We start from the raw sequence: 72,089 nt of genomic DNA on the forward strand, positions 1-72,089 counted from the left end.
TTGTCTTTCTTCACGGTTCATGATAATCATTGTACCTTTGGTTGTTTGCTTTAAGTGCATTAAATTTTTAAAAGTACATGTTCAACAAAATACTTATGGTAACCCTGGTTCATGGCACAAATATCAGATCCTAAAACCCTTATAAATAAGGGAGCTAAGAGATCTTTTTTTCCTAATATTTAGTTTTTGACCACAGTCCCTGACACAGAGCTCCTAAATCCTTTGGAATTTCCTGGGTGATAGAAACATCTTTTGTTCCAATTGTTGTTCAGTCACTGAGTCATGTTCGACTCTTTGCGACCCCATGGACTATAGCACACAGGTCTTCCCTGTCCTTCACCATCTCCCAGACCCAGAGTTTGCTCAAACTCATGTCCATTGAATTGATGATGACATCCAAACATCTCATTCTCTGTCACCCCCTTCTCCTCTTGTCCTCAATCTTTCCCAGCATTAGGGCCTTTTCCATTGAGTCAGCTCTTCATATCAGGTGGCCAAAATATTGGAGCTTCAGCTTTAGCATCAGATCTTCCAATGCATATTCAGGGTTGATTTCCTTTAGGATTTACTGGTTTGATCTCCTTGCTATCCAAGGGACCCTCAAGAGTCTTCTCCAGCACCACAGTTTGAAAGCAACAATTCTTCAGTGCTCAGCCTTCTTTATGGTCTGACTCTCACATCCATACATGACTACTGGAAAAACCATAGCTTTGACTATACAGACATTTGTTCTAATAAGGTAACTCATTAGGTTCCTGGAGGGCCCTGGTTACCAGAAAGACCAAGCCATGATTAGAAACATGGAAATTTCACCCCTACTCCTCATTCTCCAGAGAGAAGAGAGAAGCTAAAATTGGGTTTAGTAACTGATCATGCCTATGTAATGAGGCTCCATAGAAATCCCAATAATGCAGAGTCTAGGGAGCTTTTGCACTGGTGACCACATCCATGTACCTGTGGGTGTTGCACACCTATTTCTATGGGGACAGATGTTTCTGCCTTTAGGATCCTTCCAGACCTCTTCTTATACACCCCTTCATCTGAGTGTTCACCTGTATTTGTGTCATATCCTTTGTTTTATAGTTAGCTAGTAAACATAAGTAATTCCAGTTAAGTTCCAGAACATTACCCAGTTCTGTGAGCTGTTCTAGCAGATAATCTGATCCAAAGAGGGGGTTGCAGGATCTTCCGATCTATAGCCAAGTCAGAAAGAATGGGCAGACTCCTGGAGATAGTGAATGACAGAGGAGCCCAGCATGCTGCAGTCCATGGGGTCACGAAGAGTCAGACATGAATTAGTCACTGAGCAACAACAATAACAACATAAAGAATGTACAGGTAATGGGGACCACTGGAGGGGATGCAGTCTTGTGAGACTGAGTCCTTAACCTGTGGGATCTGTGCCAACTTTGGTCGGTGTCAGAATTGCATTAATTTCAGGAACCCCAGCTGCTGTTAGAGAATTGTTTGACATGTGAAAAACCCACACATTTGGCGACCAGAAATCAAGTAGTATTGAGAATACAGAAATATTTCTTCAACAGCAAGTGAGAGAGAAAGAAGAACATATTAAGTACATTTTGTGGAGTTATTTTTAAAAATAAAATGTTTTGCAGCATAAAGAAATCATAATATCTAAAGTGTTTCTTTTGTGTGTTCAAATTATACCATGATATTTATTTTATGGCAGTAGAGTTTTACTTGAATTTGGAATCATTATATGGAAAGTTTCAACCAAGACACCACACAGGCTTGTGTCTATTTCTAGAAGAGGTACATGAATAGCTTTTTAAAATACACACCAAATACTGACTTTTAATTTTCCTTTGGTAATTATTGGAAATCAATCTCTGTTTTAGAAGGAATGAGCAAAACTATCCAAACATATTATCCTAAGCATGGCAGTGAAACTGAAATAATAAAAAGTCATCAAATAGTAACTTGAATTATTTTAAGAATAGAGCAGATATGTAATTAGCCTTCAAAATGATAGGAGTTGTTATTGTAAATAATAATAATAAAGTGCTCAATTTTGAAAATTTAGAATTGGCTATTGTCTTTATCTCATGAAGAAGTGGTTAAAATATTTAAATAAAATAAAAGTAATAACTTCAAGGTGTTTATTTTCATTTACTCAGGATTATAATCATCAAATGATTCCCTAATCTTCTTAATCACATAATACTGAACAAAGAAGAGTGAATTTAGTATTGGAGTTTTATATTATGAATAAAACTTACCCTTTTAAGATAAAATCCTGATGATGATCACTTGGCACTATGATTTCTATGTACCAAATTCTGCACTTCCATATTTATATGCTGAAGTAAAATTTCAGAAATGGAGAACTAATTAAAATAAAGAAGTGTTTATTTAAAGTTTAACAGGATTGTAGTTCAGGAGACACAAATTTGAGAAGCAATTGAGTTATGTTCCACCAGACTAAAAAATGGAGGAGGCTTATGAGAGCAAAAACTTGAAAGCCTCAGTTAATAACGTAAGTTATTTTTTGAAATTTTTAATTGGAGCTGGCAAGATGTAAGGCTGTTGGTTAAGCAAAGATTGGTTTGAGTCTGAAATTGATCCTCAGCGATCAATGCAAAGAAATAGAGGAAAACAACAGATTGGGAAAGTCTAGAGATCTCTTCAAGAAAATTAGAGATACCAAGGGAATATTTCATGCAAAGATGGGCTCAATAAAGGAAAGAAATGGTATGGACTTAACAGAAGCAGAAGATATTAAGAAGAGGTGGCAAGAATACACAGAAGAACTGTACAAAAAAGATATTCACAACCCAGACGATCACGATGGTGTGATCACACACCTAGAGCCAGACATACTGGAATGTGAAATCAAGTGGGCCTTAGAAAGCATCACTACAAACAAAGCTAGTGGAGGTGATGGAATTCCAGTTGAGCTATTTCAAATCCTGACAGATGATGCTGTGAAAGTGCTGCACTCAATATGCCAGCAAATCTGGAAAACTCAGCAGTGGCCACAGGACTGGGAAAGGTCAGTTTTCATTTCAATCCCAAAGAAAGGCAATGCCAAAGAATGCTCAAACTACTGCACAATTGCACTCATCTCACATGCTAGTAAAGTAATGCTCAAAATTCTCCAAGCCAGGCTTCAGCAATATGTGAACTGTGAACTTCCAGATGTTCAAGCTGGTTTCAGAAAAGGCAGAGGAACCAGAGATCAAATTGCCAACATCCGCTGGATCATCGAAAAAGCAAGAGAGAACCAGAAAAACATCTATTTCTGCTTTATTGACTATGCCAAAGCCTTTGACTGTGTGGATCACAATAAACTATGGAAAATTCTGAAAGAGAGGGGAATACCAGACCATCTCATCTGTCTCCTGAGAAACCTGTATGCAGGTCAGAAAGCAACAGTTAGAACTGGACATGGGAAAACAGACTGGTTCCAAATAGGGAAAGGAGTACATCAAGGCTGTATATTGTCACCCTGCTTATTTAACTTATATGCAGAGTATATCATGAGAAACGCTGGGCTGGAAGAAGCACAAGCTGGAATCAAGATTTCTGGGAGAAATGTCAATAACCTCAGATATGCAGATGACACCACCTTTATGGCAGAAAGTGAAGAAGAACTAAAGAGCCTCTTGATGAAAGTGAAAGAGGAGGGTGAAAAAGTTCACTTAAAGCTCAACGTTCAGAAAACTAAGGTCATGGCATCTGGTCCCACCACTTCATGGGAAATAGTTGGGGTAACAGTGGAAACAGTGTCAGACTTTATTTTTGGGGGCTCCAAAATCACTGCAGATGGTGATTGCAGCCATGAAATTAAAAGAAGCTTACTCCTTGGAAGGAAGGTTATGACCAAACTAGATAGCTTATTTAAAAGCAGAGACATTACTTTGCAAACAAAGGCCTGTCTAGTCAAGGCTATGGTTTTTCCAGTGGTCATGTATGGATGTGAGAGTTGGACGATGAAGAAAGCTGAGCACCGCAGAATTGATGCTTTTGAACTGTGGTGTTGGAGAAGACTCTTGAGAGTCCCTTGGACTGCAAGGAGATCCAACCAGTCCATCCTAAAGGAGATCAGTCCTGGGTGTTCATTGGAAGGACTGATGTTGAAGCTGAAACTCCAATACTTTGGCCACCTCATGCGAAGAGTTGACTCGTTGGAAAAGACCCTAATGCTGGGAAGGATTGGGAGCAGGAGGAGAAGGGGATGACAGAGAATGAGATGGTTGGATGGCATCACTAACTCGATGGACATGAGTTTGGGTAGACTCCGAGAGTTGGTGATGGACAGGGAGGCCTGGCGTGCTGTGATTCATTGGGTTGCCAAGAGTCGGACACGACTGAGCGACTGAACTGAACTGAACTCGAGGGGATTTTGAGATCATAGATTGCTCTGGTCAATGTTGTTCTAATATAGCTGTGGTGTCATTGAATTTGATACAGTTCAGAGAAAATTAAAGTTTTCAGAGATGCATAAACATGTTTAAGATCAGATACTCAATGGCTGCCCAACTCCATTTTTATGCTTACTCCATTTACGCCTACTGAACTATGCTTACTCCATTATCCTTTTAATCTGTCATCAAGCTCTAGTCCCCAACATGATTGTATTTGGAGCAAGAACTTTTTAGGAGATAATCGAGGTAAAGTGAGGTTATATGAGCGGGCTATAGTCCAATAAGACAAATGGGTTTATGCCAAAAGGAAGAAACACCAAGAATACACACAGAGGAAAGGCTATGTGAAGATAAAATGAGAAGGTAGCCATGTTCAAGGCAGAAAGGAAGGCCTCATGAAAAATTAAAGCTGCCAACACTATGATCTTGGTTGGATGTTCAGCCTCCAAAACTGTGAGAAAATAAATTTCTGTTGTTTAAGCCACCCAGTCTCTTGTATTTTGCTATGGCAGCCCTACCAGATTAAAACAATGGTGTTGATCACTCCTATTTTAAGACCAAATAAAATTTTACAGCATAGTATCCCTTATTACATCATGTGCTATGCTTCACATTGTAACATATTTCATATTATTCTTATAGAGGTATTTTGCAACAAAAGATCAACAGTATAATTAAATATATATTTACTCTTTGCAACCCCATGGACTGTAGCTGACCAGGCTCCTCTGTCCGTGGGATTCTCTAGGCAAGACTACTGGAGTAGGTAGCCATTCCTTTCTCCAGAGGATTCTTCCCAACCCAAGGATCTAACTCAAATCTCCTGCATGGCAAACAGATTCTTTACCATCTGAGTCACCAGGAAAGCCCGTGTATTTGGAAGAAAAATCTTTATTCAAAAAACATTTGCTGTTGTTCACTCACTAAATCGTGTCTGACTCCTTGCAACCACATTGACTGCACATCACTAGGCTTCCTTGTCCTTCACTATCTACTGGAGCTGCTCAAACTCTTGTCTATTGAGTCAGTGATGCCATCCAACCATCTCATCCTCTGTCTCCCCTTCTCCTCCTGCCCTCAATCTTTCCCAGTATCAAGGTCTTTTTCCAATGTGTTGGCTCTTTGCATCAGGTGGCCAAAGTATTGGAACTTCCTAAAACACCCCCTCATTTTTCAAAAAAATATTGGTACATATATATTATACACTGTATAATCTAGGAATTAAACATTTGAGGATGATTTAGAGCCAATACATATGGACTTATGTCTGTTTCTAAAATTTCTGAAGTGTTTCATAAATATTAAATGTTAAATTCATGGTAATGTACATTGGTGGGAAAATCATCATTAATTTCTATTATTAAAGTACAGTGAATAGGTTTCTATTCCTCTTATTCTCCTTTATCCAAAGCCTTTATCCAAGGCTTTATCCAAAGCCTTGCTTTATGCATTTTATACATTTCCTTGTCTAATCCTTTTAAGAAAGGATTTAGGATTAAAAAATTTTAAACTACTACTAAAATACTAAGTTCAGTAGACTAAGCTGCAGCTTACTTACAAATTAATGATAAAACATCTGAATTAACAAACATCAAATTATTGAATAAACTATTACCAATAACCTTCCAAAAGTATCAGACACAAAATATTTTATTGACTTTTTTCTTAACTGTAAAGAACTGTGTTAATTAGGCATTATTTAACTTAAGTGTTTGCAGAAAGACAGATTAAACATTGTATATACTCAACTGTAGGGTACACTGCATAAATGGAATGCACAAGTGTAAATGGAGTAGTCTTTTTGTCCTTCTATACTGCTGAGTATCTAAGGGTGTACTTTGTACAGGATTCAAGCTACAAGGAGTGTGCATGTAAAGCACTCCAGTTCCAGGCACCAATGAAGATGCCCAGAGTCTATTTCTGTTGGGAGTCTAACACAGTGAACTTGTCACATAGGTACATTCTAGCTACCTGGAGAGTTTAAGCTGTCAACCCTCCAAAAGCTTTGTATAACCAAATGTAAATCATGAATCCAACTTCTATAGTATCACTATAATGCTAAGAAACTAATACTTCATGCCTTAAAATAACTCATGAAACTACAGGTCCAAGAATAACATTTATATACAGTTAATATATTCCATACTGCTCCTCAGGAGTCACTATGATACCCTAAAATTCTGTTTAAAGCATTCCATGGTATAATAGAAGCATACGCATGTCGCAATCTGTTATCATCTGACTCCTCACTATCTCTAGCTTTACTTGATTGTTTTCCCTACCATTCTCTGCTCATGTTCATTCTGCCTAAGTCTGCTTCCTGATACAGACTTCCTGGTTCTTCCTCCAATGTATGGCCTTTCCTCCCCATTTTCAGTCCCTTGATGCTCCTTGCAATACCTTCCACATAATCCTTTCTGAGAACATTTCTTTTCATCATAGATCCACACTCACATTCTCAGAGAGACCTCCCTGCAACACACTACCTATCAGTCTGCCCTATGGCACTGAGGAAAGTCTGGTTGTATGTTTCCTCTGTCTCTCCTGCTTAAATGTAAGGTACATAGTAAGATCAAAAATGATATAATTCCAGTGCCTAGAATTGTACTTGTCACATGTTGTTATGCTGGCATACTTTTGTTGCTTATCTAAGAATTCACTTTATTTGACCTATAACTTAGATAAACAAAATAATTTGATTTAAAAATAATTTAGGTGCTGAAGCTATTTTAACTGTATATTGATCAGTAGCATTCATAATCAAAGTGGTCCATATATTGTCAATGTTAGTCATATAGATGTTGGTTCTACTAAGTCGTCCAGTTTTTATGTTTGTTTGTTTGTTTTAATTGCTATAGATATTAGAGGGTTGACAACATCAAACAAACCTTGTGTCTCTAGGATTTTATGCTGTGAATGTATAATAATATATATGGTACATATCTTGCACGTTCTATCAGTCTTACAGACACCATGCCTTTGAATTTTTTTTTCTTTTTCCTGATTTATATAGAAAATCTGTGGTTACCTCCTTGCAATTCTTCCTTTCTTTTTCTTTTCATTTTAGATTTCAAAAACACCTGAGAAAGTCTCCCCTCAGAAACTGAATAGCATCAAATCAAAGACTTGCCTCACCTTCTACATTACTTTATAATTATATATAAAAGGAAAATTCACAGGGATTAATATCATTTACATGCAATAATATTGTTTAGCATTCACTTTGGGGGAAATCATTTGTAGAATTTCATTTTATTCCTCATTTCCTCAGGTTAGCAAAATCTAGCTCTTCCTTTCAAATCACACTGGAACTTAAAATATTGATAATTTGGGCTAGCTACTGCAGTTCAGCCTTTTGGGGGAGGTCAATCACCTTTAAACCTAAGGTATTAATCTGAGCATGGGGTCACTGATCCTGGGCCAGAACCATAACTCAAATTTTCCAAGTCTCAGCCACTCACTCCCATGACGAATGGAACAGATGCTACAAAATACCATGAACAAATAATGCTTTTGTATTGCTTGTTGTGCAAAATATCTTGCACAAATAATGCTTTCAAATTGTTTGTTTTGCTCTCTTGGAGCTGAAAGATCTATTTCTCTTTTAACCCTTAAGGATGAAAATGCATTAGTCTTCTTACTTCTAATCCAAGTGGTACCATTTTTCCTTTTATGATTGATTGGTTGTGTGGAGCATGTCTGTCATTTTAGCCAGAATGAAATCTGGTTTATGAAACCTTTGGTGTAATTCATAACTCCTGTTACCCTCAGGGAAAGACTGAATGACTGGAAATGAATAGGTAAATACTTTCACATAAAGCTATTTTCAATCTTTATTGTTTACCTTTTGGTTGGTCTTTAAAGAATAATATCACTATGATAATTACTCTGTATAGAAGAGTAATAAGTGATTTTTTAAATGTTTTAATTATATTTTTTTTAAATGCAAAATATTGCAACTATTTTGAGAGGCAACATAATGTATTGGCTAAGAACATGGATTTAAGGCAGATTTTATTTGTTGTTCAGTTGTCCAGTCATGTCCTACTATTTCCAACCCCATGACCTGTAGCTCGCCAAGTCTCCCTGTTCCTCACCATCTCCTGGAATTTGCCCAAGTTCATGTCCATTGCATGGGTGATGCCATCTAACCATCTGGTCCTCTGACTCCTTCTTCTCTTTCTACCCGCAATCTTTCCCAGCATCAGGGGCTTTTCCAATGAGTCAGTTGTTTGCATCAGGTTGCCAAAATAAGCAGGTTGTCTGGATTCAAATCTCTTTCAGAATCAGTAATCTATTGTGTAATCTTAGACAAATCACTTATTTTTGTTATCATTAATCACTTCTGTTTTCCCATCTACAAGATGCTAATAAAAAGAGTAAGAATGTAACCACTATGTAAGTGTATATGAGTATTTGTATACTTCTCAGCAGTGTATCTATATTTACTTCGTGCTGATTTTAAAATATTTCATGAAAAATCAATAAATCTGGATGTGTCCAGTTTTGCCTTGCACATAATTGTGTCCAATAATGAAACATTGAGTGTGTAATAGTTTGAAACAAAACAGCATGGAAAATTTATGTTAATCTTTTGTTGTATCAATTTTGTGCTAACCATGATAGCACACTATTGATAGATAGGCAAATATCTGTACATGTTTACAAAGGAGATGTTTTTGCTCTGAACATGCCTATCATAAACTTTCAGGTATGTGATTCCAGATGCAGTTTCACTATGAACCGTATTTCTATTTAAGGGAGAGTAGAGGGTTATAATAAAAAGTTATATTGACAGAAGTCCAGTACATCTTCCTCTTGGTCCCAACTTTGATGTTATCTCATAACAGAAGTTCTTACTTTGCACTCTAGATTAGTACCCTGCTTAGTACCAGTCCCTTCCTTTTCAGGCACAAAGACCAACACTCCAAAAAGAGGAAGGTAGGCTAATAGGCTATAATGCAATGTGGAAAGGTAATAGCTATTGAAATATCAAGTTAACAAGTTAACAAGAAAGATACATTATAGTGCCTTGGATAGGAGGCAGATCGCACACTCAAGTGAATTTAACAGAAAAAAAAGCAGTAGGGAAAATTTGTCCAAGGATATAATTAGGCTTAAGGGAACCAAAAAAGGAATGGGAAATGATGCAGTTACTAGTGACACTGGAAATCTACAACTATTCTTAGGCTTTAAATGCTAAAAGACAATGTTACTCAGAGCTGGAAAAATTGAAGAAGGGCTCTCCAACAAGAATTGTAAACTTAGAGGCTTATAGCTACTGCTAGGACTACATAGAAGAAACAGTAATACTATGTCCCATTGGGAAAATCCAACAAGAAGGCTTAGCAAATGTCCCTGGTAATACAATGCATAGATGTTGACATCCAGAGACACAAAACAATATAAAGAAAGGAGGAAATTGATATGGTGGGTAAGGGGCTCAGAAGAACAATACCATATTTTAATGAAAAGGAAATGGTCTTAACATATATATACTGCAAGTGCAGAAATTACTGTATGCTAAGAAAGATACAATAGAGTTATCAGAGTAGTCCAGAAGATTTTACCCTGTGCTGAACTACATTTCTTTGCACAAGCTTTTGTAAATAGTGACTTTACTGTTTACTTTACTATTTATTCAATGTATATTCACACATTACTAATGTTCCTTAGTAACATTAAACATAGATGATTTAATATATGGGTTTAATCTTTCTTCATTTTGAAAATTGTGGGTGTGTGTATTTCACTCTTACCTTCTTCTTTTTGGGAACTTCAGTTACTTATGTTCAGTAAGTCCCCTACATACGAACTTCCAAGTTGAGTACTTTCAAAGATGTGAACGTGGATTCACATGCCCGATCATGTAAGTTAGTTTACATGTCTGCCATACATTGTCATGTGAAGTTTGCCCTTCATCTCCTATTGATAATGATTCTTCAACTTTACCATCCTCCCACCTCTTTTTCCTCTTCTAGTCAGTAACACTTCAGTGAAGAGATAGATAATCTGTTCACACCATGCCGTCTGTTAAGCTACCACCGTGATTTTCACTGTTTTCCCAGGTGACGCTACTGGTAAAACTTGCCTGCCAATGCAGGTAGACATAAGAGACACAGGGTCAATCCCTGGGTCAGGAAGATCCCCTGGAGGAAGGAATGGCAACCCACTCCAGTATTCTTGCCTGGAGAGTCCCATGGACAGAGAAGCCTGGCAGGCTACTGTCCATCGGGTCTCAAGGAGTCAGACACAATTGAAGTGACTTAGCACAAGTGCTGTGATTTTCAAGGTACTGTACTGTAAGATCAAACACGTGATCCTTATTTTTTGTGTTTGTTTCTATGTATTATTGTATGAAAAGAATTATAAACCTACAACAGTACAGTACTATAAAGCCAATTGTGTTAGTTGGATGTCTCGGCTAACTTTTTTGGACTTATGAATAAATTGGCTTACAAACACTCTCAGAATGGAACTCCTTTGAATGTAGGGGAGTTGCTGTATATCAGACCAACATACATTATCCCACAGTTCACTTATGCTTCTAAGCTTACTTCATTCTTCTCTCTGTGTGTCTTTCATTTTATGATAGTTTCTATTCTTATGTCTTCAAGTTAACAACTGTTTACTCATTCAATTTTTAAGCTTTTGTTATTCCCAATTAGTGCAATTTGTTAGAATCTTGAACATTTTAGCTTTCCCTATGGAAATTTAAGATTCTTTATAGTCATATCTTTACTTTAAAATGTGCAATCTTTCTTCTGGCTTCTTGTTGTTGCTGTTCAGTTGCTCAGTCATGTCCAGCTCTTTGCAACGTCATGAAATGCAGCATGTCAGGCTTTTCTGTCCTTCACCATCTCCTGGAGCTTGCTCAAATTCATGTCCATTGAGTCAGTGATGCCACCCAACCATCTCGTCCTCTGTCAGCCCCCTCTCCTCCCATCTTCAGTCTTTCCCAGCATCAGGGTCTTTTTCTAATGAGTTGGCTCTTCTAATGAGGTGACCAAAGTACTGGAGTTTCAGCTTCAGCATCAGTCCTTCCAATAAATATTCAGGAATGATTTCCTTTAGGATTAATTGGTTTGATCTCCTTGCAATCCAAGAGACTCTCAAGAGTCTTCTGCAACACCACAGTTTAAAAGCATCAGTTCTTCAGTGTTCACCTTCTTTATGGTCCAAGTCCCACATCCATACATGACTACTGGAAAAATGATAGCTTTGAATATGCATACCTTTGTTGGCAAGTAATGTCTCTGCTTTTTAATATGCTGTCTAGGTTTATCCTAGGTTTTCTTTCAAGGATCAAGTGCCTTTTAATTTCAGTTGTAGCTGTTTTAATATTACTGTCACTAATTAAACAGCTATTAATTAATTAAGCATCTCATATCTTGTTACTAAATATCATGTCAGTTCTATACTAGGTCAGCACTGATTTTTTTCTATGTTATGAGTTGTATTTTCCTTCTTCTTAGTCTGTCTGGTCATTTTTGATTGAATGATAGACACTGAGAATTTACCTTTTTGGATCTTGGATATTTTGTATTTCTATAACAGTTCTATAGTTTTTTCTGTGATCAAGTTAAAAAATTATATATATATATATATATATATATAATTCAGGTATATGGATATTTTCAATAATTGCTATAGTTATACAGTTAATTTAGATATATGGTTAATTTTAATATTACTGTATTTCAATAATTCAATAATAAGGCAAGAACTTTCTGAGTTATCTTCATTATGGTCCATAATTATAAAATTTTCCATCCAGCTTAAAAGAATAGATATATTATTCCTTGCCTTGTGTTGGCTCCAAGTACTGTTTCTTACAACACTTTTGTATGATTCCTTCCTTGACTTACCCAGTTTCCTCATACACGTATGCTGATCAGCACCCAGAGGAAGGCTTAAAGAGGATCTTACAGATTGCCAGAATTTTCTCTCTGTAAAGCATTCTATTCTCTGTTGGCCTGCTTTGGAACTCTGGTTGCTTTGGCCTCCCCAGAAGACAACTTTATTATTATAACTCAATGAGAACTGCATTCTTCACCTGTGTGCCCTCTTCCTGTGCTATAACCTTGGAAAATGCTTCCAACCAGAAATTAAACTGAACTTTAGTGATGGAAAATCTTGGATACTCATTCTCAGGACTCATTCATTTTTAAGAGCATGTATTGACTTAGGATCAATTCAAACAGGGCTCCTTCAATATTTGACAGATCAATCACTGTGGCACTTGCTTTATAGAAAAGAAGAGTGATTATGAATAAAACATCTCAAAAAATTCTTGAAAAGGAATGAGTGCCATAGGTTCCAAAAAGAAAAAAAATAATAATAATACATTATTCTAAAACCAAACATATTTCAATTGAAATGATCCAAAGAAAAAATTAAAATTCTTTACTCAGGTCAAAGAACTATTAAAGCAAATTTACTGGCTGATTAACCTATAATGATAGTAAAAGAGACTCTTGATAGCCATTAAATAAAGGAAGTTTCAAACTATAAGGCCATACGGCTAAAAAAGTGCGATATAGTTTGCAGTAACATGACATAATTTGGGTCTTTAATTATCTTTACTCGTCCTGGTGACTGCACTCTTATAACCATATTAAACTGCACAAATAAAAGCATAAATGAAGGTCTGCTTAAACACTTAAAAAATGATCAAGATCCAGAAAATCCAATGTACATGCTTACTCAACTTATTCATATGTTACTCATATTTAAAATTACTCCAGATTTTTGAGCTGCTATCAATTGAATTGCTCTGAATTCACATATTTTAAAATTGACTTTTAAAGAAAATATCTAGATACTGGAAATAAATGCTATTAATAAGATAGATTATATTCTTTGCAGCCAAAGATGGAGAAGCTCTATACAATCAGCAAAAACAAGACTTGGAGCTGACTGTGGCTCAGATCATGAACTCCTTGTTGCCAAATTCAGAATTAAACTGAAGAAAGTGGAGAAAACCACTAGATCATTCAGGTATGACCTAAATCAAATCCCTTATGACTATACAGTAGAAGTGAGAAATAGATTTAAAGGCCTAGATCTGATAGACAGAATGCCTGATGAACTACGGACAGAGGTTCATGTCATTGTACAGGAGACAGGAATCAAGACCATCCCCAGGAAAAAGAAATGCAAAAAAGCAAAATGGCTGTCTGAGGAGGCCTTACAAATAGCTGTGAAAAGACGGGAAGCAAAAAGCAAAGGAAAAAAGGAAAGATATACTCATTTGAATGCAGAGTTCCAAAAAGTACCAAGGAGAGATAAGAAAGCCCTCTTCAGTGATCAATGCAAAGAAATAGAGAAAAACAATAGAATGGGAAAGACTAGAGATCTCGTCAAGATAATTAGAGATACCAAGGGAACATTTCATGCAAAGATGGGCTCAATAAAGGAAAGAAATGGTAGGGACCTAACAGAAGCAGAAGATATTAAGAAGAGGTGGAAGTATATACAGAAGAATTGCACAAAAAAGATCTTCACGACCCAGATAATCACGATGGTATGATCACTCACCTAGAGCCAGACATCCTGGAATGTGAAGTCAAGTGGGCCTTAGGAAGCATCACAACGAACAAAGCTAGTGGTGGTGATGGAATTCCAGTTGAGCTTTTTCAAATCCTGAAAGATGATGTTGTGAAAGTGCTGCACTCAATATACAAGCAAATTGGGAAAACTCAGCAGTGGCCACAGGACTGGAAAAGGGCAGTTTTCATTTCAATCCCAAAGAAAGACAAGGCCAAAGAATGTTCAAACTACTGCACAATTGCATTCATCTCACACACTAGTAAAGTAATGCTTAAAACTCTCCAAGCCAGGCTTCAGCAATATGTGAACCGTGAACATCCAGATGTTCAAGCTGGTTTTAGAAAAGGCAGAGGAATGAGGCATCAAATTCCCAACATCCTCTGCATCATCAAAAAAGCAAGAGAGTTCCAGAAAAACATCTATTTCTGCTTTATTGACTATGCCAAAGCCTTTGACTGTGTGAATCACAGTAAACTGTGGAAAAATCTGAAAGAGATGGGAATACCAGACCACCTGACCAGCCTCTTGAGAAACCTGTATGCAGGTCAGGAAGCAACAGTTAGAAGTGGACATGGAACAACAGACTGGTTCCAAATAGGAAAAGGAGTAAGTCAAGGCTGTATATTGTCACCCTGCTTATTTAACTTATATGCAGAGTACATCATGAGAAACGTGAGCTGGATGAAGCACAAGCTGGAATCAAGATTGCCAGGAGAAATATCAATAACCTCAGATATGCCAATGACACCACTCTTATGGCAGAAAGTGAAGAAGAACTAAACAACCTCTTGATGGAAGTGAAAGAGGAGAGTGAAAAAGTTGATGTAAAGCTCAACATTCAGAAAACTAAGATCATGGCATCTGGTCCCATCACTTCATTGCAGATAGACGGGGAAACAGTGGAAACAGTGTCAGACTTTATTTTGGGGGGCTCCAAAATCACTGCAGATGGTGACTGCAGCCATGAAATTAAAAGACACTTACTCCTTGGAAGGAAAGTTATGACCAACCTAGATAGCATATTAAAAAGCAGAGACATTACTTTGCCAACAAAGGTCCGTCTTGTCAAGGCTATGGTTTTTGCAGTAGTCATGTATGGATGTGAGAGTTGGACTGTAAAGAAAGCTGAGCACTGAAGAATTGATGCTTTTCAACTGTGGTGTTGGAGAAGACTCTTGAGAGTCCCTTGGACTGCAAGGAGATCCAACCAGTCCATCCTAAAGGAAATCAGTCCTGGGCGTTCATTGGAAGGACTGCTGTTAAAGCTGAAACTCTAATACTTTGGCCACTTGATGTGAAGTGTTGACTCATTGGAAAAGACCCTGATGCTGGGAAAGATTGAAGGCAGGAGGAGAAAGGGACGACAGAGGAAGACATGGCTGGATGGCATCATCGACTCGATGGACGTGGGTTTGGGTGGATTCAGGGAGTTGGGGATGGACAGGGAGTCCTGGCGTGCTGTGGTTCACGGGGTTACAAAGAGTCAGACATGACTGAGCAGCTGAACAGAACTGAACTGAATTTCTGCCAGGCACAATTTTTAATTTATAGTCTTTTCTTTATTTTAGTATAAGCTAGATCATGCAAATATTGGGATATTTTTAAGTTTATTGATTTCAGAATATAAGACTGTATAATTCACCACACAAAATAGTAAATATTCTGGTATCATGGTGTTACATGGATGTGATACAGGTTACAATAAAGTCACAGAAATAATAAATTGGAAATATGTTATTTGAAAGCTATTTTTTTATCCAAAAGTATTTTAAATATTTCTTCTTTCTCATATATTCATTTGATTTTGAATGTAGCTTTTATAGATTTCAAATTTTCCATTCAATCACATCTTGGGCAATTATAATTGAAATTAGCATAAGTAAAAATACAACATTTTGCATATTTTAATATATAAGCAGAAGAAAATAATTATCAAGTTGGTACAAAAGCAATTGAGATTTCAGACAATGAATTTTAAATCATTATAACTAGCCTCAAAAGTATTTTTATTGATAAAAATAGGAACAGTTACAATCAACACATTTTTGCCGATGAGAAATAAGCTTGTTCATTTCTATAGCGTAAAAATCATGTTTTAGGATTTGAACTCTTGGAAAGCATTTTCTGCATCCTATTGGTTGTGGAAGTGTTTTCCCTACATAAAGTTGTGGAGATGCTTGAAGAATTGGTGCTTTGCTGGCAAGAGGCCATGTGAATATGGCAAATGAAGCAAAACTTTGTAGCCCAATTTGTTCAACTTTTGAAATATTGGTTGTGTGAAGTGTGGTCTGGCATTGTTGTGAAAAAGAAATGGGCCCATTCTGTTCACCAATGCCGGCTGTAGGCATTGCATTTTTTGGTGCATCTCATCAATTTGCTGAGCATGCATCTTAGATGTAATGGTTTTGCTGGGATTCAGAAAACTATAGTGGAACAGATGGACAGCAGACCCCAAACAGTGACCATGATGTTTTTTTGGTGCAAGTTTAGGTTTAGTAAGTGCTTTGGAGCATCTTCTGTGTGCAGCCACTGAGCTGCTTGTTGCCTATTATCATATAAAATCCACTTTTTGTCACACATCACAATTGAAATGTCATCACACAACACAATCAAAATAAGAAATGGTTCATTGTTGCATAGAATAAAAGAAGACGACACTTCAAAATGATGATTTTTTTGATTTGCAATCAGCTCATGAGGCACAAATTTATTGAACTTTTTCACCTTTCCAATTTGTTTCAAATGCCAAATTATTGTAGGACGGTTGATGCCTAATTCTTTGGCAACTTCTCCTGCAGCTATAAGAGGATGAACTTCAAAGATGGCACTCAATTGTTCATTGTTAACTTTCGATGGCCGGCCACTACCCTCCTCACCTTCAGACTCTTATCTCCTTTGCAAAAATTCTTGAAGAACCAGTGCACTGTACATTCACTAGCAGTTCCTGGACCAAATGCTTTGTTGAGGGAGACAACCAGTGCGAGTTGTCTCCACTGCCTTATGACCCATTTTGAACGTAAATTAAAAAATTGCTTAAATTTGCTGTTGGTCTAACATCATTTCTATAGTCTAAAATAAATATAAAATAAGCAGCAAGTAGTGAGTGATTAGCAAAAAAAAAAAAAAGAAAAAACGTCAGAAATGAGCATTAAAGATGTATAATATAGCCACATTTATTTCAGAATATATTCCCATATCAAACAGCAAAATTCAACAATGCAAAACTACAATTAATTTTGCACCTACCTATATAATAAATATAATAAAAAGCTAGCATTGAAAGATGACATATTTCTACCACAACTTGGTCTAGGCAATTGATTAATGTGTGGATTTATTTATGAACTAAGAAAACAATAACATTCTTCCCTGGAAAATTCTATCGACAGAGAAGCCTGGTGGGTTATCAACCATGGGGTCACAAAGAGTCAGACATGACTGGGTGACTGAGCACACACACACACACAAAGGAAATCCTGTTGCTATGTTTTGTGTGGGTTACTAGACCAGAGAAAGATTCAGTAAAGATACAGTAAATCTGATTGACATAGTTAACAAAACCGACTTAAATGAAATTTATGGAAAGCCGATTGCATCTAAGTAAAACTAATTATGCATTATTTCATGCTGGCATAAAATATTTATCAAAATTGATTAGTAAATAATGATTAATTGACTATAAAATGAGACAAGTTACTTTCAAGGGCTGTATCTATTTGTTTATATTCTCTAAGCAGAGCAGAAATAAGTTACATATATTTAGAAATCAAATAACAGAATTTTAAATAATCTTTCCAGGAAGAAATAAATTACAGAGAAACATAAAATATCTTCACCTGAAGTATAATAAAATACAGTAAATCAAAATTTGTGCAATGCATTCTGGCAGTCCTTTAGGAATATTGATGACCACATATGCTGTATTAGAAAGAAAAAAATTCTAAAGATAAATGATTCAAGAATCCATATTATAAAGTCTGAAAAAATTTGGTACAATTTAAATCTACAAAAGCTAAGAGAGTTAAGAAAGATATCAATGAAACAAGACAAAACAAAATATAAAAATAAATTAAACAGAAAAAACCTCACTAAGTCATAATCCATTATTTTAGAAAGACTAAAAAATTGTACCTAAACAGACTAATCCAGGGGAAAGGAAAATAAAAAAAAGTTCTCTAGATCTCTCTAGGTACTAGAGATAGGTACTGGAGATATTGTAAATATATGATAAAATTAGAAACACTTTTAATGCCAATAAATGTAAAAACAGATGGAGCAGAAAATTAATGATTGCAAACATCCTCTAACTTAAAGATACAAAAGAATATTCTCAATTATTAAAAAATTAAATCAATATTTCAATAACTTTCTTTGAACAATTTAGTTTAAAACTATAAATATCATGGGGGAAATCATTAAAATTAAATAATAAAAAGTATATAACAATCATCCTGTATTTATTCCAACAATTTGTCTCCTAATTAAAAACCTTCTGTGAAATTAAATACTGGATTAAATAGCTTCATTGGTAATTTTTCTCAATTACATGAAGAAAAAAAATAAAACCAATATTTTAAGAAACACCTTCCAACCTATTTTGTGCAGCTGAAATCACCTACAAAAACCGGGCAAGTATATTCTAATAGAGAAATAAAAACACTAAATTAAAATTTGAAAGTTAATATCCTTAATAACTGCAAGATTTCTGAATAAAGCATTAGCAAATCAAATATAGGAATCTATAGAAAGTATGAACATAATTTATACCACAGATTGAAACATAAAAACAAAAAAGAAAACTATGATTAATCTTATCAATACATGCACAGAGCAGCTGACAAAACGTAAATCAGTAAAACTATCATATGATTGCACTCATTTCATATGCTAGCAAGGTAATGATCAAAATCCTTCAAGCTAGGCTTCAACAGTATGTGAACCAAAAACTTCCAGATGTACAAGCAGGATTTTAAAAAGACAGAAGGACCAGAGATCAAAATGCCAACATTCCCTGGATCATAGAGAAGGCAAGATAATTCCAGGAAACGTCTACTTCTGCTTCATTGACTACGCTAAAGCCTTTGACTGTGTGTATCATAACAAACTGAAAAATTCTTAGAAATTGGAATACCAGACCACTTTCCTGTCTCCTGAGGAACCTGTATGCAGGTTGAGAAGCAACAGTTAGAAGTAAATATGGAACAATGGACTGGTTTCAAATACAGAAGTATGACAAGGCTGTATATTGTCACCCTGCTTATTTAACTTCTATACAGAGTACATCATGCAAAATGCTGGGCTGAATGAATCACAAGCTGGAATCAAGTTTGTTTGGAGAAATAAAAACAAAAAGCAAAAACAACAACAACAAAAAAACCCCAGAAACCTCAGATATGCAAATAATATTGCTCTAATGGTAGAAAGTAGAGAGGAGGTAAACAGCCTCTTGATGAGGGTGAAAGATGAGAGAGAAAAAGCTGGCTTAAAACTCAACATTCAATAAACTAAGATCATAGCATCTGGTCCCATCACTTCATGGCAAATAGATGGGGAAAAAGTAGAAAGAGTGACAGATTTTCTTTTCTTTGTTTCCAAAGTCACTGCAGATATTGACTGCAGCCATGCTGTATAATCAAAAATATGTTTTTTCCAATAGTCATGTGCAGACGTGAGAGCTGGACCATAAAGAAGACTGAGTGCCAAAGAATTGCTGATTTCTAACTGTGGTGCTGGAGAAGACGCTTGAGAGTCCCTTGGACAGCAAGGAGATTGAACCAATCAATCCTAAAGAAAATAAACCCTGAATATTCACTGGAAAGACTGATGATGAAGATGAAGCTTTAATCCTTTTGCTATCTGATGCAAAGAGCCAATTCATTAGAAAAGATCCTGATGCTGCGCAAGATTGAGGGCAAGAGGAGAAAGGAGAGGAAAAGGATGAGACGTTTGGATGGCATCAGTGACGCAATGGACATGAGTTTGAACAAACTTTGGGAGAGAGTGAAGCATAGGGAAGCCTGACAAGCTGCTGTTCACAAGGTCACAAAGAATTGGACACAACTGAGTGACTGAACAAAGCAACTATAAAAACTCTCACTAAATCAAGCATAGAAGGAAACTTTCTCAATTTGATACATTAAAAAGTGGTGAATATTATTATGTGTGTCACAAATTTAAAATGAAAAACAGAACTTGCCGACAAAAAATACCTTAGGTCAGTTGATTTTACTAGTAAATACTTGTAAGAATTAATAAATAGAAATATACACAAAATTTCCAGATAATAGAAAAAGTGAAGTAGGGAGAAACACTGTGTTTTACAGGGAAAATATCCTTAATATAAAAGATTTTAAAGAATGTTACAAGAAGTGGAAAACATAATTGTTGCAAGTAAGCCAGTGGTACACATTAGAATGACTTGAAATTGGGTACTCTTCATGTGAAAACTTTGACTGCAGTGGAGGTGGACATATTTATCAATAAGGAAAAAATCAATCACTTTAATAGTTTTCATTAAAAAAATAACTGCTGGCTTCTAATCTTCAAAAAATAAATTTCTACACAAGATAATATAACAATATATATAATATAACACAATATATAACATAACACAATATAACACAAGATAATATTTTTTATGATCTTCAAATTGCATAATGTCTTAAATAAGGCAGACAATAGAAAGCGATCTATGAACTGAAAACAAATGCAAATTTATAAAAATAAAATAAAATAAATACAAACAATGCCAAAGAAAAATAGATGCAGAATATAAATAAGTATTTTACCAAGTAAACACAGCATGTAGGCAACATATCCAATACTAAATGCTCAGTCATTAGAAAGTTAGATGATAGAAATTAAACCTCTAAAAAAATTAAATTCTATTTTTCACATAGGTTTAGCAAAACTTGAAGTCTGACATAATAATGAATTTAGAGAATATCAGAATCAACCAGAACTCAAGCATTCATCAAAATAAAAATTTCACAAGTATTTTGGAAAACAATTTGGAATAATCTTCTAAAATTAAATATGCATGTGTGGTTTCAATTTTTTTCATCCATGTCTTACGGTTTTTACAATACAAGTTTTGTGTTTTTACCTCTTTGGTTCAATTTATTCCTAGGTATTTCATTCTTTCTGATGCAATTGTAAATGGGATTGTTTTCCTAATTTCTTTTTCTGATAGTTTATTGTTAGCACATAGAAGACAATATACCAGCTCAAAATTATTGTCATGAAAAAGAGAACTAATAACATGTGTTAGTAAGAATGTGAAGAAAATAGAACATTTGTGCACTGTTGGTAGAAATGCAGAGTGGTTCAGAAAACAGTTGGGGGGTTCCTCAAAAATATAAAAATAGAACTGCCATATGATCCAGCAATTTCAGTTCTGAGTGCTTACTCAAAGAAAACTAAAACATTAATTTGAAAATTAATTCCAACATTAATTGCTGCCTATTCTCAATAGCTAAGATATGGATCGTCAATATTTTGGCCACCTGATGCAAAGAACTAACTCATTGCAAAAGACCCTGATGCTGGGAAAGATTGAAGGCAGGAGGAGAAAGGGACAACAGAGAATGAGATGGTTAGATGACATCACCGATTCAATGGACATGAGTTTGAGTAAACTCTGGGAGTTGGTGATGGACAGGGAAGCCTGGCGTGCTGCAGTCCATGGGGTGGCAAAGAGTTGGACATGACAGAGTGACCGAAGTGAACTGAACTGAAGATACGGAAGCAATCTAAGTGCCCATTGATAGATGATTGGATAAAGAAAGTGTGCTATATGCAACGGTCCCCTTGAACAACTCAGGAGTTTGAAGTGCCAACTCTCTGAACAGTGGAAAAATCTGCATATAATTTATAGTTCCCTCTATGTGTATGTAGCTCCTTCATTTCTACTTAAGGAATAAGGGGAAAAACACCCAAAGACGCATTTCAAGTCTGATCAACTGCCCAGCCTCCTTTGCACTGCCCTTTCACCTGCAGAGCTGTATACCACAGTGAAACCAACCTTGAGATATCTGCATCAGTCTCCTTTCTCTTTACATTTTGAGCTTGGTACACACTTTGTGATCTGGCCTAGCTGCTGAAGTCACATTACTTATACAGAGATCATATTTCTACAACTTGAAAAGAACTTTGCTGAAGAACGCCTTCTTTCCCTTACTATTGTAATTTATTGACATTATTTTATAATGGCTGAAGCAATTTTACTATTAAAAAAAGTTATTTTATATAGTTTAATAATATTATTATAAATTATATTTTACCATTTAAAAATACTATGAATTTGAACATTTGTTCATATTTTTAATAAATTATTATCCAATAATCTATTTTAAAACAGTATACATGGAATACTTTCTGGATATAAATAAATTCTTAAATTCTTTTATTTACTAATTTCTATTACTTCATATGACAATATTCTGAAAAATAGAAAATTATCTCTTCTTTTGTGTATCTATGCTCTAAACATGTGTTCAGTCATGTCCAACTCTTTACAACCGCATGGACTGTAGCCCATCAGGCTCCTCCATCCATGGAATTTTCCAGGTAAGAACACTGAAACAGTTTGTCATTTCCTATTCCAGGGGATCTTCCCGACCCAGAGATTGAACCTGCATCTCTCGGGTCTCCTGCATTGGCAGTGGACTCTTTACCACTAAGTCACCTGGAAGCCCATGGACTAAAGGCTTTTTAATAGTCATTGAAACTTTAAGTTGAATAATTTTGAGATATTAATTTTCCTGACGGTAAGTTTCCCAGGGTAGCATAAATTTCCAGAGTCAGATTTTCAGAATTGTCCTTTGCAGTTTCTGCCACTTACTCATTATTTGACTGAAGATCTTTGATTTTTTTCAAACTGTGTCTAGCTGCTGACAAAAGGCAATTGGAATTGCAATAACAGCCAACCCTCTTAAAGGGCAGTTTCTAGGATGGAATTATGTAGTATGTATAAAGGCTTATTAAAAACCACAAAGAAAAAAATAACACAGAATAATGAACTGTCATTATTTGCTTAGGTTGGATATTAAAATTGGAGACAAAAAATTATTGGCAGTGTCAAAATGCAAAAAAAAAAAAAAAAATTGATCCTGGTCATGTTGTGATATGACCACATTTAGACATCTCACAAGAAAAAACTATGTGTTGTGATTATGTTATAAAGTGTACAAAGACTCTCAGCTTGCTCCCACGTTAGTTGCTATTGTGCATTACAGAATACTGCCAACTTATTTTGGAGATAAAAAAAAGAGCATTGATAGCACATCACTTGTGTGACACTTTAATACTACATTCTTAGAGCTGAAAACTCTCACAAAAAAATTGATGATACTAAATTGGTACTTTCTTTCTTTAGCTATTAACTTCGATTTTTATTTGATCTTTTTATTTTTTAAAAAATGGGGAGAGAACAGAGCACAGCTTCTAAGGGTTTCTTTTTTTGTGTTTTTTTTTTTTTTGAACCAGCACACTTGAAATATCCAACACAACTAAATGCATCTGATGCAGCAAGACAATATGCTTTCCTTCCTCGGATATCAAACATTACTCTTGGTGCAGCAAAAGCTTAAATTCAGTATATTTGGTCCTGTAGTTCAACTTACATGCTGAAATTTTAGAAAACCATTTTAACTGGATTACCCATTACTCATTTTCCCTTTTATTCCCTTCTTGCAAATAGAATATATAACTTTCTTCATTATTACAGCTTTTCCTATATATTTCTTTAGCGCTGTTTAAAAGATGGACACTTTACTTTTCTCTACCTTAGAAGATATAGTCATTCATTGAAAGATGATCTTTAAAACTACCTATGAGACATCAGGTATCAAGTTATAAGAAAATCGATTTGTATGATTTAACCTTGACAGTAAAAACATATGTTAAAATCAAAGAGATTTTAAAACTAAGTAGGTATCTTAAAATGTGTTTTGAAATTACATTGGGCATTCAGGAAACTAAGGCATTCCTTAGAATGGATAGAATGGACCAATTCACAGCATCACACTGAGCCAACTTCACAATCTCCTGACGTTTTGGGTTAGCTGTGGAAAACCAGGTGTAAATTAATGGAAACCTTTTCTTTCCACTTCTGTGGTTCTCTGGGTACCATTCTTCATACAGTGAGGAAATGCAAATCAGTGTTACCTAGTCAAAAAATAAAAGTCTTCAAATTAACATTTCTAATGTCTTCATACATTGACCTATAAAACTTCAGAAAGTAATGAAAGCTGTTGGGTGAGGGGTAAAAGCGAGCAAAACATTATAAAAATATGCAACGATACTGCCATCTATCACTTCAAATATTTGTCCTCGGGTATCGCTGTTTATATTTCATGTTTTAATATAAGAATAAGTGGTTTATGTACTATTTTTGATTTAATTAATTTTTATAGAAGTATATAATATAGGGTATTTGAGTACAAAGAAGAATTTCTTAAATGATACTATGTATGCTGCATAAGATATGTGATTATCACTCAGCAGGTATAATAATTTTACCAAACCGTGTTTTGCTTTGTAAGGTTTACTTCTGAACTCATTCAATATGTGAATGGAGGCCACGCCTGGTGAACTAGCCACAAATAAAAAGGCAAGCTGAATTTAGGGTAGAGATGAAATATTTAAAAATAAACAGAGCAGTGTATAATTATTTACATAATCACACTGTAATTAAGGCTGCTTATAATGTTTAGTATTACATTTATGACACCATTCTACACATTTCATCCTTAGCGAAGGTCTGCTTGAAGAGAAGGTAAGTCAAGGAAAAGATGTCAAATTATTTTCCTGTCATGGAGAGACACAAAGAGGATGGTCACCAATCCAGTTTCTTCCCAAGTGTTTGCTTGACTCTGAGTTTAACTCAGCCTCATATCAAGACCTATGGTGATGAGCTGAATATATTATAAACTAATCTGACTTTCAGAACTTTAGTGTTTGCTCAGACCTTGTTTTGAAGAGCTGGGATCAAATCTCACTACCTTTATCAGCTACTGGAATATCAGGATAATAGACATATAAAGAAATAATGTGTGAATTTCTTGGGAGTCCAGTAGTTACGAATCTTCACTCTTGCTTCCAAGAGACAAGGTTCAATTCCCAGTCAGGGAACTAAGATCCTGCATGCCACACAGCCAAAAAAAAAAGATAAAATAAAAACAGTGAAACAATTAAATGTGAATAAGAAATAAATGAAATAAAAGATGAATGAAAAGTGAATTAAATTAAAAAAAGAAAGAATGCAACCAGGCTTTCATTTTTAAATTCAGCCTTTAAATTCAAATCTTTAAATTCATTTTTAAATTCAAAACTTTTTGTTTGTTTTGTTCTAACTTTTTGCATTAGAATAAATTATGCAAGTACTGGGCTTATAGTCGCATCCATATTTTTCAAGCTAAATCTTATTATTTATATTTCTATTCAAAAGTAACAGCTATTTTGCTTTTTCATCTTTATTTCATTTTTACTGAGACCACATGTTTTACCATGATGCTTTGCTTTGGAAGGCTGAATCTATGGGACAGATTGGTTTGTCCCAACTCATGGTGGTGTTGATTCCATTGGCTAGACTGGACTACCACAGGTTTGTTACCACACAGTAATCTCAGTAAAGAGAACAATGTACTTATATCTTTTCAGGATATGGTTTACTGGTGTTTGGGTTTTGTCTGTTTTCCATCAAAATTTCCATTGCTCTCATATTGTTAAATTTGTTTGCATAATTGATGTAAACTCATGAATGAGATGAGCCTGACAGTTTTTGTGTTGAGTCATGGACTTCCCTGGTGCCTCAGATGGCAAAGCATCTGCCTACAATGCAGGAGATCTCAGTTCATTCCCTGGGTTGGGAAGATCTCCTGGAGAAGGAAATGGCAACTCGCACCAGTATTCTTGCCTGGAAAATCGCATGGACGGAGGAGCCTGGCAGACAGACTATAGTCCATGGGATCAAAAAGAGTCGGACACGACTGAGCGACTTCACTCACTCACTCACTCATGAAAGGCACTGATGCTTGTTTGTCCCTTCACTGTCAAAATATCCAAGGTAGAATTACTGTTTCAGGGCAGAAAACTTGGAAAGTTAATAAGTGATCAAGACAATATGGGAAAGGGACAACCATCTAGACATACCAACTGCAAGCTTCTCTTCGTTAGAAATCAGTGAATCGATAACCACAGGACAGCCATTACCCTCCTGTGTTGGAGCTAGGCAGGCTACTCTTTCACTGATCCATCATTAGGGCTTCACTGGTAGCTCAGCTGGTAAAAAAAGAATCCACCTGCAATGCAGGAGACCTCAGTTGGATCCCTGGGTCAGGAAGATCTGCTGGAGAAGGGATAGGCTACCCACTCCAGTTTCCCTGGACTTCCCCGGTGGCTCAGCTGGTAAAGAATCAACCTGCAATGCAGGAGACCTGGGTTCCCTCCCTGGGGAGGAAAGATCCCCTGGAGAAGGGAATGGCTACATACGCCAGTATTCTGGCCTGGAGAATCCTAAGGACAGAGGAGCCTGGCAGGCTACAGTCCAGTTAAGCTCAGAAACTCAGTCGTGTCCGACTCTTTGCAACTCCATGGACTGCAGCATGCCAGGACTCCCTGTCACCAACTCCCAGAGTTTACTCAAACTCATGTCCATTGAGTCGGTGATGCCATGCAATTCTCTGGCATCCACATCTCCTCCTGCTTTCAATCTTTCCCAGCATCAGGGCCTTTTCAAATGAGTAAGTCCTTCACATCAAGTGGCCAAAGTATTGGACTTTTAGCTTCAGCAGCAGTCCTACCAATGAATAATCAGGACTGTTTCCTTTAGGATGGACAGGTTGGATCTCCTTGAAGTCCAAGAGACTCTCAAGAGTCTTCCCCAACACCACAGTTCAAAAGCATCAATTCTTTGGCGCTCGGCTTTCTTTATAGTCCAACTCTTACATCTATAAATGACTATTGGAAAAACCATAGCTTTGACTAAATGGACCTTTGTCAGCAAAGTAATGTCTGTGCTTTTAGTACACTGTCTAAGTTGGTCATAACTTTTCTTCTAAGGAGTAAGCATATTTTAATTTCATTGCTGCAGTCACCATCTGCAATGATTTTGGAGCCCAAAAAAATAAAGTCTGTCAATGTTTCCGCTGTTTCCCCACCTATTTGCCATGAAGTGATGGGACCAGATGCCATGATCTTAGTTTTCTGAACATTGAGCTTTAAGCCAACGTTTTCACTTTCCCCTTTCACTTTCATCAAGAGGCCCTTTAGTTCTTCTTTGCTTTCTGCCATTAGGGTGGTATCATCTGCATATCTGAGGTCACTGAAATTTATCCTGGCAATCTTGATTCCAGCTTGTGCTTCATCTAACCCAGCATTTCTCATGATGTACTCTGCATAGAAGTTAAATGAGCCGGGTTTCAATATACAGCCTTGATACACTCCTTTCCTGATTTGGAACCACTCTGTTGTTCCATGTCCAGTTCTAACTGTTGCTTCCTGACCTGCATACAGATTTCTCAAGAGGCAGGTCAGGTGGTCTGGTATTCCCATCTCTTGAAGAATTTTCCACAGTTTACTGTGATCCACACAGTCAAAGGCTTTGGCATAGTCATAAAGGAGAAATAGAAGTTTCTCTGGAACTCTTGCTTTTTCCATGATCCAACAGATGTTGGCAATTTGATCTCTGGTTCCTCTGCCTTTTCTAAATTCAGCTTGAACATCTGGAAGTTCACGGTTCACGTATTGCTGAAGCCTGGTTTGGAAAATTTTGAGCATTATTTTACTAACATGTGAGATGAGTGCAATTGTGCAGTAGTTTGAGCATTCTTTGGCATTGCCTTTCTTAGGGATTGGATTCCAGTCCTGTGGTCACTACTGAGTTTTCCAAATTTGCTGGCATAGTGAGTGCAGCACTTTACAGCATCATCTTTTAGGATTTGAAATAGTTCAGTTGGAATTCTATCACCTCCACTAGCCTTGTTCATGGGATGCTTCCTAAGGCCCACTTGTCATTGCGTTCCAGGATGTCTGGCTCTAGGTGAGTGATCATACCCTCTTGATTATCTGGGTCGTGAAGATCTTTTTTGTATAGTTCTTCTGTGTATTTTTGCCACCTGTTCTTAATATCTTCTGCTTATGTTAGGTCCATACCATTTCTGTCCTTTACTGAGCCCATCTTTGCATGAAATGTTCCCTTGGTATCTCTGATTTTCTTGCAGAGATCTCTAGTCACACCCATTCTATTGTTTTCCTCTATTTCTTTGCATTGGTCACTGAGGAAGGCTTTCTTAGCTCGCCTTGCCATTCTTAGGAACTCTGCATTCAGATGGGTATATCTTTCCTTTTCTCCTTTGCCTTTCACTCTTCTTTTCACAGATATTTGTAAGCCCTCCTCAGACAACCATTTGGCCTTTTTGCATTTCCTTTTTTGGGGGATGGTCTCGATCCCTGCCTCCTGAACCATGTCCTGAACCTTTGTCCATAGTTCTTCAGGCACTCTGTCTATCAGATCTAATACCTTGAATCTATTTCTCAATTCCACTGCATAATTGTAAAGGATTTGATTTTGGTGATACATGAATGGTCTAGTGGTTTTCCCAACTTTCTTCAATTTAAGTCTGCATTTGGCAATAAGGAGTTCCTGATCTGAGCCACAGTTAGCTCCCAGTCTTGTTTTTGCTGACTGTATAGAGGTTCTCCATCTTTGGCTGCAAAGAATATAATCAATATGATTTCGTTATTGACTGTCTTGTGATATCCACGTGTAGTCTTCCCTTGTGTTGTTAGAAGTGGGTGTTTGCTATGACCAGTGTGTTCTCTTGACAAAACTCTATTACCCTTTTCCCTGCTTCATTCTGTACTCCAAGGCCAAATTTGCCTGTTACTCCAGGTATTTCTTGACTTCCTACTTTTTCATTCCAGTCCCCTCTAATGAAAAGGACATCTCTTTTAGGTGTAGGCCCTGATAGAACCATTCAACTTCAGCTTATTCAGCATTACTGGTTGGGGTATAGACTTGGATTACTGTGATATTGAATGGTTTGCCTTGGAAATGAACAGAGATCATTCTGTCTTTTTTGAGATTTCATCCAAGTACTACATTTCAGACTCTTTTGCTGACTATGATGGTTACTCCATTTCTCCTAAGGGATTCTTGCCCACAGTGGTAGATATAATGTTCAAATGAGTTAAATTCACCCATTCCAGTCCCTTTTAGTTTGCTGGTTCCTATAATGTCGATGTTTACTCTTGCCATCTCCTGTTTGACCACTTCCAATTTGCCTTGATTCATGGACCTAACGTTCCAGGTTCCTATGCAGTATTGCTCTCTACAGCATCGGACTTTACTTCCATCACCAGTAACATCCACAACTGGGTGTTGTTTTTGCTTTGTTCATACAGTTGAACAGTATGAATAAGGCTATCGTCCATGGGGTCACACAAATTCGGACTTGACTGAGTGAATTTCACTGTCACTTTCACTCAATAATTAGCCTCCCCATTGAGGGTATTAACTCTAAAATTGCAGAGTTAAGGAAAGCAATATGAGTATAGGAATGATTAAGCAGAATTAATACTTTACTAATTCCCTACTGCAGGTCTGACCCATAGGTCTTTCCTGGTGGTTCAGTCAATAAAGAGTCTGCCTTCAATGTGGTTACCGGAATTCAATCCCTGGGTTGGGAAGATCCCCTGGAGAAGGAAATGGCAACCCCTTACAGTGGTCTTGCCTGGAGAATTCCATGAACAGAGGAGCCTTGTGGGCCCCAGCTCAAGGGGTTGAAAACAGTCAGACATCACTGAGTGACTAATACTTTCACTTTCAACTCTACTGCAGCCAAACTATCACAAACTCTGTGGCTTAAAACAACAAAAGTAGTAAAAATGTATTCTATTATAGTTTTAGGGGTCAGAAATCTAAACACCAAAATCAAGGTGTTATATTAATCACTAAGGTCTTTAGTAATAGTTGGAGAAGGAAATGGCAACCCACCCCAGTATTCTTGCCTGGAGAATCCTATGGATAGAGGAGACTGGCAGGCTACAGTCTCTGGGGTTGCATGAGTTGGACATGACTTAGCAACTAAACTGCTAATACTAAGCTCTTTGTTGAAACATATTTATTTTCTTTTAATTCCAATTGCAGAAAAAAATTTTTTTCTTTAGATATTTAACAGTTGAGCATACTTTACCCTTAAAGTTTATGAACTAGTTAATGGCAGTAATTTAATAATCTGTTATATTAAATTTTAAAGTTTAACATTTAGTAAAATTTTGCTTCATAAATTCACTTTTTTTAGAATGACAAAAATGTACACAAGTTAGAATTCATACTCAGACAAATGCCCTTTTCCCTTACTTAAAATAAAAGCTTTAAAAAGCACTGTATAAAAGTTTTAGTCATGAAGGCACTGCCTAGCTCTGATTCACATGGTTAATGTATGCCAGGAGTGTACCCTGCAATGAAAGTTTCATAACAGTTAATACTCTTAGACACAGTGAATTCTGAAAGCTCTGACTTTTCATCCACTAGCACAACTCTCCAATAACTAAGGGAAAATATCAAAAGAATTACTATGAAATAAATGCCTTCCACAAACTAACCACAACCCACCTTTCAATTCTATCTTAGAAAACTCTCTTTTGTTTCTCTTTTTATTTATAGAGAATTTTTTTTAAATTCTTAAAAATAATTAAACATTTTCCCCTTGGAGTCTTCACACATCATTTACTGTGTGACTGAAATTACATAACCAAACTCACTTTTCATAGAATGCTTAATGCTTTTTGAATCTCAAGTTATTCATATATTTGTGACCTTGCAATCTCTCTTATAGGCAAGCTGAGAAAATATCTTAGACATCCAGTGAGCTGTCATTTCCTGAAAAATTAAAATAAAAGGAATTACATGCTGCAAAATATTCTTGATGCAACTCTAAACTTTGGATTTGCTTTAAATTTGAAAAAAGAAGCATGCATAAATGCATGATAAATATAAAACTTCTAAACAATACAAGCATGTTTTAAGAAAACTGTAATATAAGCATTAGTCCCTCTCATTCTAGCTCTCACCAAATGTAAACACATTAATAGCTCCCCCCCCCTCCGCCACCCCCGAGAAGCTAACCATTATATGAATGCATATGCCTGGAGCATTTCTATTTCTGGAATATAAAAAGTAACCAAAAGTAACTGCAACAATTAAACAAATTAAAAACACCAAAAACAGAGTTTGGAAAGATCAGATAGCTGTAGAAGCAAGGAAGACTATGTGAATTTAAATTCCAGAGAGGAATGATCCCTTTAGGATACAGTATATGCATTAAATCATAGATTTTGTACTGTGTCTCTAACCAGAAGAACACGCCCATGTGTCTGGGACCCAAGAGGTTGAATGCAGGAGTCATCCAGTTATCTTACTTATTGCTAGAGATTTTGAATTTCCTGTCCCTGCAATTCTGGACTGTACAAGATTGGAGATTTTAGTCACAAAGAGAGACACATTCTTGTCAAGGAACATCGGCAGCCTCTCAATAAGCTACTAACTCCATTTCCAGGATCCTTTGGACTACTTGTGGCCTGCTGAAGTAGAAATCGCTATGTTGTGAGGGATAAGTGACCCTAATCAGCAGACAGTGGTTGAATTGCTGTCAAGCAATGATGTCAAGCAGGAATATGTGTGGAACCCACATGACCACTGGTGACTCCAAGTTCTTCACTGATGCGGTGTGACTGTGAATTGATAGGAACAAGAAACCTATCCTGAAAAGAGCATAATGGCCAAAGACTCAGATTCCTCTCTAATAATGACATAAGTCCTAATAATGAGTCAGTCACCAGATGGTGCAGTGGTAAAGAATCCATCTGCCAGTGCAGGAGACATGGGAGAAGCGGATTCAGTCCTTGGGTCAGGAAGATCCCTTGGAGAAGGAAACAGCAACTCACTCCAGTATTCTTGCCTGGAGAATCCCAGGGACAGAGGAGCCTGGCAGGCTACAGTCCATGGAGTCGCCGAAAATCAGACACTATTAGAGAGTAAACAACAACAATAGACACCAAAACAACAAAAATGATAGCTGGGTTGAGGGGAATTTAAAATAAATAGATCAGGTGAGGGAGATGAGTACCATATGAGTATCATCTTCAGAAACAGAGTCTATAGTTTATCCTATTAACCTCCCTCTTCACCTCAGTAAGACACACTCCCCTGGGGGAGCTATTCTATAAGCCTGTCTAGAAAGTAGATCTACGTGGTACAAGTGACTAAATGTAAACTCAGATCTACTGCTTCTGGGAACACAGTTGAAGAATGGCCCCCATTCTGCCACCTTGTTGTTTAGTTGCTAAGTCACGTCCAACTGTTCGTGATGCCATGGGCTATAGCCCACCAGGCTCCTCTGTCCATGGGATTTTCCAGGCAAGAATACTGGGGTGGGTTGCCATTTCCTTCTCCAGGGGATCTTCTGAACCTAGGGATCGAACCTGTGTCTCCTGCTTGACAGGAGGATTCTTTACCACTGAGCCACCAGGGAAGCTTTGTGTGTGTGTGTGTGTGTGTGTGTGTGTGTGTGAGCACACGTGTGCGTGCACGTGTATTTAAACATTTAAGCTTATAAAAGCACATTTATAGAAATATTTAAATATTTGAGCCACCTGGCCCCCCACTGTTATGCAATACACAGGAAACAAAGCCTAGAGAGGGAAGCCAACATATGTAAGACAGGTCTCCACTCCAGACATTTGGCCAGGTTTAAGCTCTAAATCTCAGAAAATTAGAACTTCCAGGAAGAAGTGACAAAGAGCTGCCAGGCTCTGAATGGTCTATATTTACAGGACTGTGGAGAAGTGGGGTGAGGCAGGGAGGCACTAGTTTAGAAAGGCAATATAAAATCTATTAGTCTCATGTACTTAGGCTTCCCTGATGGCTCAGGCAGTAAAGCGTCTGCCTGCAATGCAGGAGACCTAGGTTTGATCCCTGGGTTGCTAAGATCCCCTGGAGAAGGAAATGGCAACCCACTCCAGTACTCATGCCTGGAAAATCCCATGGATGGAGGAGCCTGGTGGGCTACAGTCTGTGGGGTCGCAAAGAGTCGGACATGACTGAGCGATTTCACTTTTTCTCACTTCACTTAGGAAGCAATGCCCCACTGTAAAGAGGTGTTTGCAACACTGACCAGTCAAGTCACACATCCAGGAAATTTTCAAAGTTTGAACTAGAAAGAGCTGCCACATCTCCCAATATAACAATTTTTGCATGAGATTGAGGTGACTTCCCATAACTTCTGTGAGCATGCATGCTAAATTGCTTCACTAACTTCTGACACTTTGCAACCCCAAAGACTATAGCCCACCAGGCTCTTCTACCCCTGGGATTCTCCAGGCAAGAATACTGGAGTAACCGGGTTGCCATGCCCTTCTCCAGGGTATCTGCCCAGCACAGAGATCCAGCCCTCATCCCTTATGTCTCCTGCATTGGTAGGTGGGTTCTTTACCACTTACACAACCTGGGAAGCCCCTCCCACACCTTCTGTTGTTGTTCAGTTGCTCATCCATGGCCAACCCTTTGCGACCCCATGGACTGCAGCATACCAGGATTCCCTGCCTTTCACCATCATCCAGAGCTTGCTCAAACTCATGTCCATTGAGCTGCTGATGCCATCCAACCATCTCATCCTCTGCTATCTCTTTTGCCTCCTGCCTTCAGTCTTTCCCAGCTTCAAGGTCTTTTCTAATGAGTTGGCTCTTTGCATTACTTGGCCAAAGTATTGGAGTTTCAGCCTCAGCATCAGTCCTTCCAATGAATATTCAGGACTAATTTCCTTTAGGATGGATTGGTTTGATCTCCTTGGCATCCAAGGGACTCTCAAGAGTCTTCTCCAACATCACAGCTTAAAAGAATCAATTCTTTGGTGCTCAGCCTTATTTATGGTCCAAATTTCACATCCATACATGACTACTAGAAAAACCATAGCTTTGACTAGATGGACCTTTGTTGGGAAAGCAATGTCTCTGCTTTTTAACATGCTGTCGAGGTTGGTCATAGCTTTTCTCCCAAGGAGCAAGAGCCTTTTAACTTCATGGCTGCAGTCACCATCTTCAGCGATTTTGGACTCCAAGAATTAAAGTCCATCACCGTTTCCATTGTTTGCCCATTTATTTTCTATCTGTTAGTTAAGGAAAGGAGAAACACTCATAGGGAATAAACAGTGGACTCAGCAGAGAAAAGAATCAGTGAATTGAAAGAGTTCAATGGAAATCATCTTCAGTGAAGCACTGAGCAGAAAATGAATGAAAAAAAATCTGTAAATATGATGCTATAGAATACAGTCAAATAGAGACTAACCAGAACATATTGATAGCATACATGGGGGGAACATATCAATGCATTTATCATCTTTTGTATGTTTTTATCCTCTAATTTTGTTTCTTTATTCCATCATCATTTTTTTTATAGTTCACATTTAAATAGGACTAACAATTATTTCTTTTTAAACTAATCAAAATAAAAAATAAATATAAAAGGAAAATGACAATATTTGGTGGCTCAGTTGGTAAAAAAAAATCCCTCCTGCTCAATGGAGGAGACACAAGAGACTCCGGTTTGATCCCTGGGTCAGGACAATCCCCCTGGAGGAGGAAATGGCAACCTACTCTAGTATTCCTGCCTAGAAAATCCCATGAACTGAGAAGCCTGGTGGGCTACAGACCATGGAGTCACAAAGAGTTGGACACAACTGAGCACTCAGACATGAACAAAAGGAAAATTAAAACAATATTTATTTATTAACTATTTCACTTCTACCTACTCTATACTATTTTTGGAATGGCTTAAGGTATAATCCAGAATTCCTATAAGATCATATAAAATACTTTAAAATAGTGTAAGGATGATGAGTCAAATAATGGATGCTTGGTATATGCAATCTGTTCCTACCTTGATGACGGATCATCACATAGCTCATCTCTGTGAAAGGACAGCATTCCCTTGCTCCTGTACATCTTCATGTCTACTTCCAAGATGCACTGTATGTAAAAAGCTACAGAGTGAATGTAGTTAATGAGAAGCTTCTAAAACTGTTCCCCAAACCTAGCTCTGAGCAAAATGATGCTTAGAGCTAGAGGAGGAGCAAATCACATAGATTTCATTATCCAGCTGGAAGCTTGTTTGCTCAACAGCAGAATTTTGCACTTATAATGGAGAAAAGAGGCTGTTTGGGGTAATTTATTTTGGAATTGCTCTGTCAAATGCTAATTTCATTTTGGCTTCATGAAGGCAATTTGGCTCATATGTTTGTGTTTTGATAAAGGCATTATAATAGTATTAAAATTCTAGTAACCCTATGGAGATTGCAAAACTTTCTCCAGGCACAGTTCTTGCCGTTGGAAAGAGTAAATAATGAATAATAAATGATGGAAATTTTTTAAATGAATTCACTCAGCAAACATTTTTTGAGTGAATGCTATGTACCAGACACATGCTAGCTATAAATCATTTTAGGTAGCAGTAAGTAATCCAGAGTGCAAAACATGATTAACAGGAAACCACAATCACTATTCAAAATGTCTGTTTTGTCTCCATTCAAGATTTCAAATTTAGTGAAATTTCAAAATAGTTTGTTCCTTATCTATCTGATCTTATGAGTTATAAAACCTCAAAATACAGTGCTGGAAAAATATTCATTTCTTATCTAACACAACCGATAGGTATTCCAGTGCTTTTATGGTATATTGATCAAATTAGGTTAACAGACTTTTTTCATCTTCTAGTTCACCATCATCATTAGGCTTTGTCCACAAAATGAAAAATAGTTCTTACCAATGAGATAAAAGAAAAGAGAAGGGTAATTCATATCATTAAAAAAAAATGATCTAGAATTTGACCACATCATTTCTACTCATATTTTATTACCCCAAACAGAAAGTTTGGTCATACACCTAATGAAGGCAAAGGGCATACTGTTTAGTTGGGTGGTCATGTAGATGCTTCTTCCCAAAAATAAAATACACTCAGCTTTAACCCAATAATGACAAAGCAAGAACCCCTCGCACTTACTATACCAAGGTAAACTTCCAGAATGCTCTGATGCTAAATAATCATTTCCTGACGGTTTTTATCCCAAATACTAAACCAAATCCTCCCCATGCAAAGTATAATATACAATAGGGACATGATAACTACCATAATCCAATTCCGAAAATGAAAGCACATTAAACAGCCTCTATGCTGCAGGCATCAGCAACGCATAGGAGACATGAATATGATAAGTCTCTGCCCTGGTATTCAAGGAAGTCATACTGATGAGTTTAAATGACAGTTCTGTGTTCTGTTCTCTTTGGAGATTCTTTGTTCAGTTTGCTCTGCGGCCACATTTATGATATTCATGGAAAAGGGAAATTATATCCTTGAAATCAGCCCAACATTTTCTTCTTATTTTTGTGAGATATGCTTGGAATCCAGAGTTACTAACAGTCACACATTCCCAGGCTTTTTCAGTCCAGTTAATTGTGATTTGTTGACTCCCACAAAATGCACAGTAGAATTCCAGTTCATTTGATTCTAATCAGTTCCACCATGTGAGTAACTACGACAATGATCCGTATCTTGAAATGGTTGGTTTATTTTGTTGCATTTCTGTTTTAATCTCTTAATTTTTTTTTTTAAATTCAAGAAATGTTATAGACCTCAGAATTCCACCATCCCTCTTTGTTGAAAGTGACAACTACTTTAAAGTAAGGCTTCAAAGTGAGAGTTAGAGATGAGATGCTATACTGCTCTGGATGGATAGAAAGAGGGTCCCTCTCTGAGCTGAGGCACTCCCACAGCCATTGACTCAGCACATGGACAGGGTCTTTGTAAGAAGTAAAATGGGTACCTTCCTCCCGTAGAAGCCAACCTCACAGTATGCTGAATGGAGCTGAAGCTAAATTTCAGCCCAAACCTGCCCTCTGCACTGTAGCACATCACTCAGCTGTATACATTGATCTTGCATTATGATCATCTGGAACAACAGGCTGGAGTAGTAAAGGAAAAAAAAAATGTCTTTAATTTGGTACTTGTAGCTGGACTGGCTTCCAAAGTCTAAGAATTGCAGGAGGTCAATTACACACACTTGGAGGAGGAGGTGGGAAGATAAGGTCTGGAAAGTAGAGCTAAAGGATCAGAGAAAAGTTACTCATCAATGCTTTTGAAGTAAGTTTAAGCTTTCTGGCTGGTCCAGAGGCCCCAGAGGCCCTACAAAGGAGAGTTAGTGGGAGCTGCTGCCTCTGTGCCCCTTGGAGGGCCTGGGTCCCTTGTGGGTGATAAGGGCACTGGGGGAAAAGGGCTGGAGAATTGATAGGAGGAAGCTATGACAAGCTGGAATCCACTAAGACCTCTGCATCTGGCTCTCATCTCATGTAGCTGTGAAACCTTCATAAAATGGCTCCTGCTTCACTCCAGCTTCCAAAACTCATGATGATGTCTCTTAGATCATCTCTAACTCAGAACTATACAGAGAAATGGACAGTGTGAAATCTAGCTCCAAGTTAGACAGATGAGAGACTATTCAAAATCACCACCTGAAGCATTATCAGCTTTCTACTCTCCTAGTGAAGTCTTGTAAATGTGTGTTCCAATGTGTAAATGTGCTTTTCAATGGCTAAATTTTTATTTTGATTATATTTGATAAATAGAAAATGTTCATGTATAGGTGCATATGTGCATATATATATATATATATATATATATGAAAAACATGAGAAGTAATTAAATTGACAGATAAATAGAAGAGAATAATGGAGAAAAAGATGAATTTTATTTCTATTAAAAGGAATTAAATGATTTTTCAATAGATTAAAATCTTTTATAAAAATACATTATTATGAGAACTTAAAAATAAATGTGGGGTGGTAAAAAGACAAATTTGATAAAGGAAAGAAAGATAAAAGCAGGAAAGAAATGCAGGAGGTAGGGAAGGAAGGGGAAGGGAGGGAGGGAGAGAAAAAGCAAATGAACAAAAAGTGAAACTACGAAGAACAAAACAAAGAGGGTAAGCAAAAAGTAAGAGAAAAATAAAGGAAAGTAGAAAGAGGAAAAGAAAAACAGCTAAAGTCATGGCAGTGACTAAAGAAAGAAAAATACTGGGAAATAGTGTGAAAAAACAAGCATGAATTGTTACTTTACATTTACAGAGAAAATGCATATTAAAATACATAAATGATTTCCAGTTCTACTTAGATTTGTAAGGAATTGAAAATATATAGATTTTTTTTTTCTGCAATGCTATAGAAAACAAATACTTTATTTCATAGAGTGAAAGAATTCTCCAGGCCAGAATACTGGAGTGTGTAGCCTTTTCCTTCTCCAGGGGATCTTCCCAACCCAGGGATCAAACACAGGTCTCCCACATTGCAGGCAGATTCTTTACCAGCTGAACCACAAGGGAAACCCATATAGAAAATTAGAGCAGACCAATGTAGCTTTCAGTGTTTTTCAAAGTAATTGTTCCAAGTTATACATGTCTATAGTAACAGTAAATTTTATGACCAGAAAGGACAGCACAATCATCCTTACAAACAGGGAACCAATTTTCTTTTTCAAAATACAGTCCATTAACTTTAAGACAAAGAAGAAATCAAAAGGTAAGGCAATATATGCCTTTGCCCTAACTCTGTATGGCTATAATTACAGAATGTTGTGGAATTAAGTATTTTTATTAATATTTTGCAGTCTGTATGGATTGAGGTATTCAGAAATACCAATCATAAAAACCTTACATAATTGGAAAAGGTATACACTGTAATGATGAAACTATTATCCTGTCATTGTTGTTTTTCCATTTTGATCATTTCTCAAGGTTTTTGTGAAATGTCAGGTGAAGGGTTACATTTTTCTTAAAAGATTGATGATCCCAATGTCAAATTTCTTGAAACACAAAACTGAATGATAGATTTAAAAAAACAAAAAACTTAAAAATCTGAAAAAAAAAAAGAAAGAAAGACAGGGAAAGGGAATTCCTTGGTGGTACAATGGCTAAGAACTCCACACTCTCAGAGCAGGGGCTGAGTTCAATCCCTGGTCAGGGAGCTAGATCCCACATGCATGCCACAACAAAGACCAGGCAAGACCAAATAAATAAATCTGGTCCCATCATAGAACTAGATTGGTCAGTTTTGATTTATTATTTTCCTTCCATGCAGCAGAAGCTCCACTAAAAACATGAGGGTCCTCTTTCTCTTCATTCATTCCTGCCCAGAAAATGGCAGAATAGATTCTCACCAGAACATTTGGAACTACTAAACTGGGCATGCTCAATTCACTTCCTTTCTCTTCCTGCTAGAATATTCAGTTCAGTTCATTTCAGTTCAGTTGCTCAGTCATGTCCAAGTCTTTGTGACCCCATGGACTGCAGCACACCAGACCTCTCTGTCCATCACCAACTCCTGGAGTTTACTCAAACTCATGTCCATTGAACCGGTGATGCCATCCAACTATCTCATCCTCTGTCGTCCCCTTCTCCTCTTGCCTTCAATCTTTCCCAGCTAGAATATTGCCTACTTTCAATTGGTGTTAAAATGTTCCTGCCCCAGGAGTAGCAAGGCAAAGGAGCAAGCCAGGGAGGGATGGGTGGTTTTGCTGTGGAGATAATGCTCTGTCTGTGCTTGGCTAAGTAATTTTATATGATCCTGGTTTGGATCTTAGGAAGGTCTCTTGCCCTCACGTATAATCTGTATAATGCAGAATTGTCTGTATCAATAATGATGATGTATTCTGCCCTTCATTATCTGAGTATCCTTATCCTTTGCTCATGACTTGTGTCGGTAAAGAGTCTGATTAACTGTTCTACATAGAATCTCGAGTCATTATCACTCCAGTATTCTTGCCTGGAAAATTCCATGGATAGAGAAGCCAAGTCACTATAAAACATCTTCACATTCTATGATTTTAAGTCAGACTATTTTCAGAATGTTTGCTAGGATTACTCCAGACTGGGTCATGTGGAGTATAATCCTAGGAAGAGTTCATTGGGGAGTAAGAAAATGAGGTGGGGGGAAAAAAAGAAGAAGAAAAAGACAATACAGGGAGTGTTAAAAGGCAAGCTACAGGGACGGGCAACAGGGAATGGATCTCCCTTGGGATGACTGGGATAGGGCGTGGGGACTGTGTGTGAATTACCCATCTGAGAGGAGGAAAAGATGAATATTTACTCACTAACTCCCTTTCCTTATTATTCCAAAGAGATTCAACTCCCTATTAACTCTTCAGCAACTCTGTCCATTTTGCACACGTAGCTTGTAATCTTAAGTTCAGAGAAGCCTGACTTCTCTCTCAGAAAGAAACCATTAGTGTATATACTAGTGTGTATGTGTGTGTGTGTGTTAGTCACTCAGTCATTTTTGACTTTTTATGACCCCATGGACTGTAGCCCACCAAGCTCCTCTGTCCATGGGATTCTCCAGACAAAAACACTGGAGTGGGTAGCCATTCTCTTATCCAGGAGATCTTCCCAACCCAAGGATCGAACCTGGAGTCTCTTACATCTCCTGCATTGGCAGGCAGGTTCTTTGCCACTAGCACCACCTGGGAACCCCTCGTATATACTAGAGTGAAACTCAAAAAGCCGGAGACAGGACACAACAGCACCTGTTATGGAGAACTTTATTCCCTATTTCCCCCCAAATTTCTTCCACATAAAGCAGTTTTCAAGTGAAATTGTGTTATGAATAAGTGGGAAAATGTTACTTTATTTTATTAAAAGGGTTTAAAATTTTAGGGGGTTATTTTCTATAAATATCAAAATCTCATAAGTGAATTGAATTTGAAATAAAGTTTACTTTATGACCATTAGTTGCCAAGACTGTTTTCCAGGGCTACATGCTTTGCTATAAAATGACTAATACAGGAAAGAATACTAAAAATAAAAACTGAAAATTGATTGTAAATAAAATCCCCAACATATCTATGAAAATATATGCTATTGTATATTCATATTGTGAAAACAAATTCAAGAAACTCATTTACCAATGTTTAACAGACAGAAATTTAAGTTCCAGTTCTGAGCCTCATTAACAATGTTTTTTGAAAAGCTGTGTCCCATAAACACAGGTTTTATCTAAAAAAGAGAAAGTTTGACTAGTGAATGTCTATTTTCCTGTCCTGAAACATTTGCTATGTTTCAAAGAGGGCTTAATTTGTCTCAAATATTCTAATGATACTCAACCAAAACTATTTATTGAGCTCCCTCATGTGATCAGTCGGGCCAATTTAAACAAATTTAGCTTACAAATTTCCATAAAGAACAATTTTGGGGTGAAGAAGATGCTTAACTGAGGAGTTTGCTTTACAAACTCCTTTATAGGAACCAAAATATTACATATTAATTAGGAAACAATTTATTAAAGAATTAAAGTCAGAGAAAATAAATGACCACATTTATTATTTATTATTTATCTTTGACCACATTATTATTTTTCTCTGACTCCCTTTTTAAAATGTGCTAAATGAGACAAAAAGTATATTGCTTTGTCTGTACACATGAATTTTCACCAATTCAATGTGACTCAATGCTTAAAGGTGTCCCTCACATTGTTTTAATGGCAATGAGTTGTCTCTGACATGAAATACAGTGAGTCCCTGATCTCTGTGACCACAGTACTTAACTTGTTCAATCATGCCAGTAATAATTCTTTCAATACATGAGAAAAATTACTTAACGATAATGTTCCCAAGTCACATTGCCCAAACTAACTGCTATTAGAGAGACCATTATTGCCCTTGCCTAGAGTAAGATTCAAGTTTATTAACAAACCCATATGTCTATGTTATAAAATGCTATTTTATGTATATGGTGAGGACTATAAAAGAGGAAAGAATTTGGATCTCTGCTAAAGGATGTTGGTAGAATTCCTATTCCCTTTATTTACCTCATTCTAGAAACAATCTGTTAGGCATTCTGGGCAAATGCCAGTTCAGTCATAATTGTGAGTTAAAAATTAAGAAGTCATGGTTTATGGAAGGATTAATACTGCTATAAATACCCACAATAGCGCAGGATCAAGAGTCAGGAAGTCACTGACTTTGAATACTTCAAAACTGTGACATAGACAAAGCATTGATTGTAGAAAAGCCTAGCAGAAAATAATAAAATGGTATCAACATATTTATAAGAACATTTTCATTCTCAGCAGCCCTTTCTGCTTGTGGATAAAGGCTTAAGTCTTAAAAAATAAAAATGTTAATGATTATTATATCATTTCTTGTGTTTTCACAGGAATAACAGATCAGAAATGTCAGATAGCATGCCAGACTATGTATTTCTATATATTAACATTGTTTTATTTCAACTGTAAAAACAAAATAAATGACTATTAATTTATTCTAAGTAGTTTGTGGGGAAAAGTGAAACAATTCCAACTGAAATCAATTTATTTTACATACAGCTTCTTCAAAGAAAGCTGATACCTGAGTTTCTGCTGGAAATTCACCATTGTATAGAATTTCTGATGTATGTATACAAAAACAGTACATATCTTTTCAAATATTATTTTGTTTTTTTCAGTATTTTCTCTTGCACAAGTAATTTTAAAGAGTGAGGGGATTTTATTCTTGGTAAAAACTGGCTATCCAATGGGAAATAAAGAGTAATAATTATTTCTGGATTGTCATTAATAATCTAAATTGCTTAAATTTATTATAATCTCTCAATCTAAAAAAAAGAAGGAATATTTTATGAAAGTTCTGGTAATGTGTATTTTTGTTTTCTAAGATTTCTAAACATGCTTGTTTAGATGGATCTTTGGACCCAATAAAACAAACAGTGAGGCCTCTAAATGTAACCAAATTGATTTGATATTCTCTGCTGGAATAATCTATAGAAATACAAGTGAGGTAGAGAGCCCCATACACCAAAGACTATCAACTAAATGAGGGAGAAAAAGAAAGAGAGAAAGTTAGATGAAGGAAGGAGGAAAAAGAAAGGAAAGAAGGAGAGTAGAAAAAGAAGAAATAAAAAATATAAACAAGCTAATTACCAATAATGTAGTTGAATAAATAATCAAAAAAGTCCTAGCAAACTAAAGTACAAGATCAGAAAGCATTCTAACAAACATTTAGAGAAATATTAACATCTTTGTTCCTCAAACTGTTCCAAAATATTGGAAAGAAAGCAATGGTTTTGAAATCATTCTATAAGACCAACATCACCCTGATATCTAAACGAGGTAAAATCATACACAAATACAAAAAGAAAATAGCAGGCCAATATCACTGGTGAACATAAATGTGAAAAACCACAATAAAATGTTTGCAAACTGAATTCAACAAGACAGTAAAACGATTATACATCCTGATAGAATGAGATGTATTCCAGGGATGCAAGGATGGTTTAACATCCACAAATCAATGTGATACACCACACTAACAACTTGAAAAATAAAAATCACATAATCATTTCAATAGATTTGGAAAAAGCTTTTGAAAAAATTTGACATCCATTTATGAGGAAACCCTCAACAAAGTGAATATAGAGGGAACCTATCTCAAAATAATAAAGAGCATATATGATAACCCCAGGGCTAACATCATACTCAGTGATGAAAAGCTGTTAACATTTCTCCTAAGATCAGGAGCAAGGCAAAAATATTAACTCTCACCACTTTTATTCAACATAGTATGAGAAATACTAGCTATAGCAATCAGAAAGCTAAAGAAATAAAAAGAATCCAAATTGGGAAGAAGGCATTAAATCTGCCACTGTTTAGATGATGTGATACTGTATACAAAGAAAATTCTAAAGATATTATCACAAACGTTGATAGAATTAATCAATTAATTTGTTAAATTTGTAGGTTAAGAAATTAATATACAGAAATACATTGATTGCAGTTCTGTATGCTAAATATGAACTATCACTTGGGTATTCCAACACAAGGCCATAAGTCTGCATTTTAGAGATATTTAACTTATAGCTGATTTTTAATCTCATTGTATAGATTTGGGGGGTAAGTAGCTTAAGTTAGTTATTAACAAGGAGGAGTGAGAGAGGAATGGAGGGAGAGTTACAAAAAAAAAATAGTGAAGTAGAATGGATGCTTTAGAAGGTTTCTTTAGAAGGTTTCTTGTTTACATCTGAAAAAAAAAAAAAAAAGCTTAAGTTAGTGATGTTGTTACTGTTAAGTCGCTAAGTCTGACTCTTTTGCAACCCCATGGACTGTAACCCAGAAGTCTCCTCTGTCCATGGGATTCCCCAAGCAAGAATACTGCAGTGGGCTGCCATTTCCTTCTCCAGGGGATTTTCCTCAATCAGGGATGAAGCCCCCATCCTTCCACCCCTGTTTCCTGAAATGGTAGGCAGATTCTTTACCATCGAGTCATCAGGGAAGCCCTAAGTTGATAATGGTTGGTCATGTTTTCTACCTTTGCTATGTCCTTATCTTGACCTTAACTTTCCATTGCCTAAGAAGCACATCTAAAAGACAGCCAATTTTTGAAACTCTTTCTTTCTCTCTCTTTCTCTTTCCTTTTTTTTCAAATCAGAATATGCCTGCCCTTTTAGCAAAATCAGCATTCGGTAGTTGATTTTATCCCAGTATTTGTGTTATATCTTACATCACCAATAAGATATATTGTTTATTTTGTCAAAATTTTAGCTATTCTCATGAAAATTTTGAGTTGTACCACCTAATATTGCATGAGCTAATGAAGATCCTTAGTGAATTTTACACTCTATACACACATTCTTAAGTAATCTTATTCAAATGGGAGACGTGGATTATTTTTTTGCAGTAAAATGACAAAATCATAGCTGTTGTTGTAATAACTCAATGAGATACTTTTCATTCTTCGTGTGTGAATATCACCCTAAGACACTCTCTTGACATTGTTAGTTCTAAAATACCTGAAAATTCAATTTCACGATACTTCTCTATCCTTGATAACCATCTCTACCCTTGATGACTGAACGTTGTTTATGTTTTAGAGATGAAAAATGTTAGAGAGATAGTTTTTCAGTTTCTGGTTTTCCTGTCTTTGTCTTACAAAATTCTTTTGTGAAAAAATGTAAATCAACAACTGGCAACTGGTAAATTTATTTAAATTTTGAAGACAGGTTCTCCTGTCCATGAGATTCTCCAGGCAAGAATACCGGAGTGGGTTGCCATTCCCTTCCCCAGAGGATCTTCCCGACCCAGGGATGAAACCTGCATCTCTTGTGTCTCCTGCATTGGCAGGCGGATTCTTTACCACTTCACCCTGCTAGGCAAGAGTCCAATATATATAGTAGCATGACATATATATTATACATATATATGCATGCATACATATAAATACATGCCACTATTGCTAGATAACTAGAAAACATTAGAAACATATAAACAGAAAATGCTGTGTTTACTTACATATACATTTCTTTATAAACTTCATCCCCAAAATGAATCAAAGCAGCAGAATAGATATCCTATTTGAATAAGGAGCTTTAATACTTCTCTACCACATTTTATTTACCTTTTCCAATCAAGTGAAATTCTACAAAACTCATTTTCCTTTGTATTACAGCTTGATTAATCTTCTTATTTATAACATGACTAGATACATCTACAGAATATTTACAGAATATTTTATGAAGATCATTTAAATTCCACTAAGCAAATGAAATTAATTGACAAGGGTTGGCTGGGTATTTGTGAAATATTATGAAGAACACAATTGGTATTACCTATTTTAAGATAATTGTTAAGAACTAGACATTTACCCCTTGTTAAATTAATAGGTTCAATTGAGAAATCATGGTTCATCTAATAGTTACCCACTTATTTATAGTCTGTAACTACTCTAGACAACAAAGCTACTAACACTGGAAAAAAACCACCGATTAGATAAATCTAAATCAAGCCCCCTCATGGAGAGCCCTTTTTTTTTTCAAATTTTCATGTAGGGCACTCAAAAATACATTTATTAAGCTTTTACCACTTAGGTAATATTACATTTTAGGGATGAATTGGAGCATATCATTTCAATTTTCAAATTTGATTATTAGTCAACATATTCTCCTCTGTGATGAAAAGCATTGAATTGTTTAAATTCTCTTAACTTTAAGAATAAAGTTTCTATTAATCTTCTCATTCTTTATGATTCATTAATCACTCCCAAAGAGTGATTAATGATCAATCATTAAAGAGCAATTGAAAAATTGATGTCTTTGAACTATGGTGCTGGAGAAGATTCCTAAGAGTCTCCTTGACAGCAAGGAGAGCAAGCCAGTCAATCTTAAGAGAAATCAACCCTGAACACTCATTGGGAGGACTGAGGCTGAAATTGATATTCCAGTATTTTGGTCCTCTGATGCAAACATGTGACTCATTGGAAAAGTCCCTGATGCTGGGAAAGATTGAGGGCAGAAGGAGAAGAGGGCATCAGAGGATGAGAAGGCTGGATGGCATCACTGATGCAATGGACATTAACTTGGGCAAACTTTGGGAACTGGTGAGGGACAGAGAAGCCTGACCTGTTGCAGTCCATGGGGTTGCAAATATTCAGACACCACGGGGTGACTGAACAACAACAACTCTAAAAAATTGAAAAAATCAATCTACTCTTGTAGATTCAAGAAATGATACAAATTGGATGCAACATCATAAGGCTATATAATGGATCCAAAATATTTTAGATATTAACAACGTATCCTAAGTGATGTGTGGTAAAATACACGTTCTGAAAACAAATGCTTTTAGAGAGTGATTGCCTGCCACTTAATATGGACTAAATATTTGGGTTCCCCCTAAATTCACAGATTGAAACCTTAGTCACTAATGTACTGATAATATGGAGGTGAGGGCTTTGGGGGTACTTAGATTTAGATCAGGTCTTTAGGGTGGAACACCCATTATGGGGTTAATACTTTTATCAGATGAAGAGACCAGAGGTCTCTCTCTCTCCATGTGAGAAATCAGCAAGAAGGCGGTGATCTGGAAAGTGGGTAGAGGCTCTCACTGAGTCGGACCACTCTGACATCTCAGCTTGGTGATCATGGAACTGATCTCAGACTTCCAGCCTCCGGAAACGTGAGAAATAAATGTTTGTTGTTTAAGCCACACATTCTATGGTATTCTGTTATCACAGAATTTCAGAAATAATAAAATAATCACTTATAAACATCTTATTTAAGGTTAATTTGCAAACTTTTATTCCTGATTGCCTGATGCTCTAATTCTTGATTTCATGCATGCATGGTAAGTCGCTTCAGTCGTGTCTGACTCTTTGCAGCCCTGTGGACTATAGCCCACCAGACTCCTCTATCCACGGGGTTCTCCAGGCAAGAATACTGGAGTGGATTCCCATGCCCTCCTCTAGGGGCTTTTCCTGACCCAGGGATCAAAATCCTGTCTCTTAGGTCTCCTGCATTGGCAGGCGAGTCCTTTACCACTAGCGCCACCTGGAAAGCAAAATTCTTGATTACCTAGATTCTGCTTTACATGTGTGAACATGTCAATCACCCAAAAGTATGTTTAAACAGTGTGAATGTTTGCAAATATAAAATGACAGTTTTTTTTTTTAATTTTTTAAAATAAATTTATTTATTTTAGTTGGGGGCTAATTACTTTACAATATTGTAGTGATTTTTGCCATACATTGATAGGAATCAGCCACGGGTTTACATGTGTTCCCCATCCTGAACCCCCCTCCCACCTCCCTCCCCATCCCATCCCTCTGGGTCATCCCATTGCACCAGCCCTGAGCATTTGTCTCATACATCAAACCTGGAATTGTGTTCTGTTTCACATATGATAATATACATGTTTCAATGCTTTTCTCTCAGAACATCCCACCCTCACCTTCTCCCTCAGAGTCCATAAGACTGTTCTGTGCATCTGTGTCTCTTATTCTGTCTTGCATATAGGGTTATTGTTACCATCTATCAAATTCCATATATATGCATTAGTATACTGTATTGGTGTTTTTCTTTCTGGCTTACTTCACTCTGTATAATGGGCTCCAGTTTCATCCACCTCATTAAAAGTGATTTGAATGTATTCTTTTTAATGGCTGAGTAATATTCCATTGTGTATATGTACCACAGCTTCCTCATCCATTCGTCTGCTGATGGGCATCTAGGTTGCTTCCATGTCCTGGCTATTATAAACAGTGCAGTGATGAACATTGGGGTACACGCGTCTCTTTCAATTCTGGTTTCCTCGGTGTGTATGCCCAGCAGTGGGATTGCTGGGTCATATGGCAGTTCTAGTCCCAGTTTTTTAAGGAATCTCCACACTGTTCTCCCTAGTGGCTGTACTAGTTTGCAATCCCACCAACAGTGTAAGAGGGTTCCCTTTTCTTCATACCCTCTCCAGCATTTATTGCTTGTAGTCTTAACTTAAAAGCTTTTGCACAACAAAGGAAACTATAAGCAAGGTGAAAAGACAGCCTTCAGAATGGGAGAAAATAATAGCAAATGAAGCAACTGACAAAGAATTAATCTCAAAAATATACAAGCAACTCCTGCAGCTCAATTCCAGAAAAATAAATGACCCAATCAAAAAATGGGCCAAAGAACTAAACAGACATTTCTCCAAAGAAGACATACAGATGGCTAACAAACACATGAAAAGATACTCAACATTACTCATTATCAGAGAAATGCAAATCAAAACCACAATAGGTTATCATTTCACGTCCATCAGAATGACTGCTATCCAAAAGTCTACATGCAATAAATGCTGGAGAGGGTGTGGAGAAAAGGGAACCCTCTTACACTGTTGGTGGGAATGCAAACTAGTACAGCCACTCTGGAGAACAGTGTGGCAATTCCTCAAAAAACTGGCAATAGAACTGCCATATGACCCAGCAATCCCACTGCTGGGCATACACACCGAGGAAACCAGAATTGAAAGAGACACATATACCTCAGTGTTCAACACTGCACTGTTTATAATAGCCAGGACATGGAAGCAACCTAGATGTCCATCAGCAGACGAACGGATAAGGAAGCTGTGGTACATATACACAATGGAATATTACTCAGCCATTAAAAAGAATACATTCAAATCACTTTTAATGAGGTGAATGAAACTGGAGCCTATTATACAGAGTGAAGTAAGCCAGAAAGAAAAACACCAATACAGTATACTAACTCATATGTATGGAATTTAGAAAGATGGTAATAATAACCCTATATGTGAGACAGCAAAAGAGACACAGATGTATAGAACAGTCTATTAGACTCTGTCAGAGGAGGCGAGGGTGGGATGATCTGAGAGAATAGCATTGAAACATGTATATTATCATATGTGAAACAGATAGCCAGTCCAGGTTCGATGCATGAGACAATTGCTCAGGGCTGGTGCACTGGGATGACCCAGAGGGATGGGATGGGGAGGGAGGTGGGAGGGGAGTTCAGGATAGGGAACACATGTAAACCCATGGCTGATTCCTATCAATGTATGGCAAAAACCACTACAATATTGTAAAGTAATTAGCCTCCAACTAAAATAAATAAATTTAAAAAAATAAAGTAAAGTAGGAAAAAAAATAAGAAAAAATAAAAAGATACTTTGGTCTTATATATGATGGTGGTGGTTTAGTCACTAAGTCGTGTCCGACTCTTGAAACCCCATGGACTGTAGCCTACTAGACTCCTCTGTCCAAGGGATTCTCCAGGCAAGAATACTGGAGTGTGTTGCCATTTCCTTCTCCAGGGGATCTTCCCAACCCAGGGATCGAACCCAGGTCTCCTGCATTGCCGGTAGATTCTATACATAGGCAGGTCTTATGTATAGGGGATACAAATTAGCAAGATAAAGTCTGTAGGTTCCACCTCTAATTTTTTTTTCAATTTAATATGTAATCCAGATATATGTGCTTATCTCTAGCAAATGTATAAGAGGTATTGTCTGATCCATAAATTCAATGTGAAAATCTGTTATGTAAAAAATATAATATACATATATGTTTTTAAATTTTATTTAAAATTAAATTTTAAACAGTTGCACATTTAAATTTATTACAATGATAAGAAAAATTTTGTGGAATATAAATATTTTTCTCTTGAGTCTTTTAAACTCCACTGAGCTTAAGTAGTTCATAAACCCAAGTAACCAGAATCAGTTTAGTAAAAATTGTTTAGCAAAACAATTTAGTAAAAACACATCCCAGCTTATCCAGGCTGAGTTACTTTAGACGTCTCACTTTCACATGATACAACTGTCAAAACTGGTTTTATACAATCTGATATATGATACATATTTTATGCATTTTTGTTCCCTGCTTAGATCTCTCATAGGTATTAATGACTGGACAATTTTCCCTCTGAGTTACTTGTCCAAGACTGCCTCTCCCCTAGGCTTCCAGTATTATTGGATTAATGGGATTTAGGTAGAAGATTGAGAAGGTTAACATACTCACCACTGCTCTTAAAGTTTCCATCTAAGTGGAAGAGTGCCCATTAGTTGGGAATTCTTGGTCTTTTTCTTCCTTCTTTGTTTACTCTCTCCAAGCAAGTGGTTGGTTTATCTATCTGTCTAACATCTGCTGCTGTTGTTGTTCTTTAGTTGCTAAGTCATGTCTGAATCTTTGTGACCACATGGAGTATGGCCCACCAGGCTCCTCTGTCCATGGGATTCTCCAGACAAGAATACTAGAGTGCATTGCCATTTCTTTTCCAGAGAATCTTCACGACCCAGGAATCAAACCTACCTCTCCTGCATTGCAGGTGGATTCTCTACCACTGAGCCACCAGGGAAGCCCATCTGTCTATATGTATGTAATATACATGATTCTATATGCTTTTATAGGGCTTCCCTGGTGGCTCAGTGGTAAAGAATCTGCCTGCAAAGCAGGAGCCACAGGAGATGCAGGTTTGATCCCTGGGTTGGGAAGATCCCCTGGAGGAGGAAATGGCAACACACTCCAGTATTCTTGCCTCAGGAAACCCATGAACAGAGGAGCTTGGCGGGCTACAGTCCATGGGGTCGCAAAGAGTCAGACATGGCTGAAGCAACTGAGCACATATATGGTATATTTAGTACATTCCTTTTCCTTTACATTTTCCATTAATATTTGCCTACTCATTGTTGTTATATATTTTGTATGCTGCCATGTCATGTTATATTAAAATGAGTATGTTTCAGCAACTGTTTGTCTTGGGAATGGATAAAGCATACTCATATTCATGTGCAAAAACTAGCATGATAATAGTCAACAAAATTTAACCACAGCATTGTATTTTAAAATGTAGCTACATAAAATATACACTTAGTGGGGAAAAAGATGTCCTATGTTTTCAACTGGTCTTGGATAAGATTAATGGTAAAAGTTCTGTCTCTATGGTCTTCTGCCCTTGGAGGGTGAACTTTTTAATACTAGGTTGCTTGTAAAGCCCATTTTGGAAATACCTAAATCAAGTCCTGTAGTCTAGTCTTTCACTTTGTATAAAGGTATTTCACTTTCTTCTTCCTAACTTTGAATATTTCTCAGGTTGTTACTTACTGTGCTTACATTTAAGTGTAAAAAAAAAAAAAAGAAAAAATTGTAGGTGCTTTTATTTTTTAATGTTCACTTCCAGTAATTTTTATTTATTTTCATTCTATTCATGTATAGCTATGTATCTCTTTTTATTCCAAATAAATTAATATGAAACCCTTCTTATCTTTGAACTAGAATTTAAAAAAAAAGTCAAGCTTTATTCTATTTCTCCTTATCTTGAGAGAAGAGCAGATGAAGGGGTCAAGGAATGCCTTTCTAGGGCTGAGTGGGGAATACATGGATGGCCTGAGCTCAGTTCTCTGTTTTGAACTTCTGTGATCTGACCATTTTCAGAGCTTCACTATTCTCTGTTTCATCCCTCAGAAAATGATTTTAAATGCATTGAGATTTAAATTGTCATTAAATTTTATGTCTTCATTATATTTTTGATATCATTGTTTGGCTGAATTTAACTGCTCCTTTTATAAGCTATAAAGGTTGAAATATTCTGGAATTTAGCTGTACTGTCAATGTAATCATTTGTGAATTCCATCCACCAAGGCTATAGACATAGACTAAATAACTCTTAGACAATGGCTTTAAAATGCTGCATAAAGATTCATGGCTTTTAAGATAGGGATTCCAAAGCATAACTGAAATAAATTAGACTCATAAACTCAAAATGCCACATCATCTGCTTTTTTTTTTAATTGAAAATAGTTCTTCTGCATATTTTATCATGAGCTCTGAAAGGGAAACTCCACAGAGTGACATCTAGGCTGACCTCCAAGCTCCTGTTTCATAGACTCTGGAACCTGATCAGTGTTACCGTTACTTCTCTTTGTCACATACAGTGGGTCCTGACGACTAGTCTACCAATGGTCCAGACCTCTGGTCACCATGAATATTTGAAGGAGATTGATGCCATTCTCTCAACATTTACACTTTTAGAGCGTTTCCTGAAAAAAAACTGTGGTGCCCAGCTTGTTCCGTCCTGGGCAGTCATTCCTCAAATCATGGGTCACTACCAGGTACCTTCAATCAAGCCTGGTTTAAACTACAGGTTTTCAAACAGAGGTGATGTTGATCATCCAGGACATACTTGGTAACGTATAGCACGTAGGCACGGGCGGCTGCGACGGCACACAAACACGGCGAAGAGAAGCTACCCCACATCCGAGGACAGGGGCGGCAGCCAGGAGGAGCTACCCCCATCCAAGGTAAGGAGCAGCGGCTGTGCTTTGCTGGAGCAGCCATGAAGAGATACCCCACGTCCAAGGTAAGAGAAAACCAAGTAAGACAGTAGGCACTGAGGGAGGGCAACAGAGGGCAGACAGACTGAAACCACAATCACAGAAAACTAGCCAATCTGATAATAGGGACCACAGCCTTGCTAACTCAGTGAAACTGAGCCATGCTGTGTGGGGCCACCCAAGATGGACGGGACCTGGTGGAGAGTTCTGACAAAATGTGGTCCACTGGAGAAGGGCATGGCAAACCACTTCAGTATTCTTGCCTTGAGAACCCCATGAACAGTATGAAAAAACAAAAAGGTAGGACACTGAAAGATGAACTCCCCAGGTCAGTAGGTGCCCAAAATGCTACTGGAGATCAGTGGAGAAATAACTACAGAAAGAAGGAAGGCATGGACCCAAAACAAAAACAACACCCAGTTGTGGATGGGACTGCTGATAGAAGCAAGGTTCAATGCTGTAAAGAGCAATATTGCATAGGAACCTGGAATGATAGGTCCATGAATCAAGGCAAATTGGAAGTGGTCAAACAGGAACTGACAAGAGTGAACATTGGCATTCTAGGAATCAGCAAACTAAGATGGACTGGAATAGGTGAATTTAACTCAGATGACATTATATCTACTACTGTGGGCAGGAATTCCTTAGAAGAAATGGAGTAGCCGTCATGGTCAACAAAAGAGTCCAAAATGCAGTATTTGGATGCAATCTCAAAAACGACAGAATGATCTCTGTTCGTTTCCAAGGCAAACCATTCAATATCAAGGTAATCCATGTCTATGCCCAGACCAGTAACACTGAAGAAGGTGAGGTTGAAGTGTTCTGTGAAGACCTACAAGACCTTCTAGACTAACACCCAAAAAAGATGTCCTTTTCGTTATAGGCGACTGGAATACAAAAGTAGGAAGTCAAGAAACACCGGGAGTAACAGGCGATTTTGGCCTTGGGGTACAGAATGAGGCATGGAAAAAGCTAATATAGTTCTGCCAAGAGAACACACTGCTCATAACAAAACCCTCTTTCAACAACACAAGAGAAGACTCTACACATGGACATCACCAGATGATCAATATCGAAATCAGATTGATTATATTCTTTGCAGCCAAAGATGGAGAAGCTCTATATAGTCAGCAAAAACAAGACTGGGAGCTGACTGTGGCTCAGATCATGAACTCCTTATTGCCAAATTCAGACTTAAATTGAAGAGAGTAGGGGAAACCACTAGACCATTCAGGTAGGACCTAAATCAAACCCCACATGATTATACAGTGGAAGTGAGAAATAGATTTAACAGGCTAGATCTGATAGAAAGAGTGTCTATCAACTATGGACAGAGGTTTGTGACATTGTACAGGACACAGAGATCAAGACCATCCCCAAGGAAAAGAAATGCAGAAAACAGAATGGCTGTCTGAGGAGGCCTTACAAATAGCTGGGAAAAGAAGAGAAGCAAAAAGGAAAGGAGAAAAGGAAAGATATTCCCATTTGAATGCAGAGTTCCGAAGAATAGCAAGAGGGATAAGAACGCCTTCCTCAGTGATCAATGCAAAGAAATAGAGGGAAACAATATACTGGGAAAGACTAGAGATCTCGTCAAGAAAATTAGAGATACCAAGGGAACATTTCATGTAAAGATGGCCTCAATAAAGGACACAAACAATATGGACCTAACAGAATCAGAAGATATTAAGAAGAGGTGGCAAGAATACACAGAAGAACTGTACAAAAAAGATCTTCACGACCCAGATAATCACAATAGTGTGATCACTCGCCTAGAGCCAGACATCCTGGAATGTGAAGTCAAGGGGGCTTTGGAAAGCATCACTACAAACAAAGCTATGGGAAGTGATAGAATTCCAACTGAGCTATTTCAAATCCTGAAAGATGATGTGAAAGTGCTGCACTCAATATGCCAGCAAATATGGAAAACTCAGCAGTGGCCACAGGACTGGAAAAGGTCAGTTTTCATTCCAATCCCAAAGAAAGGCAATGCCAAAGAATGCTCAAACGACCGCACATTTGCATTCATTTCACATGCTAGTAAAGTAGTGCTCAAAATTCTCCAAGCCAGGCTTCAGCAATACGTGAACCGTGAACTTCCAGATGTTCAAGCTGGTTTTAGAAAAGGCAGAGGAACCAGAGATCAAATTGCCAACATCCGCTGGATCATCAAAAAAGCAAGAGAGTTCCAGAAAAACATCTATTTCTGCCTTATTGACTATGCCAAAGCCTTTGACTGTGTGGATCACAATAAACTATGGAGAACTCTTAGAGAGATGGGGATACTAGGCCACCTGACCTGCCTCTTGAGAAATCTGTATGCAGGTAAAGAAGCAACAGTTAGAACTGGACCTGGAACAACAGACTGATTCCAAATAGGTAAAGGAGTACGTCAAGGCTGTACATTGTCACCCTGCTTATTTAACTTATATGCAGAGTACATCATGAGAAACGTTGGGCTGGATGAAGCACAAGCTGGGATCAAGATTGCTGGGAGAAATATCAATAACCTCAGATATGCATATGACACCACCCTTATGGCAGAAAGTGAAGAAGAACTAAAGAGCCTCTTGATGAAAGTGAAAGAAGAGAGAGAAAAAGTTGGCTTAAAGCTCAACATTCAGAAAACTAAGATCATGGCATCTAGTCCCATCACTTCATGGCAGATAGATGGGGAAACAGTGGAAACAATGGCTGACTTTATTTTTCTTGGCTCCAAAATCACTGCAGATGGTGATTGCAGCCATGAAATTAAAAGATGCTTACTCCTTGGAAGGAAAGTTATGACCAACCTAGATAGCATATTAAAAAGCAGAGACATTACTTTGCCAACAAAGGTCCATCTAGTCAAGGCTATGGCTTTTCCAGTAGTCATGTGTGGATGTGAGATTTGGACTGTGAAGAAAGCTGAGCACTGAAGAATTGATGCTTTTGAACTGTGGTGTTGAAGAAGACTCTTGAGAGTCCCTTGGACTGCAAGGAGATCCAACCAGTCCATCCTAAAGGAGATCAGTCCTGGGTGTTCATTGGAAGGATTGATGTTGAAGCTGAAACTCCAATACTTTGGCCACCTGATGTGAAGTGTTGACTCATTGGAAAAGACCCTGATTCTGGGAAAGATTGAGGGCAGGAGGAGAAGGGGATGACAGAGGATAAGATGGTTGGATGGCATCACCGACTCGATGAACATGGGTTTGTGTGGACTCCAGGATTTGGTGACGGACAGGGAGGCCTGGCGTGCTGCGATTCATGGGGTCCCAAAGAGTCGGCCACGACTGATCTTCTGAACTAAACTGAACTGATGGTTGATCAACCATGTGTGTATTCTGGCCACCATGTTGAGGAAGCCATTGTGTACTGAAACTAGAGGAAGCACATATTCTGAGAGAAATACTGGCAAGATATTGAGAGATGGCTGATTCATGTTTTGGCAAATCATTGCATCTTAATTTTTTTAAGCTATTCAAATATGAATTACTTACTTTAAGCTTTCCCTTTAAGCTTTCAGTACCCAATTAACATTTTTTCTTACTACTCAGCTGCATTCTTCCCCTTCCTGTTATTTTGCTGATAAATCCATCCTTGAATTCTATATACTAATATAAATTTCTCTTTCCACTTAGGTCAATTTTAGTATTTATCTGCCCATAAAAAAGCCTAAGTAATATAACTGCTACACTGAAAATCTGAAAGTGTTGAAAGTGTCTGTCACTCAGTCGTGTCCAACTCTTTGCGACTTTGTGCACTGTAGGTGGCCAGTCCCCTCTGTCCATTGGATTCTCCAGGCAGAATCCTGGAGTGGGTTGCCTTTCCCTTCCTCAGGGGATCTTCCTGACCCAGGGAGCAAACCCAGGTCTCCTGCATGGCAGGCAGATTTTTTACCATCTGAGGCACCAGGGAAGCCCAACTGCTACATTAGATTGTTTTATTTCGATCACTTGTTTTGAGAAAATTTAATAATCTTCTTCACAATAACAAAATCTGAATTTCCTGTTTCAGTGCTACATAATCAAATTTTCCGTATTTTTCCGTCAGATCTATTGTTTACTTGAATTAATTAACCAATATATTTTCCTTTGATGCGTTTATTCTATATCATTCATGGGCTACAGTCTTTCAACTTTTCTGAAGCAAGTTGAAATCAGGCCTAAAGTGTAAGAGAGAGTAGAAATGTCCTTTTTCTTGAATTGCAGATTGAAAATGAACTTAGGCATGTATGCTCTTTAGGGTTATGTCAATAAACGAGTGGCAATGTAAAATATTAAGAACACTGATGAGGAAAAGGATGTGATAGACAACAACTTTAAGAACATTAACTTTGCCTAAAGTGAAGATTCCACTAGAGTCTGTAGAAAAGTTGAATCTAATATCTCATACAGAAGATCACATGGTTCCCCAGAACCATCTTAATTATGAATTCCTTTTCCTAAAGCATTGAAATTGGGCCTATTGTATATAGAGCAGATATTGAAAAGCATCAATTTAGACTAAACCTTCACATCAGATTTCTGTTTTCTGAGTTGTGTTGATGACTGAAGCCATGTATTCATGTCTGATTAATTTTTCAAGGTCTTATTTTTTTTCTTCCTTGTTGTCTGTATATTTAACTTGCATGATGAAGAAGAGATTTCTTGATGGTCTTCTCATGGAGTCAGTTTGGTTCACAAAAGAGGGGACTTCTGCTTTCCCAAAGTGAGGGAGTGGTAGGGGACTAGGCCACATCTGTACCCACTACCTTACTTGGGTCTCCCCAAGGTGGGAGAGGAGGCTAACAATCCTTGGCAATTAGAGTATTGTTGGGAGACATTCAACACTGGACAGCTTTACAAAGGCCTGAACACAGTATGAATCTGTACTCATTCTCTCTTACTTTCTGTTTTCAAGAGTGTGAGAACTTCTTTAATTGATGCTTTCTACAGAATAAGCAGTTTTGAAAAGGCTTACTGCATTTCCTTATTCCCTTTGGCTCTCTCTGTCCCTGACAAGCTCAGCATTTTCTCTGCTCCTACTGGAGACCGGGTGGATAGAGCAGACACCCTCCATCACGCTGCTGGTTGAGGAAATAGCCTGATGGCCAGCTTGGCAATCTATTGCTATTTCCAGCCCTCTCTTATACTCCTTTTTACTCAACATGCCAGAGTTTAAATTCTAAAATTTAGAGTGGGAGACAATAGAATCCAAAACGCATTTTTCCAAACTATCTTTTACCAGACAGCTTTGTTTAGAGGTTTTTGAATGCTTGTACAGACCAGATTTTTAAAGGTCTCATTTGACTATAAATAGTTCATCATTCCAACCCACAATGAAGCCAAAAGTTACATGTGTCAACACAAATAATCAATACAATTAGCAATCAATAATGGGAATGGGCTTTCCAGGTGGTGCTAGAGGTAAATAACCCACCTACCAATGCAGGAGACACAAGAGACGTGGGTTCGATCCCTGGGATGGGAAGATCCCCTGGAGAAGGAAATGGCAACCCGTCTTGCCTGGAGAATCCCATGACAGAGGAGACTGACAGGCTATTGTCCATAGGGTTGCAAAGAGTTGGACATGACTGAAGTGACTTAGCACGCATGAAATAGAAATAGAAAAGAGTTTGTTTTTTTGTTTGTTTGTTTGTTTGTTTTTAAATCAAACTGAGGGCTATAGCCCAGAAGAGAGTCTCTCAGGTAGCTCTGAAAAATTACTCCAGAGAAATATGGTTTTCAGCACAATTTTATATCTGTCAGGAGAAATAACATCAAACAAGTCAGGAATACATTCCTTCGAGGTTTGTTTGTTTGTTTGTTTTTTAAAGAGACTATCATGTACACAGTGAGTCAGTATGACCTTGGCACTTTGGAAGGGAGTGTTACTATCCAAGGAGTATCAGCATTGGTGTCCCAGGAAGGGAGAAATTTCATCTTTTTTAAATTAATTTCTATAGGACTGTAGTTGTCTTATAATGTGGTGTTATTTTCCACTGTACAGCAAAATGGATCAGCCATACATATACACATATCCCCTCTCCTATTTGGACTTCCTTCCCATTCAAGTCACCACTGGCAGTAAGTAGAGTTCCCTGTGCTATACAGTACGTCCTCATTAGGTATCTATTTTATGCATAGTATCAATCTTTGCTTTTAACAAAGACATTATTTCTGGCCAATGTTTCTTTTTTCTTTAATAATTAAAGCAGATGTATAACATATGCCTGACAGACCACAAATGGGCTGCTTTAGTTAGTGTAAAATTCAAGTTGACACATGTATGAACCAGAGTAACTACTATACACCTCAGCATGTGAAAATATCTTTCATCACATGACATATCAAACTCCTTACATTACTTGATGTGAGAGCTCATCTTTAATTTTATATATTCCAAATGTGATTCATGGGGGAGAGTTTCTTTAACCTAAACTTTTACCAGAGTGTAACTCATTTGTTCATATAAGTAAGGTGTGACTCCCTTCACCCATAGAATTGGGGCAAATTTTAGGTGACAACAGAGTAATCCCTTATAATTGGCTTAGGGATGGAAGCATTGTGAAGTAGAAGGATCACCGGTTGAATAATCCTTGCAGAAATCATTGTGCACATCTCAGAGAATTCAGAGGGTTTGATGAACCACCTTTTGAAAAAAACTGCTCTAAGACTTGTGATTGCAAGACTAAGTCCTATATTTATAATTTTATGGAAAAGATAGAACTTCATATCATGGCAGATTATCAGAATGACCTCCTGTCAGAGGCTGTGGACCACAGCTGTTGTTATTTTTGTCAGATAAGAAGTGAACTGCCTGGCTTCAGGAAAGAGGTCACCCACTGCTGTATTTCCACATCCAGAGGCAAAGCAGAAAGCTGTTATACCTAGCATTTGAGCAGAACAGAAAATTAAATGTGCTCCTATGTACTCATATTTACTGTAAAATTAAATCTTGAAGATGCATGCTAATTTATCTAAAAGCAATTTAGGGGCAAGTGGGAGACTCCCATGTGTAGTGTTCCAGGGCTGTGTGCAGGAACAGAGTAGTTTTCACTGACTGGTGCACGATCAATTTTAACTGCTCTTCAAAAAAATATCAACTTATATTTTAATATTATACCCCTTGAAACAATTGATTCCATGTAAGGAGTTAATGCTAAAGGAGAAATAAACCAAAACATTAAAATTATATGAACATAAAAAGTATTTCCCATGATGAGATATTGAAAGATGTTTTATGTTTAGATATCTAAGGGAAAAAAAAAAAATTGCAAAAGGAAGACTGACACATTTGATAGAAAACTTGTATTTTTTCCTTACTTTCATTTTATCCATGGAAAAATTGATAATCAGAGGCACAGACAAAGTCAGATGAATCCTGGAGACAGAATTAAGACGAACACTTTGAGTAGTTCATTAAAAATGTGCCTGGAGCAATTATTCTACTTATTAGCAGGAATGAGCCCCAGCCCTCCAGTCTGAAATCTACTCATCAGAGCCATCACATGGCAGAATCACAGACAGGAGCAGTGACCCCAAATGAAGCTGACCCGGATTAAAGAAGCCCTGAATAAAACATGTTGGACAACAACACAAGCTAGAACATTTATGACAGTTCTGCTATCCTATGTCAGCTTCCTCACAGAGGCAATTAATTTTCTCATGGAGCAGGCAGAAGTTGTGACAAAATCAATGATATTAATTATTCAATGAGTGGTGCCAAGGTGAAATACATAAAACCACAAGTCAGATATGTTTATCATCAGGCAACACTGGTAATTAAATTTATTTTATAATTAAATTCAATTTTTGTTTATATGGCAAAATCTTTAGTAGAATAAAACAGAAAAATGTTCTAACCTGATGGTAACAAAAGCAGACCTATGGTTCCATTAAACAGTTTTCTGAGAAGAAGGGGAAATGCCTGATCTTTATGTTTTCCCAATATGTGCACCTGACATAATGCACAATCATGTCTAATTGACTCTATGATCTTGGCTTTAATAGATGTCTCTCACATACCAATAAAGGTTTATAATATCTTTTTTAATTTAAGCATCCTCAACATACTATTCTCAGGTGAAAAACACATTTCTATTATTTTCTTTTAAAGCCGTTGGCTTTTAATATTTATTTTTCATTAATAAAATTCATTGATGTCTTAGAATACTGACAAACAATATTTCTTCTTCATAACTACTACCTCATTGCACTCAGAAGACATGTGGTTTTACATGTTTTCCTAACTGAAAATTCCATTATGACGGTCCTCATGACAGAAGCACTGAGGGGTAGAGGAGCAGGCAGCCAGTCCAATACCTAGTAGTGAAGCAAGACAGAGCCCTCTCTACACACATTTTCACATTCACAGATTGCCAAAAATTTAGAGTGATTGGTTTTGCAATTTAAAAATGTACACACACACACACACACACACACACACACACACACACACACACACATATATATCTTGGGCTTCCCTGATGGTTCAGTTGGTAAAGAATCCACCTACAATGCAGGAGACCACCTGCAATGCTGGAGACCTGAGTTCAATCCCTGGGTCAGGAAGAACCCCTGGAGAAGTAAATGGCAACTCACTCTAGTATTCTTGCCTGGTATATCCCATGGACAGAGGAGCCTGATGGGTTGCAGTCCATGGGGTCACAAGAGTAGGACAGAACTTTCTGACTAAGCCAACAACATGTGTATATACATGTGTGTGTGTGTGTGTGTGTGCACATATGCCTAAATGGAAGCTTGAGCTACTTTTTCTGAGACACAGGCATACTATATAGGTATTTTGTGTTTGCCCAGAGGGCTATGCACATATATGTTCTTGTATATGTATATTTCTGTGTCTGTATATACACGAGAGAGAAAGAAAGATAAAAAGAAAGAGAGCTCATTCCAGAAAACATTTCATCTCAAGGGAAAAGCAGCTGAGCACTATGTTATGCAGCAAAGGTAAAGATACAGCTTGGAGTGGGAGAGTAATACTGAAGACAGGGCTCATTACTCAAGTTTCCTTTCAGCTTATACCAAGTGTCCTTGCGCCTGTCTTAGAGACATGGGTTTGCCTTTAATGAATAAGATACTGAAAAAACAAAAAAGCAGATGTTATTATTAATAGCATCCTCATGGGATTTTGAGTACAAAGTGAGCGTGCATTTCAGTTGTTGACCTTAGTAGGACTGGCAACCATACTTATGCTTTTAGGATTGTTAGGGAGGGTGTCCTCTGCACAGACATCACTGAGTTTTAGACACCAATGGCATCTTCCCAGACGGTCCCCTGGGCAGCGGTGCTGTGGGGTTCCCAAGTTGCTAGGTGCCAGTGCTTTAGCATGACTCCGGGCATAGAAAACCACAGGTAGAGTAGGTGAGGAAATTGATACTTGCCACAAAATACCCACAGAAACTGATGCATGAGACGATTTCAATTCTTGGAATTTTCTGGGTTTGAGATGTGTTTAGTAGGGGCAGTAATCCTCATAAAGCAAGTAGGAACAGAACCAGAGAAAAATATCTTTTGTGTTTATAATTATCTTTAACTCCTTAGTTTCACAGAATAGCATGGTATTTTCTTAGCCATGCCTTATTTCTCTATTGTCTAGGAGTCCCAGAGGCCACAACTGACATTGAATCATTCTGTGTGTGTGTGCATGTGTGTGACTATGGTATATATGACTCATATCACACAGTATCTACCTATAGAAATCTTATCACAGTTGTTTCAATAGGTGCTGTCAGTTTATTTGAAAGGGGATATTTATTGAATTTAAATATAAAATAGTAGCCACTAACTTAATATTAAGAAAATATTTTATTTTTATTTTAAATTGGTTGGAAAATAATCATCTATTAAAAATCTGTTTACTTTACATATAACATTCTATTTCACAGATTCCCAAAACATCTCTGCTTACAGAATTCTTTAGATTTAATTTTTTTTTTTTCTTTCAAAGCACCACTGGGCCAAAGGGAATCCTAACAGTTGCATTTATATTAATTAAGCCTAACAACTTAAAGGGCTTCCCAGGTGGTGCTAGTGGTAAAGAACCTGCCAGCCGATGCAGGAGACATAAGAGATGTGAGTTTGATCCTTGGGTCAGGAAGATCCCCTGGAGGAGGGCATAGCAACCCACTCCAGTATTCTTGCTTGGAGAATCCAATGGACAGAGGAGACTGGTGAGCTACAGTTGGGGTCACAAAGAGTGGACACGACTAAACCAAAACAAAACAAAAAGTATTCTTAAGAATTATCAGTGCAGAACAACTTAAACTTCCACTCAGACTGCATGCTGTCACCTTTGTTCTCTTTTCTACGTTGTTTTTCTCTGTGTTACCTTAGTCATCACTGAAGACCCAGTTTCACAATGGGAAGACATCACAGAAAGAAATTTAGTAATCTGATGTTTAAACTATAAATTACTTTGTGTTCAGTTTTCACAGATACCATTGTGTTTCCCTCAGATAATTAAAATGTCTTAAATTTCATTCTTTAATTTACTTCAATCATTTAACAGAATCATTTAAAAATTTCAAACAACCTCATGAATTCGCTGTACTACTCTGAGTGGACTTCAGTGTTTGTTTTGGAAAAAGCAGATGTACTTAAAAGTCATTACAAATATCAGAGTAAAAATATAGTAGTTCCAGATACATGTACTAAAATGTTTATCAAAAAGGGAACACTGTTTACAATATTATTTGTCATTATAGACAAAAGCAAATAAAAGTTAATGCTATCAAAGTAAATTAAATGTTCAGTGACTATAAACCTTATTATCATATATATAGTTCTAGGCTAACATTTGCAAGATAATCCTAAATTTTAAAGGCTTTTCTTTATTTCAGAAGACATTAGTATAATATTATCTAAAGTTTATATGGTGAAAGTGAATTTAAAAAAAAAGATAAGAAGTGTTTTCACTTTGGTATCAGAGAAGCTTTTTGCCCAAGAATTATTTCCATAAGAATTGTTTTTCTATGCATTATTTTTCTGTAGATTGAGATTTCATCAGCATAATACCAAGCCATATGAATAAGTCTCTCATACTCATATTAATAAGTATGTAGGAGGGGTAAGAAATTTAATTAAAAACCCTCACAAATAAAAGTTCAGTACAAGCAAAAAGCTGTTGTTTTGTTCACAAATAAGCTGGCAAGATATCAAAAAATAAATAAAAAGCAAATGTTAAATATTTTCTGAATAAAAATTTACACACCTTTGCATATACATTATTTTTCTAATATATTTCTATGTCTAAGATATTTTCAAATATCATTAACAAGTTTCATTTATATAATTTAGTACTTCCTTTTATATAATAGAATGCTAAAATCAAACATATAAGATGGTAAATACGTAGAAGGCATTATAGTAGTGCTAAAAATGAATAGTAGTTCTGCGGGGGGAACATATACGTTTTCCTTCCTGTACAACCATCCTTCTATGTCTGCTTACTCTGTCTGAACTCCCAGGCTCCTCACTACAGCACCACATTTTCACCTGGCGTGTCGAGGATCTTATCCCTGGGAATTCTGCAGATCTAGCTCCCATGTTGGCATGTGACCTAGGCAAGGCCCAGCTGTAGAAGGTCCTTAACTCACTCCAGCATCTCAGGAAAGTGCAGTGGATAAACCTGCCTCTCAGTGGTCGTGAGATTCTAGCATTTGTTTTTAAGGTTAAGATTTACACTGCACACCAACATCCAACTGAGAGAGCTTCATGAGATTTCAAGTCAAAAGATTTAAAATACCTATTGTGTCTCCTAGTTTCGGCCCTGAACCTCAGCATTTTTGTTCCAGTCCCATGCACAACTATGCGTTGCAATTCTGATTCAGATTCATAGTGGTACATATCTTATTTTTGCACATGATTTGTTCCTGTTTCCATTTTATCTAAATTTTGTGCTTGAAAGAATAAAAGGTAGTTGTCTGCCACATAAAATAAGAGCACAGACTTTGCTAGAGGTCTGCAAAATAGGATTGAAAAAAAAGTTCTGGTCTTTAAAATGAACAAAAGGTGAAAATATATTAAAGACAGTACAGTTGAATTAATTTCTTATAACTTCTGAAACAGGGTAAATAAAAGCCATAAACTGAATCTCAAAAGTGGGAAAAGAATAAAGAAAATAGAGGAAAGTGATAAACGTAGCTCAAATATCAAGGTGTAAGAAAAGGAAATTTTATATTCAGAAATGATCCTCTCTCAGGATAATAGATTTCAACAGAAAGCAAGTGCAAAGAAATTGGAAACAGCTAAGTGAAAATTCAGGAAAATGACTAATCCAATTAGGAACTGCCTGTCATAGAAGCTTTATATCAGGGCTGGACAGAAACACCTGGGCACTTTTGACAGGCTAGTTTAAGGCCCTCATTCAAAATAAAGATTAAAAAAAAATGGATATGTAGTAGGAGAGAGAACTTCTCTCCACAAATGTTCATATCGCATTCATTTTGAAATAAAGGATTAATAACCAATAACTGGATAAAGGATCAGTAACCAAAGTCCTCCCTGATGACTCAGACAGAGTGAGTCCGCCCAAAATGTGGCAGACCCAGGTTTGATTCCTGGATAGGGAAATCTCCTGGAGAAGAGAATGACAACTGACTCCAGTATTCTTTCCTGGAAAATCCCATGGAAAGAGGAGACTGGCAGACCCCAATCCAGGACAGAAAAGCCTGACATGTTGCTTTCCGTGGGGTCGCAAAGAGTCAGAAAGGACTGAGGGACTAACACACTAATCCTGTCTGACTCTGTGACTCCATGGAAAGCAACATGCCAGGCTTTTCTGTCCTTACTATCTCCCAGAGTTTGCTCAAACTCATGTCCATTGAGTCAGTGATGCCATCCAACCATCTTGTCCTCTATCATTCCCTTCTCCTCCTGCCTTCAATCTTTCCCAGCATCAGGGTCTTTTCCAATGGGTCAGATCTTCCAATCAGGTGGTTAAAGTATTGGACCTTCAGTTTCAGCATCAGCTCTTCCAACGAATACATTAAGATCAATTCCTTTAGGACTGACTGTTTTGATCTCCTTGCTGTCCAAGGGATTCTCAAGAGTCTTCTCCCGCACCACAACTGAAAAGCAACAATTCTTCAGTGCTCCGCCTTCTTTATTGGAGAAGACAATGGCACCCCACTCCAGTACTCTTGCCTGGAAAATCCCATGGATGGAGGAGCCTGGTAGGCTGCAGTCCAAGGGGTCGCGAAGAGTTGGACACAACTGAGCAACTTCACTTTCACTTTTCACTTTCATGCATTGGAGAAGGAAATGGCAACCCACTCCAGCGTTCTTGCTTGGAGAATCCCAGGGACGGCAGAGCCTGGTGGGCTGCCGTGTATGGGGTCGCACAGAGTCAGACACGACTGAAGCGACTTAGCAGCAGCAGCAGCAGCCTTCTTTATGGAACAACTCTCGCATCCATACATGCCGACAGAAAAAAACATTGCTTTGACTATATGGACCTCTGTTGGCAAAGTGATGTCTCTGCTTTTTAATACTCTATCTAAGTTTGTCATAGCTTTCCTTCCAAGCAGCAAGTGTCTTTTAATTTCATGGCTGCAGTCACCATCTGCAGTGATATTGAAGCCCAAGAAAAGAAAACCTGTCAGTATTTCCACTTTTTCACCTTCTATTTGCCATGAAGTGATGTGACCAGAAGTCATGATCTCAGTATTTTGAATATTGAGTTTTCAGCCAGCTTATTCACTCTCCATTTTCACCTTCATCAAGAGGCTTTTTTATTATCATCCCTCTTTGCTTTCTGCCATTAAAATGATATCATCTGCATATCTGAGTTTGTTGATATTTTCCTGGCAATCTTGAGTCCAGCTTGTGAGTCGTCCATCCCAGACTTCTCATGATGCACTCTGCATAGAAGTTAAATAAGCAGGGTGACAATATACACCCTTGACATACTCTTTTCCCAATTTTGAACCAGACTATTGTTCCATGTCCAGCTCTGACTGTTGCTTCTTGACCTGCATACAGGTTTCTGAGGAAGCAGGTAAAGTGGTCTGGAATTCCCATCTCGTTAAGTATTTTCCACAGTTGGTTGTGACCCACAGAATCAAAGGCCTTAATGCAGTCAATGAAGCGGAAGTAAATATTTTTCTGGAATGCTTTTGCTTTTTCTATGATCCAGCGAATATTGACAATTTGATCTCTGGTTCCTCTACCTTTTCTAAATTCAGCTTGTACATCTGGAAGTTCTCAGTTTACATACTGTTGAAGTCTAGCTTGAAGTATTTTGAGCTTTACTATGCTAGCATTATATTTAGTACGAATTTTTTACCCATATTTCAAATAGAGTGCCAAAGAGCAGATGCCAGTATCTTTCCACGGCACTACTAATTTAATTAATTGCAATTTGAAAAATTAATGAGACCCGTGGTAATTAATTTTATGTGTCAGCTTGACCATAGAGTTCCCAGATATTTCAGTTCATTTCAGGTCAGCCCAGATATTTGGTCAAATGTTATTTTGGGTGTTTCTTTGATGGAGTTTTTGGATAAGATTATCATTAAAATCGGTAGATTGAGTAAAGCAAATTGCCCTCCCTAATGTGTTTGAGCCTCAACCAATGAGTTGAAGGTCTGAATAAAACAAAATGGCTAACTGAATATTTCTCCCCAAATAAGAGAAAATTCTTTCTGCTTGATTCTCTACTAATCATCTTTTGACTGAAACAAAAACTCTCCCCAAATCTTGAGCCTATCAGGGTCACAAAGAGTCAAACACGACTGAAGCGACTTAGCCCTTATAATGTCTAGTATCTCAGAATGTTACCTTACTTAGAAATAGGCTTGAGGGAGGAGATAGATGGGCCCCTGGCTGAGCAGCTGAAGTCTGGGCCCTGTGGACAGGTGTGTGTGTGTGCTCAGTTGCTCAGCCCTGTCTGATTCTTTGTGATCCCATAGGACTGCAGCCCACCAGGCTCCTCTGTCCATGGGATTCTTCAGGCAGACTACTGGAGTGGGTGGCCATTTCCTCCTCCAGGGAATCTTCCAGACCCAGGGACTGAACCCCTTTCTCTTGTGTCTCCTGCATTGGTAGACAGATTCCTTACCACTCGCACCACTTGGGAAGCCCCTCAATATGGCTAGTATCCATATAAAAAGAAGGAAGAAGATATGAAGACAGACAATAGGCCTTGTCATGTGACAATAGAGGCAGAGGGTGCAGTGCTGTAGTTGCAAACCACAGAATGCTAAGGTTGGCCAGCAAGCCAAGAAAAGACAGGAAGAGGCAAGGAGGACTTCTCTTTTACAAACTTCTAGGCATCACGACCCTGCTTACATCTTGATTTTGGACTTCTAGCTTCTAGAAGAGTGAGACAATACATTTTGTTGTTTTAATCCATCCACTTTGTAGTACTTTGTTGTGACAACTGAAGGGAACTAAACACTGGGGAAATATAATGAAATTATTTTAATATTTGTCCTTTTAATAGTTTTCAAATTTTATATCCAAGGTTATTCTATTAATATGGAAAAGATTAGATAACAATTTGTAAGCAATAGCTTATTTAAAAAAAAAGATCCTAATCTTTATTAATATGGAACAAAGGATAATTTTATTTAAAGCCAAAGGTAATAAAAAGTAAACGTTATAACAGAGATCTGAACTATTATGCTAGTTTGTATATTCATGGTTCCCACAGAAAATTCCATACATGCTATTCTAAAAATAAGGATGCAAAAATTACCTGCTGATTTTCTTTTTGTCACAATTATCCTCTGTGTTAAAGGTTATAACCAACGCAATTCAATTTATTTTTATATTGAGAGCTTCATACAAAGTATCCTGTAATATCTTACAGTGAAATAAAGCAATGAAAAATACATCATTTTATTGAATGCAATGTCTTACATCAATGGAGAGAAGATCCTGTCTGCAGATAAGCTAACATGTCCTAAAAGAAAATCAGGTTTGAAGGATGCCTCTAATTTAAAGTCCTTGCAAACTTTATTTGCAGAGGGACTATTTAGGCATAAAAAGTGAATGCATTTTTTTTAACATTAAAGAAATATTTTTAAAACTTCCCTGGAAGAGAAATTTTGTTCTAAAATTTCAGGAATCATCCTTGCTTCTTTTTATCTCAAGCCTCACATACATATAGGTGAACTGTTGGATGATAGAGATATTGAATAAATATCCTCTGAACTGGAAAGAAACTTTGAGACTGAAAAATGAAGCAGTCAGCTCCATTAAGTGCAATTATGGGGCTTATTATGAGTAACTTACAAGCAAGCAGAATAGGGAGGAAGACAATCTAAAGGCATTTTCAGCTGCATTCCAGGGCTGAAATGGGTACAGGGGCATTTAAAGGAGCCAAAGTTAAAAATAAAATCTGACTACTAAGGGAGAAGCATGGCTGCATGCACTGGAACCAGGGTGTTTTTCCTCCCTTCCGAACATCTCACAACAATTATTCCTCAAGAGCTGTTAACCATCTCTGCCAGCCAAAGGCATTTTTGTAGTTTTCACATCAGGTGAAGGTAAGGGTAAAAGCTGATAGGGAAATTATCTGGCTTGGGGACATTCTTTTGAGTAGGCAGAAGCTCAACTATGCACAAAGGGGAGGGGATAGGACTGTGGGCCTCAGATGGAGCTAATAAAATGGAGTCAGTATGGTTCAGCTGCATATGAACGTAACACTGAACAGCGTATCTTGTTGATTTCAAAATATATCCAGAATGAAGCCATGTATCTGCCCTGGGTCTGGAAGATCCCCTGGAGAAAGAAATGGCAACCCACTCCAGTATTCTTGCCTAGAAAACTCCATGGATGGAGGAGCCTGGGGGGCTACAGTCCATGGGGTCACAAAGAGTCGGACACGACTTAACACACCATTATCTGCACCACACATCCATCTCAAGTCACCATCTTCTCTTAGCTGAATGACTACTGGAGCCTCTTAACTGGTTTCCTGTTTCCTATGTTGCCTTCCCAAATAATGCTAATGAAGAGTGATGTTTAAACATATGTATGTGCATACTCTGTTGCTCAGTTGTGTCAGACTCTTACAACCCCATGGACTGTAGCCTGCCAGGCTCCTCTGTCCATGGGGTTTTCCAGGCAAGAATACTGGAGTAGGTAGCCATTCATTTCTCTAGGGGATCTTCCCAACCCAGGAATCGAACTGACATCTCCTGCATCTCTTTCATTGACAGGCAGATTCTTTACCACTGAGCCATCTGGGAGTCCTGTTAAACCTAACACCTATCACCCCTCAACTAAAAATCTGCAATGGTCCCCCGTTGCACTCTGAGGAAACACAGACACTCTCCCATGACTTGCCAGGTCCTACACATCTTGTTCTGGGTCTCTTCTCTAAGCTCACCTCCTTCTAGGCGCCCATTCTCTTACTCTACACACTGGCTTCCATAGTGTTTTTAGAACACACCATGGGCAGTTCCACTGTGGGGTCACTGTACATGCTTTTCCCTCTGAATAACAAGCTCTTTTCCCATTTATCACCATAGCCTACTCCTTCACTTTAGTTGAATCATTGTTCAAAACTCAGCTTCTGTTATGGTTTGAGTTGTGTTCCACCCAAAATTTATGTTAAGTCCTAAATTCTAGTACCTCAGAATGCTACCATATTTGCAAAGAGTCAAGGCAAATATAATTAGGTAAGATGAGGTCATACTGGAGTAGAGTGGCCCCTAATCCAACATGACTGGTATTCTTATAAAAGAGGAAGTTTAGAGATAGACATGCCAGAGGGAAGACTATGTGAGGCGATATAGGGACAACACCATGTGAAGGTAGAGATGGATGCATCCATAGTCCAAGAAGAGCAAAAACAGCCATCAAGCATCATAAGCCAAGGGAAGAGCATTGAACAGAATCTCCATTATGATAAAATCTCAGAAGATATCAACTCTACCAATACCTAGATCTCAGATATTTCTAAGCATCACCAGGGGGCTTCCCTGGTGGCTCAGATGGTAAAAAAATCTCCCTGCAAGGAGAATCGGGTACAATCCCTGGTCAGGAAGATCCCCTGGAGAAGGGAATGGCAACCCACTCCAGTATTCTTACCTGGAGAATTCCATGGACAGAGAAGCCTGGTGGGCTACAGTCCATGGGGTCACAGAGTCTGAAACAACGGAGCAACACACACAGTACCTAGAACTCAGATATTTTGCCTCCAGAAACATGATACAATACGTTTCTGTTATTTAAGTCACCAGTTTGCGGTACTTGATTACAGCAAACTTTGGAAAGTAATACAACTTTTCAATATGTTTTACCCTTCCTATTATAATATTTCTGTATTGTACATCTCCACACTCATATTCACCTTACATAACCTGTTACTTTTTGTTTCTGTATTATTCAAAATAGCTTACTCTTTCTATGTTAATTGTTAATATGTTCTTTCTTAACTAGAATATAGGCATCACAGAGGCAAGTCTTATTGTTCCATTCACAGGTGTATAGCGAGCACTTTGAATAAAGCAAGTGCAACAAGTTTTCAACATGTTGTTTAAAAAGTGAACTAATATAATGTAGCAGATCATTCTAGTGTGTGTGGGTGCTCAGTCACTTCAGTCACATGTGACTCTTTGTGACCCTATGGTATGTAACCTGCCAGACTCCTCCATCTATGGGATTCTCCAGGCAAGAATGCTGGAATGGATCACCAGGCCCTTCTCCAGGGGATCGTCCTAACCCAGGGATCAAACCTGTATCTTCTGCATTGCAGAGTCTTTACCACAGAGCCACCAGTGAAGTCCCCAATAAATTACTCCAGATTTCTGTATAAGTTAAGAATACTGAGATATTTAACCTTAGCAGTATAATATACCATATTACCTGTGGAATTAGTACCTTGAGTTTTAAAGTAAACATAAGATGCTATTGTGTAGGTATATATTTATACATAAAATAACAGATCATGGAAAACATTTTTATAGAGGCTTAGTATAAAACAATTATATATATATATACATATATATATATATATATAAGATAAAATTTCTGACAGGTTATTATAGAGCTGTACTATAGTATTCTCCATCAACAACCAGCAAATAATAATTAAACTCCTTCTACTATTAATCAATGTTGTTCTAGCATCTGAAGAGATAATTATAACATTAAGTCATGGTTCACGGATCCAAATATCTTTTAATGTATCTAAGAGAAAACAGCTGATCCAGTAAAGCAAGTTATAAAACAAATAATTTTGTGACAATAAGCACCGAAATCACTATGACAAATACATAATATGATTAAAAAACTGGAAAAACTCACTGCTGAGCTAATAAAACTTGAAGTGAATCTTGAAAAAACTGTCTAAAAATCTATGTCTAAGACATATTAGAAGATTATTGATAACAGTTCTATCTACACTTATATTTTATATAATATTTCAGTTCAGTTCAGTCACTCAGTCATGTCCTACTCTCTGTGACCCCATGGACCAGAGCAAGCCAGGCTTCCCTGTCCATCACCAACTCCCAGAGTTTAC

This window comes from Giraffa tippelskirchi, chromosome 2, assembly GCF_054371585.1.
Source record: "Giraffa tippelskirchi isolate mGirTip1 chromosome 2, T2T-mGirTip1v1.2.pri, whole genome shotgun sequence".
Taxonomy (NCBI): Eukaryota; Metazoa; Chordata; class Mammalia; order Artiodactyla; family Giraffidae; genus Giraffa; species Giraffa tippelskirchi.